This window comes from Diabrotica virgifera, chromosome 1 (assembly GCF_917563875.1).
Source record: "Diabrotica virgifera virgifera chromosome 1, PGI_DIABVI_V3a".
Lineage (NCBI taxonomy): Eukaryota > Metazoa > Arthropoda > Insecta > Coleoptera > Chrysomelidae > Diabrotica > Diabrotica virgifera.
The window spans coordinates 28,930,244-29,002,332 of NC_065443.1; the positions used below are offsets into that span (position 1 = coordinate 28,930,244).

At 32.4% G+C, this 72,089-nt stretch overlaps 1 protein-coding gene across 1 annotated transcript; it reads left to right on the top strand.

The window, feature by feature from the left end:
• Positions 1–8,572: 8,572 nt before the first annotated feature.
• LOC126886735 (acidic leucine-rich nuclear phosphoprotein 32 family member A-like) lies at positions 8,573–53,407 on the top strand. The gene is made up of 5 exons (XM_050653755.1): positions 8,573–8,602; positions 16,748–17,003; positions 20,068–20,298; positions 50,772–50,982; positions 53,251–53,407. The coding sequence occupies exons 1-5, from the start codon at positions 8,573–8,575 to the stop codon at positions 53,405–53,407; spliced, it is 885 nt and encodes a 294-aa protein (XP_050509712.1).
• The last annotated feature ends 18,682 nt before the right edge of the window (positions 53,408–72,089 follow it).

Consider the following 72,089-nt stretch of genomic DNA (forward strand, 5'->3'; position numbering starts at 1 on the left):
CATATATTATTTGATGTTAAGATTATGTGAAAGGCTAATGAACGGTCTACGTGGAACACATTGCATACGGCCCCAATTTGAGTTACTATATAATTAATATACATAGACTATCGGTCAATGTAATATGGATAGATCAATTAATTACAAAGGTTAGATAATTAAGGATATTAACATGATTACCAATTGGATCGATTCAATAATAATTTAGGGCAATAATTAATAAAATTATAGATTTGTTAAATTGGTAAAGGCATTATAATCTATGATGGTTTTAAAGTAATACATTGGGTATATCTTATTGTCATATTTATTGTTTTGTCTAATAAAGGTTGACAATGTTCTGTTAATAGAGAGCTTTTAAGCCCCTTATTTCAGCAACGTTAAATGTTATACCTTATTCTGCATTAACACAAAAATAACGTAATACTTTATTAGCGGATAAGGTATCCCCTTATTTAGGTAGAAATAAGGTTCACGTTATTAAGGGATTACGTATTTGTAAGATTGCCAAATGTCATATCATAAAAAATGAAAAAAGTCATATCAGCTGAACCAAAGACAACTAGAATAAAAAATATATAGTATGGTATAACTAGACTCACACCCAGACATCCAAAGTGAAAGTTATTCTCCAACACCAAATTGTTCTATATGGTCCACATAATGTTCAGAAAAAAGTCACACCATTTTGAGCGTCGGGTTTGGGGAAGGGGAGAGGGGGGAGAGGGGGAGAGGGGGGAGAAATCGGTAAATTCGTAGTTTTTTGAGTTTTTCGTCAATATTTCTAAAACTATGCGGTTTAGCATGAATGAGCTTCTATACAAAAATATTCTACATTAAATTTGAAATGAAAAAGTTCCTATGCATAATCCTTCTAAAATGAACGGTTTAAAGGTTACGAAGGTAGTATAGTATAATTGGTCCAAAAAAAGGCCTAACCCAGACATCCAAAATAAAAGTTTTCCTTCAACACCAAATTGTTCTTTATGGTCCACATATTGTTCAGTAAGAAGTTACACCATTTTGAGCGTCCAGTTTGGGGGGAGAGATGGGGGAGAAGTCGGTAAATTAGTAGTTTTTTACGTTTTTCGTCAATATTTCTAAAACTATGCTTTAGCAAAAACAATGCTCTATACAAAAAGGTTCTACATGAAATTTAAAACAAAAAAACGGTAAAACGGTTCCAGAGTTACGGAGGGTAAAAAGTGGAGGTTTTCGATACTTCTTATATTCTTTGGGCAATAATATTTCTTATATTCTTTGGGCTAATTTTGTAAATAAAATTTGCCTATTTCAGTGGCCCATTATATGTTAGTGATAAGCCCTTGAAGAAACGTCAACCTCACCACCCAAAATCATCATCAATTGCCTAGATAATATAAAAAGTATCGAAAACCTCCACTTTGCACCTTCCGTAATTCTGGAACCGTTGATTTTATAACAATTATGTATAGGACCTTTTTTGTTTTAAATTTTATCTAGAACATTTTTGTACTTTTTACTGAACAATATTTTTATTAATTTTTTTATTTTAATTTAATTAATTAATTATTTATATTAATATGATTGCATATTATAACATAATTTTTAATTCCAAATAACTTTTCTTAATAACACTTTTCGGTATTATGAAATATAAAGGTACTTTACTCTTAAGCGAAATTCATATTTTTTAACATACCTCGTACACTATTGATAAAAATTTATATCTGATGATTGCATCTTAGGTATTAGACTATATAGCGCATTTTATAAAGAATAATTTTTTTATAAAGTTAATTATAAAAAAGTTTTCCATATGGTTCCACTTTAGTGGGACCTATTGCATGTGTATAATATGTCACATTTTGATATCTTTTTTAAAAATAGTCCCAGAATTTTTTACGATACACCATTTTAAAGTAAAGAAAATAAGCTTTCTTTTTTATTAGACAATTTATATACCTACATATACAATAAAAAAAGAAATAATGAGAAATTTAAAAATAATCGTAAAATATATCAAAAATCATTACAAGTATAAAATTTTGAACAACCATATCTTGCTTAAAAATAGTCATACAGCCTCTTGCGATAGACCGTTTTAAAGGTAATTGACTTTTCTTCCTATTAAATGTAACATTGCATATACCTAAAGCTACGTAGAAAAAAGTTACAGAACAATGTTTGAGAAGTAGCAAGAAAAATGGGCCAAAATCGCTGTGAGTTGCGAACTTTGAAAAATCCTGTTTTGAAAACCATAAATGATAGAGACTTCTTTTAAACGTCGTTTTAAAGAGTAAGGACGGAAGTTTTCTCTTGTTAAGAAGTATCTAACCAATATCGTCGTGGAAAAAAGTTATGGGCCAAAAAGCAAAACTGATATCTTTTGTGTTTTTTTCTTGCTTTTCTTTTGAATATATTTTTGTAAAAAGAAATATTTTTGACTTTAAAATGTGATGTTTGGATAGTAAATTTAACCTGCAACAATTTTTCTGTAGATGTGTTTGCACCAAAAGTGCATAGAACTCACCCTAATTCGCCCTGTGCCTAGGGACTAATTCATCCCTTTCTCAAAAACGCACCCCTTTAAATGGTAGCACTCCACGGGTTTTTAATGTTTAGAGGTCCATTGACTATATGAAACAATAAAACCCCGTTAACGTTGTAGTTCCTTTCTAAAATACATAATCAATAGCCTATTAACAGGTGATCGGAAGTTGAATAGCCTTTTCTAAAACCTGACTGTTCATATGGTTGGTATTCATCAAATTTCCTTGTTAGTCGGGTAGTTATGACTTTGGTGAGTATTTTAAACAGGTGTGACAATAGACTGATGGGCCTGTAGTTTTTCAACTTCCTATTATCACCTTTCTTGTGTAATAAGATTACTTTAGAATTGTTCCAGCTCTTAGGGACTTTGCCCTGGTGTAAACAACTGTCTATAAGCTTAGTTACAATTGCAATGAGTTCCTTACCTCCTTCTAATTTCATATCTGTGGTAATCCTATCTTCTCCTGCAGCTTTATTTCTCTTCATATTTCCCAATGCTGTAGTTACCTCTGAAATTGTTACTTTTGGCATTATTTCCGATCCAACTTTTTTATTACTTTCCGTGCTGGTCTCATTTCATCGTCTTGTTGATGTGTTCTGTAGAGTTTCGTGTAAAATTCTTTTATTCGTTTTAGTATTATACAGTTTACAGTTTTTGTTAGATTTATTTCAGATTTTCCTTTTTGTATTTGTTGTAATATTTCTTGGTCTAATTCATTTTGTGTTGTTATTGGTTTTTTCAGTTGCAGAATGCCTTTGTTCACTGTTTCGGTTATAAGGATATTCAAATCATCAATATTATTGGAGTTTATCTGCTGCATGTTAACCTGATTTAATGCATGCATTATCTTTTTATTAAATTCACTATTTTTTATTTCTTCAGATGTCCATTTGTATCCTTTTTCAAGTATTCTTTTGCTTTCTATTTTTTTGTTTATTACTAGTTTTGTTCTTATTACTCTATTACTCTTATTACTCATGGTCGCTTCCTAGGTCAAACCGATACGTCTTTTACAGCTGAGTCCGCGAGTCTTTACCCGTGCGTCATCATTTAAAGCATACGAAATAAGTCGGAAATTTACTAAACGCAATAGCAAGTGAAAGAAAGTGGGTATTATTCCGATCACGGGTTATAGTATAAAATTTGACGTTATCAAATAAACAGAATGTCAAAGTTTTGCTTTAAAATTTTGGTGCATAATTATAGCTACATTCGAAGTAGCTTAATAAATTATTTTTTCTACAACCGTGTTAAAAATGCAATTTTTAGCACTCCATAGGAGCGTTAAAAATGCTACTTTAAGGCACTAGTGCTTTAAAATTTTTAAGGCACTGCAGTTCGTATTGACCGTATAGGCAATTTTGATGTAATGTCAAAAAAATATAAAAATGGAATGTCGGTCAAGTTCAAGTAAAAGTTTTTGTAGATATTGTCCTGTAATTACGTTTGTAGAAAAAATATTGTATGATATGCGTGTTAAAAAGTACATTTTTAAGGCACTTATGTGAATTGCTGAACTTGCTATCGCTCATTCTGCAAACTTTCACATGCGTGCCTTAAACGTGTACTTTTAACACTTATAAATAACTATTATTATTATTGATTAATAAATAAATAAACAATTTGAAAAAAATTCAATAACATATTTTCTTTTTGTTATTTTATTCACTTTGGCGGAACATTAAACACAAGCATTTCTTGTACGTTGTCAAAATTTATCGTAAAATAACAAACTTATTTATCATAAAATTTCGAACTCCAGTATAAAATTAGTTGTGAAAACAATTGTTTGTATATTATAAAAAATTTCAAAATGCAAAAATTCGACAAAATAACAGCAAAGAAATCAACAAACTGACAGCCGCAAAAGTAAACAAACCAAAACGTCAGAAATTGTACTTAAAGAATGTGAAAACATCCCCAGTCGTCTTTCTTTGTATCTATCTGTTTTCAATGCACTGAGTCTAAATCGATCATAAAAATAACATGTGTTTTTACTTATTAACAAGCAGCAGCTGATTTGTCATTAGATTCATGCGTGGAAGAGAATGATGCTAGATAAAAAGTATGTGTTTTATCTCGCCAGGTATTAATGACGCACGGGTAAAGACTCGCGGACTCAACTCTCCCGTGAAAAGGAAAAACCTAGTAACTGAGTTTTGATAACTTTTCAGGAAACGAAAAGAAAGAAAAGTATATCGCCGTTTAATAGAATTATATTATTTTTTGTTTTTTTTTCGTTCAGTGGATTTCAAGTGTATGTCCCTGTAACTGTAACTTAGTTTTTTCCAAATATTTGCAGTTTTTTTAATTCTATGTCACTTACTATTTTTGAAATGCAAAGAAATATTGATTTTGCTGCGGAAAAAGCTAGTATGCTTACTTAGTTCCTAATTCATACTATTTTTGCCAAGGAAAAAACTAGTAGGTACTATATTACACTTGCTAATATGATACTTTATGATTGCTTTAAAACTATGTAAAATCAAGTAGTTAGGTACATTTTGGTTTTTAAAAATAAAAAGTAGGTAAAGTTATAATTTTTACATATATTTTATTAGAAAAATTACAAAAAGTTTTTGAATTCAACATTTAATTACATAAAACAAACAAAAATAATAAAAACTAAACTCGATTATTTAGTAAATCATTTGATGTTTCAGAAACAGGTAGTTTCTCCCAAAAGAATCTTTTTTGGCTTAGCATTGCAGGAAGAAGCTCTGTAATTATTTTTTGTTTTTTTTGAACATTTACACCCCTATCTTCAGTTTTGCTCTCAGGCATTTCCAGATTAAATTTAGGTTTTAAAAAGTCAAAATTAATAAATTCGTTTTCAGTATGACTTTTCTTATAAAACATTTGTCTTGACCCTTTTCTAAATTGTACTACTTTAATCACGTTAAGTTTTGGGAAATTTTCATCTTTTTTTGTTCTTTGTTTTACACCGTCTTTAAAGCGATAAAAATCATCATGTTTCATTAGTAAGGTTTTATTTTTTCTAGAGGCTTTTAATATTAGCTCATTTAAGTCGTTCATTTCATAAATGTTGGATCTCTTTTTCCATAGCTTGCCAATGTTTCCGTGGACACTGTCGGCTCTCATAAAAGAGTGCCCAGCTTCAAAGTATTTTAAAGTAATACTGTTTGGACCCCAGTTAGAATTGACAATTACCACAAATGACGTAAATAATTTCCAGTTTTTATTTTGGGCACTGCAGTTGTCACACCAAAATTCGTAGTGCTCTACGTTAACTGAGGATCTTTGAATAAGCCCGCAATATGCTGATGCCACATCTTCCGCCGAGCGACCACTTATAGCTTCATGCCACAAAACGCAAATATTTTCTTCATCTTTTGTTAACGAAGCAAAAGTTTCATTGAACACAACTAATTTACTAACAAAGACAGATTTTTTTAAAGATAACTTTGGAAGTAGTAACACTTTTTGCATATCCGCGCAATAAACTTTAAATGAGTCTGGATAGTCGTGCTGTCTGTCATTATCATACGCTTTTCTGGCAGCAATATATGCCATATGGTGATCATTAAACGTATTACATTGATCACAAGTCTCTGGAATTGTACATATTTTTTTGTGCTCTTTTTGATGTACGCAAATGTCACACTCATCTTGATTTGGTTGATCAAATCCAATGTTAAGTGAATTAAATTCAGTTCTATATCTGTCATAAGATATTTTTTCATGAGTTTCACAAAAATGTTTCCACATATCAGTAATAGATAGCTCTTGAGATAAATATCTTCTATTGGGAGCATGTTGCAATTTATAGTGTGATATTTGCGGATTATAAGATTCAATATGGTTTCTTATTAGAATGGGATCCTTCTTGTTAGATGGAACAGACGAGCCTCGTTTATCCTTAACCAGTTCTAACCCCATAGATTGTTTATATCTGTTTTTGAAGTCCGTTATCATACCATCAGTTTTCATTCCATGTGTATGTAAATACATTTGCTTACACACATTCATTTCAATACCATCATCCTTGAGCAACGAGTATGTAAGGACGTGTTGACGTTTATTTTCACTATCTACTTTTCTTCTCTTAATACCCCCAATCTTTATACTGGCATTAAAATATTGACTTCTCTCGCCAAAACTCATTTTCCAAAATGACTGGCAAATATTTTGTCTTCTTTCTTCTGATAAAAATTCTCTACATTTTTTTTTACAATTACATGGTTCTAATAACTGATATTTTTCTAGATGCCTCTCAATTTGCTCTTTCGCTGTTCTTGCTCTTTTTTTTCTGTTTTTCTCGTATCCTTCATCGGTTTTATCACTGATTTGTGCTTCTATAAAAAACGTAGATATTAGTTAATTCATGTGAAACACAAAATACAAAGCATTTTTACCTGGCAGAGTTTCCTGGTTTATATCTTTCAATTGTTTATCTACTAAACCTTCATTTTCCATAACAGTGCCAACTACACTTTTTTCATTTTCAGTTTGAAAAAATTTTGCTATTCTCCTTTTTTTCTTTGTCTCATAACTTATTTCTTCAGATTCTTGTGGGTCATAACTAGGGTCTAAATCTGAGTCATCGTCAACTGTGTCATCTAAAAAGTATAAGTTTGGTCTAATTGTTTATAATAATTAATATTTTATTTAGTAACCTTTATTATGCTGACAAACGTCTATAACATCAACCGATTTTTCTTTGTGACATTCATTATTAACATCCGTATCATTTTGACTACCATCCTTTGTTCCATCAATTAATGGTAGCGGTTTTAATTCGGTATAAACTTTTGTGTTTTCTTCCTTCCTAATATCTCTTACTAAACATATTGGTTGAATATCATAAAAATGGTTTTCATTAGTAGAGGGGTTATCATTATCACTAAAAATAAAAAAATAAAAATCAAAAATGCTAGCGACAAACGTCCATATTATTATTATCATTGTAATAATACTCCAAACCAAAAGCTTTTGAGTTCGAAGGCTCTTCTGAATAAACTGTTATGCTTAGTTTATTTGATTTTTGTTTATAAATTACTCTAAAAATAATGATAATACACATATTTTAACTTCTGAAGTTTAGAATTAAAAATTGCTACATTTGCTATAAATACACAATGTGTTTAAGAAATACTTTTTAGTATACGAATATGAGCAAGATAATTAAAATAATTTCCACGAAACATAGTCAATAGAAAAATGTTTTGGTAATTGAATATCCACTGCACACAAATATAACGATTTTTGTTACATAAGTAATGGTAACCTAAATATTTATTAACAATCAGCTGACATGCGAATTTTCTAAATATCAACTAAATTAATTTGTTGTAACCTATCACCTTTTACAGTAATAAATAAGTCGGTTCATATTATTTTTTGTTTCAAGAAATGTTGATTTATTCAGAATATGTTAATTTTATAATCAGAAGTCCGTATAAATAAATCTAGAAACCTACTTTTGATTTTGTAAGCCGTCCATCATCAGGTTATCAACCAAATAATCGTCTTTCACAGTATCTTGTATCGATTTCAAACAATCTTGACCAAAGGACGCAAGTTCACTATACCTATAACAAAAAGAATGCATTCGTTACAGCATTTCTTTTGAATTATCTACCATTTTACTGATTGTTTGTTTTTTGAAAATCAAACAAACAAAATTGTACTTTGTTTGTAATGTAAAAACTAATACTCACCGCTTTTCAAGATCACCCACTTCCTGAACACAAACTACTTTATTTTCCTTAGCCAAAGCCATTATAATGTTTTTTCTTTTAGACATAGTTTTCAAAACTTTATATAATTAGATTAAAACAAATTCACCACCAGACGAGTATATGTAGGTATACACAGTTGAGACTGGCTCGACAGACTGAATAATTTAACGAAGTGCATTGGAAGAACATAGTAAAAGATCCTTCGTTTTCGCGCCAAAGCGGAATTAAATTGGAAATACCTAGCATACACACTTTAAAATAATTCGCCGAGTTTAAATGACCGGAAAAAATATGGATATATCTAGTAAATGACTTTGCTAGTTTTTTGTTTAGAAATATGACGTTTTTGTCTTTCGGCTTAAAAATGGTAAGGTATGTTATTAGGAACTTCCAATTTAAAAAAAATATTTATATATACACTTTTCAAAGGAAATATTTAGTAAAAGCCTTTGTTATATTTTTCCTTCTGAAATAAGTAGAAATGTATCGTTCACTGTATAAGTTGCTATGTTTATTCTAAAAAAATAACAAGATGCTAGGTTTTTCCAACCAAATTTATTGAAATTACCATTTTGCTAGGATTTTCCATCTGAAATAACTTTCTTAAAAATGCAAGTATTTACAAGTTTTAAGTACCAGTCGATAAAGAGCTTCATGGGGTTTCACACAATTGATACTAAGCATAAACCTAGTAAGTCACTTTACTAGGTTTTTCCTTTTCACGGGAGAACTGTACTAGGTTTCTATTTTTCGTTAAGATATAATCTATTTCATTCTTTGTCTTTTTATCGGGGCTCATCCATGTCCATTTTCTGCTTGGTTTTTTATTGAAAAGGGAGTTCGTTGAGGAGTTCAAATAAAAACTCTATAAAACAAAAATTTGTTTTAAATACGTAATGTTAGATATTATAATCTAAGCCTCGACCAATCGTGTGACAGAAAAGAGCGGGACTGCTCCTGGATTAAAAAAAATCATCGATTACGTCATTACGGTAATACTGATGACGTATTGTCTAACAAAAATATATAGCAATTCGTTTGTTTCTGAAATAATTAATTTATTCCATACTTTTGCAACGTACTGTATAATTTATTTAGGAAGTTATATATTTCCTCCGTTTAGACTGATAACTACTTGGTAATGATTATTATTCTCATAAATAATAAAAAAATGAGATGCAGGTCTTTTAAATAAAAATAATGATATAGTATAAATAATCATTTTGGATTATTCCTTTCTTGAATTCCATGACCTATTTACATTTAGTACATTAGGATTAAAATAAAAATGTCATAAATATTTCAAACTTTATCTTCCAAATTTCACTAATAGTTCCAAACTTCAGCTCGTAAATAAAATGAAAGTAATTATTTTTAAGAATCGTCCCGACAAAACTTGTTACAACAGTCATCGAAGTCAATATCTGGATGCAAATTCAACTTATTTCGATATCTCGTTAAAATCTTCGAACAAATCCGAGCCTTTGATGAGAAATGTCTTCTGCTCGCATAACGAAAACGAAAAGTTTAAAATTAATTCAGGTGGTTTAATGATTCGTGAAAATTCCTTAGTTTGACATCCAAGAAATTGCTTCGGATGTCGAAATCGCCGTTCCATAATATTCGCAATTACTTTTTCTTATAATCGATTACAGTTACAGCTAAAACCGGATCTTTTTAGTTTTTCCCTAACTTTGTGGAATTTTAAAAGGGTTGTAAGAAATAAAAATGGAATGAAAGTTTTGAGGAGATTCTCCGTAATGTAGAACTTTTCGAACTAAAACAATAGAAAATATTTTCTAAATAAAACAGTAAAAACTCCTGTTTCGCGTACAAAATGGAGGTATTAACAAAATGTACTTGGGGAAGATAGGTAAACACAAAAACCATCTGAAGTGAAACAATGTAGGGAACTGAACGTTTTGGGTCTAATCCATAAAATTTTTTAACAATGAATTTTTTCTCATTCAGCGCAGGAGCAATCAGGAGAAATAATAACATACATTTACTAATTTTGGTGGGAATAAGACACTTTTCCTTTAAGATTAAGTTTATTTGACGTTTCGATTTCCACCTCGGAAATCGTTATTAATACAAACCATTATTAAATTAAATAAATTTTGTTTTTGTTACTTAGTAAAAAATTTATTCATATTATTCAAATTAGTTAAAAAAATTTATTGAGTCGCGAATTTCGAGGTATTGAAAAGAATAAAGCAGCGGTATCAAAAGAGCGAATTGTCATGATGGTTGCAACCTTATTAGAGGAGATGGCACATGGAGAAGAAGAAAAAATATATTATTTGAAATGCAGTTGCATTTCCCTTACTCGCTCGATAATAGAAACGTTTCAACTTCGATCATTTGATGAAGGAAAACCAACCTCAGTCATCTTGCTTGATTTTTCTAAAGCCTTCGACACTATTGATCACATTCTTCTGTGTGCTAAATTGAAATATTTTAGATTTGATGATACCTCCTTACAGTTCTTCAAATTTTATTTGGTAAATCGTTATCAAAAGGTCATAATCGATAATAATTCATCAGCATTTGCATCTGTCACTTCAGGGGTGCCTCAAGGTTCGGTTCTTGGTCCTCTTCTTTTTTCAATATATATTTCCGACTTGTATAAATGTTTAAAAAATTTGAAATTGCACTCTTTTGCCGACGACACACAACTGTATTTCTCTTTTGAACCTAATTCTGTAAATCAGGCGTCACAAAAAATAAATCAGGATTTAGAAGCTATTTGTACTTATTCCACTAGACATAATCTTAAATAAATGCTAAAAAATGTAATTATTTGTTATATTTTTCAAAAAATTAAAAAGCTACTGTTCAGAATAACCTAAAAATAATTATAAAAATGAATCTCTAAAAACTGTTAATAGTTGTAGGAACTTAGGAGTCATATATGACCGTATGCTACGATTTCAAGAGCACGTTATCCTTTTAGTAATAAAGTGCTATTTAGTTATGCGTCAACTGTATTTAAAGTCAACTGTATGTAAAGGCATTTTAAACTTTAAAATTCAGTAAGTTATTTTGTGAAACTATGGTAATGTCAATTCTTAATTATGGGCTCTTGGTATTTTATCCTTGCTTAGATCTAGTTACGAAATTAAGATTGCAAAAAATTCGAAATAATTGTTGCAGATTTGTCTTTGGCATAAGAAAATATGATCGTGTATCATACAAAATAAAATAACTTCAATGTAGAGCAGTCAGTGAGGGTATTTGGCTCCGAATTCCATCCTACTACATCGATTTACTTGATATTTTCACAGTAAGTAGGGTTAATTATATATATTATATGTTTATATATAGTTAGTTATATGCTCAAAGAAACAAAGTCTACCCTATGTCGATGTGTGCTTTTATTTTGTGGGTGGTTCCCACCCCTTCTCAGGGGTGAAAAATGTTTTGGTTAAAATAGCCACAAAACAGGCTAGAGAACCCAATTTTAAGCAAAAACTGTCCTATAATTTTTTTTTGAAAACTCAATACTTATTCGTGGTTGAAAATTGGCCATTTTCATTGAAACATAATACCTTTTCGAACGGTTTTTTGCGAATACCTTAAAAACTATGCATCTAACTAAAAAACTATTTTAAACATTTTTGTAGGTTGTAAAAAAACAAAGAGACACTTGCCTTCATAAATCTTCTAGTTATAATACAAAAAGAGATGTGGTAGGTGAAAATAGTTTGTTTTTTGTTACATGCACAAAGTGGTGTATTCAACTTGAAATAACAAAGAAACGGTCGATTTTAGGTGTATTAACGTTTATTATTATTATAATATAGTATACTGTTGTCGTTATTGTTACCATTATTTTTGTTTTTATTTACCATTCATTTCATTTATCACATAACATCACAAATTATTTCCTTTATATTATTTTTCTAGTAGCCACATGACTATTTCTATAATTTCAATATTATATTATTATTTATGTCACATTATAAATCACTTTATTTCAAATTATTTCAAACTAACTTTGTAAACTTGAGGTTAAGTGGAGTAGCTCTAGCTAGACTTCGCCTCATGTATCTCGTGTTAGTAAAGTTTTACAGACTAAATAAAGGCAATTTAATATTATTATTATTATTATATGAAGGCAGAATTAAAGATCTAAGAAAATAACAAACAGATTTTATACTAAATTAACAAAGAGTCCAACGAAGATTTTAGGAAACAACATAATATACGTTTAAAGATTATTTAACAGACTATCAATGAAAATTAATTACACCTCATTATAGTAAAACACTTCATTTTTGTGGAGTACTGAAAATTCATAAAGCGAATACACCACTTAGACCGATTGGTAGTACTACCATCAACGAATATACAGCTCGGTACCATGAATTCTCGTGATGAATCATCAAAAAAATGTTAGTATAAATTAAAAGAGGAGTTGTTAATTAAACATTTTTTTGTCAGATTTCGTTAGTTTCATGTTTACTTAAAAAGTTAAGTAACCAATTTTTTAGCTTATAATTTTAACCAAGACGGCAATAAAACATAATTCATGAAGAAGTTTTCTGTAAAATTTTAAGTCAAAATACGCGATAGAAAAAAAGTTAGATGCTTTATAGACGATCGGCACACCACAAAAAAACGCTATTTCCCGAGATACTGTGTGGTGTGATAACAACTGTGTAGTGATTGGCTAATTTTAGTCACACTTTATATTTTTGATCGTGGTAAAAACGAAAATTAGGTTTATTTTGAATTTTACGTGGGGAAACAGTGGCAAAATCGCAATTTTACTCTAAAAATTAAAAAAAAATGAAATCACATTTTTGCGTTTAAGAGGTCTGTTTCATTTTAACATTTTTTTCTAAAATTTTTATAGTATAATATATTTCTTACCTTTCTGAAGAAAATGGTACCTGTTTCAATCCTTCTGTCTCATTATAATAAAAGTTATGAATTTTTAAAAGTGAAAGGAGCAGATTCCTGAATTTCAAAGTTTAATCGCCAAAGTTTAGTGACAAAATTTGAACTTTAGCTTTTTAAAATAAAAATGTATACCATTTTTATTCAGTTTCAATACGAAGGCAAAATAATCTTACTTTTCAATTAGAATACGGAGTGCAGTCCAGTCCCTTGAACCGCGATTTTCGGCTCTTATGTGGAGAACAGTGCCTACGTTCCTTCCGATGAAGGCTCCAATAAGAGCCGAAAATCGCGGTTCAAGGGACTGGACTGCACTCCGTATTCTAATTGAAAAGTAAGATTGTTTTGCCTTCGCATTGCAACTGAATAAAAATGGTATACATTTTTATTTTATAGTCGTATTACTCCGTAGAGTAACTAGGTGCATTTTTCCGTTGGAACTTTACCAGCTGCAGACGGGGGATGTGAATTGCATAGTGTAGAATTCCTTCCCTTTCGTCTTCACTGCAGAATCCATTTGACTTGCAAATTGTAGAAGTCTTGGAGGTGTCACCAGGAAAGTGTACCAATAAGTTTTCAATTTAAAAATCTTTTAGTAATATTTTTAATATTTTCAATATTAATAATTTACTATTAGGATTGAAAACTACTTCGTCTTTAGCTTTTTAATTAAGTTTACGTTAAAATACAGGGTACAAAGCATAAAATGTTTTATACAAAATATAATAATGCAACTTTTAATTTTAAGAAAAACGTGATTTCATTTTTTTTTTATAGGGTAAAATTGCGATTTTGATAATGTTCCTCCATCTAAAATTAAAAGTAAACCTTATTTTCGTTTTTAACACCTTAAAAAAATAAAATAAGACCAAAATTAGCCATTCACCACACTGTGGTCAGTATCTCGAGAAATAAGCGTTTTTTGTAAGGGTGCCACTCGTCTATAAAGTAACATAACTTTTTTCTTAGTAGGTACATATTTTGAAGTTTTCCAGAAAACTTCTTCATGAATTATATTTTATTGCTGTATTAGTTAAAGTTATAAACTAAAAAGTTTATCACTCAACTTGTTTAAGAAAACATTAAACTAACGAAATCTGACGACAAAATGTTTAAAAATTAACTACCCCTCTTTTAATTTGTTTAAGCATTCTGGACAAATCTCGTTGTCATCTAAATACTCGAAGGATGATACAGTAAAATTTTTCAAAAGGAAATAATTACATGAACCAAAGATACAGCGAGGTAAATGTGAAAAATTATCAAAATTTATTTTTCGCGTTTTTGCATAAAATTTTATTTTTGAACATTTTCTCTGAGTTTTACCAACTCTAGATAAATATAAACTTCATATTCGGATATGAAGATGAAAATTTTTCCATTTCTAAGCCTCAAATTAGGGATGTGCCGCTCATCTATAGGGATAGGATTTAAGTTTCACATAAATGCTCGAAATTAAATCTGATATATGCTATATTGTGGCCAATTTAATCTTTTAATTGAATCTCATCAAGGTAAGTATTCACCATTTCTAATAGTGCGTTATCCTATCGTGCATTAGCTTTGATCTGTCACATCCAATATGGTCGGCAAATGGTAAGACATGATCTTCTAAGTAAAATTTGTTTGTAAAAGGTATATTTAAACATATCCCTAAAAGGGCTACACCAAGACAACAAACGTTTTCCGAATAATAATTCCATCATCAGGTTTTAAATTCCTAAAATAAGTAGTATAACCGCTTAATTAAGACAAATTAATATGGTTTTTAAATTTTGACAAAGGTTAAAATACAAGATGGTTATAATTACAACATAGTATGCCTGAGCCACCAACATAATAGGGTCAGTACCCTTTAAAGTAGTACATGTTTACAAAGATTGTACATATTGTTATTTTAAAGTTACGATATTTTAAATTTTCCTAGATTTAATTTCAAGCAACATATAATTCTTCCCCATGTGGGTTGCAAGGTCCAGAGGATGAACCTCTATTGACGGACTTCAGATGGCAACTGAATTGAAAGACACTTCTTGAATAATGTCTAACACACACTGTCAATGAACCATGGAAACAACATAGTACAATACAACTAAAGTTTTCTATAGTGCATTGACAGCCTGTGATTGACATTATTCAAGAAGTGTCTTTCAATTGAGTTGTCATCTGAAGTCCATCAATAGAGGTTTATCCCCTGGGCATTGCAACGCACATGGGGCAGAATTATATGTTTCCTGAAGTTAAATCTAGAAAACCTTAAAACATTGTAATTTTAAAGCAACAATATGTACAATCTTTGTAAACATTAACTATTTAAAGGGTATTGATCCTATTATTTTGGTGGCTCAGTTATGCTATGTTGTAAGTATAGTCATCTTGTATTTTAACCTTTGTCAAAATTTAAAAACCATGTTTGTCTTAATTAAGATTATACTTATTTTAGGAATTTAAAACGTGATGATGAAATTTTTATTCCGAAAGCGTTTGTTGTCTTGATGTAGCCCTTTTTGGGGATATTTTTAAATAGGTATACATTTTACAAACAAATTTTACATTTTTGTAATTCATACTTCGTAATATTTTTTTATTTCTTAAGATCATAAAATGGTCCCCGTCTCCTTCTATGCTCTCTAAGCCCTTTCGGAGAAAGATTGTGTACTGATTCTGTCTTTTGCGAAAAGTGATAATGAGATTTTAGGTTTCTGTACTTATCTTTTCTTAAGCTTATTATGTTTGGGAATTGTTTAAAATTTGCGCTAAAGTTAAACTCCAAACTAAGGTAAGATGAGCTTAGGGATTTGGTTAATGCAGAAACGGCTTTCATTTAGTGTAAACAAATATAAAACCATGTGCGTACGCCCAAACAATTATCATTTTTTAAATCTTGAATGGGTTGCATGTGAGAGTTCATTTTAAATGAAGTAAAAGTCAGACTTACTCTCAATCTTTATTATAACTTCCGACGACCGGTTTCGCTCTTTAAACTTTGTAGAGCATCTTCAGGTCAAAGGTAACAAGTTACAAAATGATAAAAATAAAAACCAGAATTAGCACATTGTCTGGTTGTAAAAGATGCTAAAGATCCATATGATCAAGCCAATGTTGAATAACATACATAAAAGTAGCGAAATAGCATACCAATGCACATGCAAGCATTCATGGGGGTGGTGGTACAAAACTTCCCTCAAACGCGACAACATGCGCAGAAGTATGCTATACATAATCATGCAATTATTATAATATCATTTTTTATTTAAAATTTATTTGTTGCGAATGTTCAATTCCCTGATTATTGCCGTGTGTTTTTTTTATTAGCGTTTTTCTGCTTCATGATGTGTATTACTTCTTTGAATTGAACTCTTTCAAACGCTTTTGTAAGATCAACAATGCACATTAAAAGGAGTTTGTTGAACTCTGTGAACTTGTCCAATAGTTATGTCATTACCAAGATCACATCAAATGTAGATCTATATTGGTCCTGAATTCTTGTTGTTCTTCTGATTATGCGTACGGTGTTAATTCACTTCTGTGACAAGATTTTTGTTGGAAATTTTGATATAGATTAGAGCAGTGCCATTCCTCTGTAATTATGTGGGTCGGTTTTTAGTGCCATTACCAAACATGGAAAATTATAGAACAAAGAAGGCAGCTTAAAGTTGGCAGTTTTGATTTAAACGGCTATCGAAGCTTATCAAGGGAAATCCAAAGAAATTGCCGGAAAGATAAAGACAAATATGTGTCTAACATTTGTCAAGAAGTAGAAATCCATTTACATCGAAATGAAACAAGAGATCTCTTGCAGAAAGTAAAGTTACTGACTCGGGAATTCAAACCCAGAAATTACGCTATAGAGGATGAGACAGGTAATATGGTAAGCGATCTGGATGTGGGTCTGGAGACTTGGAAGAAATACTGCACAGAACTCTATAAAGCTGAAACCTCTAACATTAATCACATAACAGCACTGCAAGTCTCAACAACAACCCTAGGACCAGATATTCTAAGGTCTGAAGTCGATGAAGCCATAAAACACCTTAAAAGAAATAAATCACCTGGTTGCGATGGCATCACGGCAGAACTTTTACAGAACATGGGTGAACATGGTCTCCAATTAATGTGGAGACTGTGCAATCATGTATGGAGAATCGGCAAATGGCCCAGTGATTGGTGTACCGCACTATTTATTCCTATTCACAAGAAAGGCGTAACCACAAAATGTAGTAACTACCGAACCATTTCACTAATTTCACACCCAAGTAAAATTCTGTTGAGAATCATCAAGGGTCGCATGTAGACATACCTGGATAGACAAATACCACAAGAACAGGCAGGTTTCGTGAAGGGTAAAGGCACAAGGGAGCAAATTCTTAATATGCGACAACTCATTGAGAAAGCAAGAGAATTCAAAATTCCGATGATCATCTGCTTTCTGGATTATCAGAAGGCATTTGACTGTGTAAACTGGACAGTTTTGTGGAAAGTTCTACATGAGATGGGGGTTCCTGATCATCTGTCAGCTCTGGTGAAAAGCCTATATGAGAACAGTGAAACCAGAATAAGAATTGAAAACCATAAGTCCGATCCTTTTAAAATACGTAGAGGAGTCCGACAAGGATGAATTCTATCTCCAAGTCTTTTTAATTTCTATGGGGAATATATAATAAGAAAAGCACTCGACAAATGGAATGGCGGTATTTCTATCGCAGGAAAGAAGATCTCAAATCTCATATATGCAGATGATACAACATTAATAACTGCATACGAAGAAGAAATGTCCTGCTGCAGCTAGTGGAAGCGAAAAGCAATAGATGTGGTCTCAAGATCAATAAACAAAGAACAAAAATTTTGATAGTAGATTATTCAAATTCACTTCAGACAACAGGAGCCTTAGACCAGTTTGAAGTGGTTGACGAGTTCAATTATCTAGGATCCTGCATTAGTAATACGGGATCTTGTGAAACAGAAACACGTAGGAGAATTAGCATGGCCAAAAACGCTATGAGTCGATTATCGAAAATCTGGAAAGATCTCTTCTTGTCGAAGAACACTAAAATAAGATTAGTACGTGCCTTAATGTTTCCCATATTTAATTACGGATCCGAAACATGGACAATGAAATCGGACGACAGGAAAAGGATTGACGCCTTTGAAATGTGGTGCTGGAGAAGAATGCTTCGGATCTCATGGACGGAACACAGAACAAATCACTCAATCCTCCAAGAGCTTAATATTCAGAATCCACTTTCCTCTATTTGCCTCTCCACCGTCTTAAAATTTTTCAGCCATATTGCAAGAAGAAGTGATGATAATCTTGAGAGACTTATAATTTCGGGAAACGTTGAAGGGCGCAGAAGTAGAGGTCGCTCACCTACTCGATTAACGGATCAAGTACAGAAAGCCAGTGGAAAAAAATTTTCTGAATCCATGAGAGAAGCTCAGGACAGAAGCCGATGGAAAGATATAGTTGCTCGTATTATAGGGAATCACGACACTCAGCACTGAGGAAACGACTGAGGAGGAGGAGAAGTATATCGGTATTGCTATTCTTGTTCCACATTCCTCTGGTATGATACTATACCATACCATTAGTTTATAAATTGTCTTTAGCAATTCTGTCACGACTTGTGTTAGCGTACTTAAAATGCTCAATACTGATCAGACTGTTACCTTCTTACAAGTTATAATTTAGTCATTTACACTATCTTCGTCAATATCGTCTGGTTACTTTGGTCTTGTTCATCGACGTACCTTATATCGGTATCATTATAAATATTATTGAAGTATTATATCTAATTTCAGTGTTTTTCTGTATTTTCTCATTTATTTTCTTATTTCTTTCTTTCCCATACCTTCTTTTGATCTCCAATCATAATCATGCTCCATTTCTACTGATAAATTTGCGCAGTATCTTTGATTTAGTTTCTTTATCTAACTCTTTACTCTGTTTCTAGAATCTTTGTGAATTTCGTATATCTTCAGGCTTGTGTTCTTCGTGGATCTTAACTAAGCATCTCGCTTCTCCTTTATATATTTTAAAATAAACTTACGTGCATAGAAATCGGCCCACTTAAAAATTTGGTCATTTTTGACGTCTCATATTCCTTAAACCTGTTGTCCGATTACAGTGATTTTTTAAACGTGTTATAGCCTGATTTTTTAGCAATATCACTGTATTAATATTGTTTCTAAACATTTATATTTTCATTGTATACCGTGTGTACCAATCAAATTGTTTTTTTCTCAAAGTTCGCATCACCCTGTGGAATATTCTAGCATTTAAAAAATACTGAAATAAAAGTCCAACTATAGCCTCAGCTCTTCTGAATATTCTTTTTTTTGTCTTATTCCTTTATGTTGGATAATAAAAAAGTTAGGTACTTTAACAACTAGACATGTTCTTCATCAATACACGGTGTTTCTAAATAAGTGCGACAAACTTTAAGGGATAATTCTGCATAAAAAAATAATGACAGTTGGCTTTATAAACGTATGTCCGCAAATGTTTCGTTTCCGAGATACGGGATGTTGAATGTTTTCTTACAAACTAACGATTTATTTTATTGCTTTAAAACCGGTTGAGATATGCAAATGAAATTTGGTGGGTTTTAAGCCGTAGTTATTGCACATTTTTTGACATACAATTAACCTTTCAGTGCTAACGCATGGTCTCACAGACGGAGCAAACCTATTCATACTGATAATTAACGATCTATTCCGATATTCGGGCTAGGTCATTCAATAGCTTCATATTTTACCTAACCGTTGTTAGTATTAAAATATTGTTGAACGTAGATACATAGTTCGTTCGTTACACAAGATTTCGGTCTCAGAGACGGATGTTAGCTTTTGCGGCTGTACTAAAGGTAAGGATTGTAACTTTTAGCGTTGTATTTTTAGTGAATAAAATATTATTTTTTTACTTTTTAGAAATAGAAATGAACTACGAGGAGGAGCAAAAATATTTGCAGAGACTTCTAGAGGAAGTTAATAGTAATGATGAATTGGAATACGACGATTCTGCGGATAGTTCTGAAGAAGATGAAGTTGAAATACAAGATCTCGATACAGATAGTGAACAGGATATACCAGAAGCAGAAAATGATGTTTTTGATGAGGCAGAAGCACAAAATATTTGCCGGCGAATTCCTATTTTTTTAGGTAAGGATAAAAAAACTAAATGGCGAAAGCATGTTGGTAATAAGCGAGTACGTACAAGAGCAGACAATTTAAGGAGGCATTTACCAGGTGTAAAGGGGGATGCTAGGGAGAAATTAATCTTTAGTGATATTTGGGGCTGTTTTATAACAGACCAGATGTTGGAACTTATTGTAAAAAATACAAACATAAATATTGAACTACATGCTGATCCTCTGAATAGAACCTACAGAAAGACGGATATACTAGAAATAAAAGCACTTATAGGCCTGTTGTACATAGCAGGAAAGTTCAAGAATAACCATCTCAATGCTCGCGACTTGTTTAGAAAAAACGGTACTTCCTTAGAAATATTTCGCCTTACAATGTCATACGAGCGATTCAAATTTTTATTGGCATTTATTCGTTTTGATAATAAACAAACTCGTGCAGAGAGACAAAAAATTGATAAATTAGCTCCTATCAGAAGCTTTTTTGAAGACTTCAACACCAATTTGCCAAAATACTACGCCATGTCACACTATTGTACAGTTGATGAAAAATTAGAAGCCTTTAGAGGCCGCTGTGGGTTCAAAGTTTATATGCCAAAAAAACCAAATAGGTACGGTATAAAAATATATGCCTTGACTGATGCTAAATTAGCTTATACCTCAAATTTAGAAATTTATGTTGGTCAGCAACCAGAGGGACCCTACCAGCAAACCACAAAGACTTTGGATTTAGTAGTACGTTTGTGCAGACCTATCTGGGGTACAAATAGAAATGTTACTCTTGATAATTTTTTTACCAGTAAGCAGCTTGCTGATACATTACTGGCCAATCATCAGCTAACTATAATTGGAACTCTTCGAAGAAATAAGCCAGAACTGCCTTTGGAATTTACGGCGCCTATAAATAGGCATACTTCTACAAGTATGTTTGCATTTCAAGATAAATGCACTATTGTTTCGTATATTCCAAAACCGAAGAAAGTTGTGCTCCTGATGTCAACAATGCATTATGAAGATGATACGTTGGATCCAAAGACTGGTAAGCCTAACATAATAATTGATTACAACGAAACCAAAGGAGGAGTCGACACTATTGATAAGATGTGTGAAAGCTACAATTGTGCAAGATCGACTAATCGCTGGCTCATGGTGATATTTTATGCAATATTGAATATCGCCGGCATAAATTCATTTACAATATACAAGTGTAATTCTGCTCGGACAGCCCAACGCATACCACTTAGAAGAGATTTTTTAGAGACAATGGGTATTCAACTGCTTGAACCACATGCAAGACGTAGAGCAATTGCAACAAATCTGCCAAGGATGATAAGTATGCGACTCAGAGAAATGTTTGATATCACATTGAATGTCCAAAATATTGAAAAATCTCATGGTCGTTGTTTTTACTGTGGAAGCCAGAAAAGTCGAAAAACAAAGTACAGTTGTTACTCGTGTAATAAATTTATGTGCTTAGATCACATAAAGGGTATATGTGTGGAATGTTCAGAAAAAGATTGACTTTTTTAAGTTTAAAGTTACTTCGTATTATTAGAATTACTTAAGTGTGGTTATTATAAGTGGATAATTTTATCTTTAGTTTAAAAATAACTCAGCAAATTTTTTGTTTATATTAAGATTTTAGGTTTTTTTTTCACTTTTTAGAATAGTTGCTTGTTTGTGTTAAGGAATTATTTTTGTCAAAATAAATGTTTATAAATATAATTTTTAAATAAAACTGCATTTATTTTAAATAAAAAAGTGTTTAATAAGACCCTTTCATTAATTAAATTTTAAAAATTTGTAACATTTAGAGTACTAGGGCATGTATAAACATACGGTCCCAGAGACGGACGTTAGCACTTATGTCAAAATAATTCACGTTAGCACTGAAAGGTTAATAATTTAATATTCACCATTAGCGCGCATACGTGTAATATGACCGATCATATTACCCGTATGCACGCTAATGGTAAATATAAAATTTTTAATTTTATGCCAAAAAATCCGGAATAACTATCTCTTAAAACCTACCAAATTTCATTTGCATATCTCAACCGGTTTAAGAGCAATAAATAAATCGTCAGTTTGTAAGAAAAAATTCAACATCCCGTATCTCGGAAACGAAACATTCTGGCAACAGAAGCGAAACGACTGGCTCGCTAGTTCGTCAAAAAATGACGGATTAACATTATTTTCTGAGATTTACCATTTTTAATTATTTTAAAATTTCACGAAAATACAAAAGCTATAGCCAATGTAAAAATTATTGTATAAATTTTTTGTCGAAAAACGACGTTTTTTAGAGTTTTTACGATTCCTTATGAGAAAAGCAATTGTGTTGACGCTACAATTCATAACAAATGACGTATTAACGTTATTTTTAATTTTTACTATTATTTAAATATTAAAATTAGTTCAATATTTAAATAAAAATGCAACAACTAAAATGTTTCCAATATATGTGTTTCGTTGAAATCATAAAAATAAACTGCGCGTCATAGAAAACGGGCACCCTAAAAAATTATTAATTTTTGAGGTTGCGTATCTCCTAAACTTGTTGTCCGATTTAAGTGATTTTTTGAATATCTTATAGCCTTATTCTTTGTCAATATCTCTGTAATAATATTTTTGCTAAGCAGGTAAATTTTCAATGTATACCGGCAATACCGGGTGTACGAATCAAACTGTGTTTTTTGCTCAAAGTTCGCAACACCCTGTGGAATATTCTAGCCTTTATAAAATACTGAAATTAAAACCCAACTATAGCCTCAGGTTTTCTCAACATTTTGTTTTTTTATTTATTCGCTTATGTTGGATAATACAAAAGTTAGGTACTTTAACAGTTAGCCCCGTTCTTTTTCAGTACAGGGTGTTTCTAAACAAGTGCAACAAACTTTAAGGGGTAATTCTGCATTAAAAAATAATGACAGTTTGCTTTATAATCGTATGTCCGCAAATGCTTCGTTTGCGAGATACGGGATGTTGAATTTTTTCTTACAAACTGACGATTTATTTATTGCTTTAAATACGGTTGAGATATGCAAATGAAATTTGGTTGGTTTTAAGACGAAGTTATTGCACATTTTTTGATATACAATTAAGAATTTTATATTCACCATTGGCGTGCATACGGGTAATAAGATCGGTCATATTACTCGTATGCACGCCAATAGTGAATATAAAATTCTTGATTGCAAGTCAAAAAATTTGCAATAACTATCCCTTAGAACCTACCAAATTTCATTTGCATATCTCAACCGGTTTTAGGGCAATAAAATAAATCGTCAGTTTGTAAAAAAAATTCAACATCCCGTATCTCGTAAACGAAGCATTTGCGGACTTAAGTTTATAAAGCAAACGGTCATTATTTTTTTATGCAGAATTGCCCCTTAAAGTCTGTCGCACTTATTTACAAACAACCTATACTGATGAAGAACATGACTAGTTGTTAAAGTACATAACTTTTGTATTATCCAACATAAGAGAATGAATAAAAAAACATTCTGTTCAGAAAATCTGAGGCTATAGTCGGGATTTAATTTTAGTATTTTATAAAGGCTAGAATATTCCACAGGGTGTTGCGAACTTTGAGAAAAAAACACAGTTTGATTCGTACACCCGGCATACAATGAAAATTTACCTGTTTAGCAAAAATATTATTATACTGATATTGACAAATAATAAGGCTATAACATATTCCAAAAATCATTTAAATCGGACAACAGGTTAAGGAGATACGTGACATCAAAAATGACCCATTTTTTAGGGTGCTCGTTTTCTAGCGCAATGTAGAAGTATAACTTCTTACATGCGTTTAAAGTAAACACACTCTTTTTTTATATTCTTATGTTATCTAGTTATTCACACAACTATATTATATCGAATAATTTTTACGGTATAAATGATAATATCGATATCATCATACGATGTGTCATAATTATTATGACACGATAGGTCCATGTATAATTGTATTTTGCCGTTCCTATAGTCTAAGAGCTAGTGAACCCTTCGACTAACGGTCGTCCTGTAAGGCTAGAAATTTTTCTAGTGATAATTCATAGCACACCAAGGCTAAAAACCATGACCTGTCAGGCCTCAGCGGTGCACGTGTATCTACCAGGTGAATCGATAAGTGCAAATTTAGGGGGTAAAATAAACTTTTTCCTGTAAGGTTTAAATTTAAGTATGTGTTTGAGTAAGTCATTTAAAAGAAATGTGTACAATGACAGGCGATTCTGAAGAGCATAAAGACCTTGCCAGGCGAGGGCAAAAATTAGGGGTTTTTCCTAAATTTATTTTTTTTGCATCGAACAATTTTTTTTAAGTTTCTTGAATCATTCCAAACAGAAAAGGTCTTTAGTGATTTTTCCCTTAAGTTAATAGTTTTTGTTATATAAGCGATTGAAAATTTTGAAAATTGCGAAATCGACCATTTTTAACCCTAAATGGGATATTTAACTAAAAATTTCAAAGTTGCCAAGGTAGGTAGATATTCTTTAAACATTGATTGATGAAATCTCAAAGAGTTTTTTGCAATACAATATCGGAAACTCCTTTGTTTTTTAATTGCTAATCAAGCGGACGCGACACTGTAGTATAAGTGAGGACGTTTGAGTTGGCATAAATTCATTATCTCGAGAATGGGCAAATTTCAGGTCGACAGGTCGATTTTTATTTTTAAATTAAGACTTATTGGCATATATACAATACTAGTGACGTCATCCATCTGAGCGTGATGACGTAATCGATGATTTTTTTTAAATGAGAGTAGAGGTTGTGTGATAGCTCATTTGAAAGGTTATTTAATTCTCTATTCACTTATATAAACATTAACGTAATTATTTATACAGGGTGTACAAAAATTTTTTTTTATTAAATTAACTTTGATTAAATTTGACAAATAGAATAAAAAAATTTTTTTTGTACACCCTGTATAAATAATTATGTTAATGTTTATATTACTGAATAGAGAATTAAATAACCTTTCAAATGAGCTATCACACAACCCCTACTCTTATTTAAAAAAAGCATCGATTACGTCATCACCCCCAGATGGATGACGTCACTAATATTATATATATACCAAAAAGTCCTAATTCAAAAATAAAAATCGACCTGTCTGAGGATTTCTCTTGAAATTTGCCCATTCTCGAAATAATGAATTTAAGCAAGTCAAACGTCCTCACTTATACTACAGTGTAGCGCCCGCTTGATTAGCAATTAAAAAAACAAAGGGGTTCTCGATATTTTATTGCAAAAGACTCTTCGGGATTTCATCAATCAATGTTTAAGGAATATCTACGTACCTTGCCAATATTGAAATTTTTAGATAAATGTCCGATTTAGGGTTAAAAATGGCCGATTTCGCAATTTTCAAAATTTTCAATCGCTTATATAACAAAAAATATTAACTTAAGAGAAAAATCACTAAGAACCTTTTCTCTTTGGAATGATTCAAAAAACCTAAAAAAAATTGTTCGATGCAAAAGAATAATTTTAGGAAAAACCCCTAATATTTCCCCTCACCTGGCAAGGTCTTATGCTCTTCAGAATCGCCTGTCATTGTACACATATCTTCTAAATGACACTTACTTAAACTCAAACACATACTTAAATTTAAACCTTACAGGAGAAAGTTTATTTTACCCCCTAAATTTGCACTTTTCGATTCATCTGGTAGATACACGTGCACCGCTGAGGCCTGTCAGGTCATGGTTTTTAGCCTTGGTGTGCTATGAATTATCACTAGACAAATTTCTAACCTTACAGGATGACCTTATTTGTATCCCTATTGTTACGAATTTCATTATCTTAATTTAGTCCCCCCATTTTTAACCCCTTTTTACAGTTACGTCATTCTTCAACTAAAAATTTTTAAATACCTATTTAAAATAATGATTAAATAAAGTTTAGTTTCATCCCTATTGCTTCGAATTTCATTATCTTATTTTAATCCCCCAATTTCAATCCTATCTACAGTTGCGTCATTCTTGATCTTAAATATTTTCTGTACAAAAAATTATTTTTAAATATTTAGTATGCCGTTTATTCTTACAGCGACGGCTTTTATTTTCATCCCTATTGGTCCGAATTGCATTATCTTAATTTAGTCCCCTTATTTTCAACTTTATTTACAGTTGCGTCGCTATTCATCTGAAACAAGGTCTAAAATGGTACGTATTTGGTACTTACGCAATAAACAGGAATTGACAAAATTTTCAGTTACGTCATTCTTATTCCGAACCGGCGATATATAGATCCTAAATATTACAAATACACGCAGTATCTAACGCGCTCACTGAATATTTCAAGCCTAATGGGACCAACATTATTTTAAAAGCCCGAAACCGTTTAACATTGTTATGATTGATAAGCGGCCGCCAAAATTTATAATCGGTTTTCGTTAATCCCTTCCTTAAAGGCGAGATAAAAAAACTTTTTCAATTAGAGTTTTCGGGAAAAGGGAAGCCATTACCTAGATTATAGAAGATAACCGTTAAAGATAATGCTGGAAGTTTATTAAAGGACAAATATTACGTAACATACTAAAAGTAACTTTGGAAACAGTGTACTATATTAAGGTAATGGGTTAAAAGTCAAGTTTACATCAGAATATCAAAAGTTAAAATTATTTTTATAATTTTCTTTAGTTTTTGACGCGATTGTATTTTATCACTTTTAAAACTATTTTATAAGCATGATATATTTTAAAAGGTTATTATTTCTCAACGAACTGAATGATCCATTCATACACTCGCCGATGATCTCTAATTAGAGTGAAAATGGTAAGGGTGTTTATACTCTGGGCTAATTAGCAAAATTCATGGAAAAGTTATTTACCAGCAATTTTATTGCTGGAATCGAATTATAAGATCCTCCATATTAATAATATAGGTATGCAAAGTCCGCAGATAGTGTGCTACTTTTTTTATAAACAAAATGGCGCCGACAAATCGTATTTTTTCAATTGTTGCTCTATAACTCCGAAGATTTTAACTTTACAACAAAAGCACCCAAATAAAAATTCACCGCAATTAAATTCTGCATAGAGATATGTTTTTAACGATTGGCTCTGACGAAAATTTTCCTCGGAAAATGCGGGTTTTCTTAACAAAAACTCTAATTTTCAAATAAAGTTTTAGGTAAGTAATTATTAATCAATAATTAAATAGCTTAGTGAGATCAAAGCTTTCTTGGTTATAGATTGTAATTCTAGAAGCCGGTGAAAACAATTTATGATCGCAATAAAAACCAAAATAATCATGATACATTGATCAAACTTATAAAGATTATAAATATGAGATTCTTATTTAATATTTTATCGACAAAATATAAATTTTTCTTTTTTTTGCATAATCTTTAAATTTTGAAAAAAAAATAGTTGTAATACGCTGGTCTAATTTGTACAGTACAAAGAAAGGTTATTTACCAGCAATTTTATTGATGGAATCGAATTATAAGATCCTATATATTATTAATATAGGTATGCAAAGTCCGCAGATAGTGTGCTACTTTTTTTATAAACAAAATGGCGCCGACAAATCGTATTTTTTTCAATTATTGCTCTATAACTCCGAAGATTTGAACTTGACACCAAAAACACCCAAATAAAAATTCACCCCAATTTAATTCTACATAGAGGCATGATTTTTTCGATTTGCTCCGACGAAAATTTTCCTCGAAGAATGTGAGTTTTCCCAACAAAATTTCGAATTTTCAAATAATTTTTTTGGGCCAGTAATTATTTATTAATAATTATATATCTTAGTGAAATAAAAGCTTTCTTGGTATAGATTATAAATTCAGAAGCCGGTGAAAATGAAACGAATATTTTAGCAACAATTCAATTGTTAATTAACAATTTACAGTCGTAATAACAACCAAAATAATCATGAGACATAGATCAAATTAAGAAAGGTTATAAAGGTGTGATGCCTATTTAATATTTTGTCGACAAAATATAAATTTTTCATTTTTTTGCATAATCTTTAAATGTTTAAATAAACTGTTATAAACAAATTAACATTTCTCAGAAATTGTTTACTATATTCTAATTTTAAAAAATACTTAAAATGCGTATTTCATAGGTCTTGAAAATGAATGCTTTAAAAAAATTTTCCAACCATTTGCAAAAAAGTTATGAAACAGCAAAATAAATATACGATATATCCGTTGTTTATAATTTGTTTTAATTGTTTCAAAGCTTAAAAGTGAGTCTATGGTACAATCTAATTACTCACAAAGGATGTCAAAAATTAGTACAATGGTTATATTTTAATCAAAGATTAAAAATACTTTTTTTTGTAATTTTTAGCGCAGAAGTAGGCCTGATACAGAGTCGGAGCTAAAATATTCACTCGAAGCGACCGACACGCAGCATACATTATTTATTAAAAGTGTACGTCGCGCGGCCGCCGGTCGTCGCTCCGAGTGAACATTTTAGCTACAGTACTGTATTATTCTACTTTCGCGCGTGTAAATTACAAAAAAATATATATTTATAATCTTTAATTAAAATATAACCATTAAACTTATAATCCATATTTTTTTGTAAATAATTAGCATGTACTTCAAACTCACTTCTACGCTTTAAAAGAATTTAAAAAAATTATAAACACCGTAGTACTCGTATGTTTATTTTGCTGTTTCATAACTATTTTGCAAATGGCTGCAAAAAAGTTTTAAAGCATTCATTTTCAAGATATTTGAAGTGCGCATTTTAGCTATTTTTTAAAATTATAATATAATAAAAACTTTCTGAGAAACGTTAATTTGTTTATAACTATTTTTTTAAAACACTTAAAGATTATGCAAAAAAATTTAAAATTAATATCTTGTCGAGAAAATGTTAAATAGGTATCTCATCTTTATAAGATTTCAAAGTTTGATCAGTGTATCATAATTATTTTGGTTATTATTGCGACCGTAAATTATTAATTAACAATTGAATTGTTGCTAAAATATTCGTTCAATTTTCACCAGCTTCTGGAACTATAATCTAAACCAAGAAGGATTTCAAGTCACCAAATTATTTAATTATTGGTAAATAATTACTTATCTAAAACTTTATTTGAAAATTAAAAATTTTGTTGGGAAAACCCGCATTTTCCAAAGAAAATTTTCGTCGGATCAGATCGGGAAAAACACGTCTCTATGCAGAATTTAATCACGGTAAATTTTTATTTGAGTGTTTTTGTTGTAAAGTTAAAATCTTCGGAGTTATAGAGCAATAATTGAAAAAAACACGATTTTCGTGCGCCATTTTGTTTATAAAAAAAGTAGCACACTATCTGAGGACTTTGCATACCTATATTATTAATATATAGGATCTTATAATTCGATTCCAGCAATAAAATTGCTGTAAATAAATTTTCCCAAAAATGGCCTATTCTCCGATAATCAGACCAGAATATTATGATGTTCTCTGAACGAACTGAAACATAATACGTGTCTTGATTTCGTTTTACGGCGAATTCTTCTGTATTAGGTTTACTCCTGACTGCATATCGAGACCAAGTTTTCGTTGGAATTTCGCAACGTTGAATTCAGCAGAAAGTGACGTACAGATTATTGACCTCCCCGTGCCTTGTTTTATTCATCATTCGTATGGTTTGCAAGTAGGTAATAGAAATCAGTTTTAGACCCAATAAGCCCAAGAATATGTAGATTGAGAATAAGGGGCAGGTTCTTTAACTACAGTATTATCAACGTCCATGCTCCAACTGAAGATAAAGAAGATGAGGAGAAAGATCTATTTTATGAGAAAGTGGAAGGCACTTATAGGAAATGCCAGAACAATGATATAAAAATTATTATCGGCGATCTTAATGCAAAAGTTGGGCATGAAACAATCTACAGACCCACTATTGGTAAACATGGTCTCCATACGGTCAGTAATCAAAATGGTTTACGGCTGGTTGAACTCGCGGCATCGTTAGGAATGGTGATAGTAAGTACGTGCTTTCCCCACAAAAACATCCATAAAGCCACGTGGAAGTCACCAGAGGGCCAGACCAAAAATCAAATTGACCACGTACTTATAGATAGTCGACATTTCTCCGATGTACTGGACGTAAGAGGCTTTCTCGTGATGCACTGTGGCAAATGTAATATACGGGATATATATGCCTCGTAACGCAGCCAAAGTAAGTTTAGAAATACTCTTAATGCAGCCAAGGTATTAAATCTATCTATCTAATCAGCCCTAAACATCCATCCTTGGATATAGGACTCCTCTTCCTTCTTCCATGCCTCTCTATCTTGGGCAATTTGCATCCATTTTGACCCAGTGTGTTTCTTCAGGTCATCTGACCATCGCATCTGTGGCCTTCCCCTTTTTCGTTTGTGGTTCCATGGTCTCCAATGTATTATCATCTTAGTCCATCTTTCATCCTTCTGCCGTAGGGTGTGTCCGGCGAACTTCCATTTAAGCTTTGCTACTTGGGTAGAGACGTCTTTCACTTTTGTTTTGTTACGGATCCATTCGTTTCTTTTCCTGTCTGATAATTTAATGTTCAGCATTTGTCTTTCCATGGCTCTTTCTGTCTTTGCTATTTTTTCCATATTCTCTTTTGTAAACGTCCATGTCTGAGAGCCATATATTAAAACAGGGAGTATACATTGATTGAAGACTTTTGTTTTTAGGTATTGCGGGTATTTTCTGTTCTTTAGAATATAAGACAGTTTTCCGAATGATGCCCAGGCCAACCTTATTCTTCTCTTTATTTCTTCGGTCTGATTTTCTTTATTTAATCTAGTGATTTGTCCTAGATATATATATTCTTTTACTTGTTCTATTCTTGTTTGTGCCACTGTAATTACTAGTTCTTCTTGTTGATTGGTCATGGTTTTTGTTTTACTGTAATTCATGTTCAGTCCTATCTTTGTCGATTCTCTATCTAGTTCTTCCATCATTCTTTGTAATTCTTCACTTCTTTCTGCTATTAATACAATATCATCAGCATATCGTAAGTGATTCAGATATTGCCCGTTTATGTTTATACCCAAACCATCCCAGTGCAGTTGTTTGAACACATCTTCTCGCGCTTGGTTGAATAGCTTGGGCGAGATGGTATCTCCTTGTCTTACTCCTCGGTTTATTTTAATAGGCTCCATTTGTTTCATTAGCTTAATAGTTGTTGTTGCCTTATCATATATATTTGTAATTAAGTCGGTATATCTGTAGTCTATTCTGCTGTTTTGTAGGGAATTCTTTACTGCCCAGTGTTCCACACTATCAAATGCTTTTTCGAAGTCAATAAATGCCATGTATAGCGGGATATGATATTCGTTAGCTTTTTCGATTAATATCTTCATCGTTAAAAGGTGGTCACTTGTACTGAAGCTTTTTCTAAATCCGGCTTGTTCTCTTGCCTGGTATCCATCTAATTTAGTTGTTAATCTGTTTGTTAATATCTTGGTTAATAGTTTGTACATTACATTTAGTAAAGTTATGGGTCTGTAATTCTTTAGATCCTTTTTATCTCCTTACTTAAATAGTAACAATGTTACTGCTTCGTTCCAAGTGTTGGGTATTTGTTTTGTCATTAATATTTTATTCATAAGTGTGTACAAAACTTCTCTAGTTGTTTTCCCACCATTTTTTAGCATTTCTACAGTTATCCCGTCTTTTCCTGGCGATTTATTATTCTTCATCTCCTTGAGTGCTCTTTTTATCTCATTCTTACTGATTTCTGGTTGTAAGTCGGAATTGACATTCTTTATTTTTATTTGTAATTGCTTAAGGATTTCTTGTGTTGGTTTCTGTTTTGTATTGTAGAGGTTTTTATAATATTCTTGTGTTATTTGTATAATTTCTTCTATACTATTGGTCTCTATGCCTTCTTTGTTCTTTATACTATTAATCTGTATGCTTCCAAGCTGTGGTTTTAAGCACTTCATATTTTTATTTTGTTCAATGGTTTTTTCTATTTTTTCTTCCTGTATTCTCCTTTGACTTTCCTTGATGTTCCTTCTGATAGCTTTGTTTACCTCTTTGTAATCTACTGTGTTTCTCTTATCTTGTTCTATTAATGTTTTTCTTTTGCTCATGAGGTTTTTTGTTTCCTGGGATATATAGTTTTCCTTTTTTATTCTTGTTTGTGCGACCTCTTTTCCTGCCTTTGCTAATGTATCGGTTAATAGCTGATTTATTTCATCGATATTTTTGTTTTCCAAATCTCTAGTGGCCGGTATACTCTCCCTTATTTTTTATTTATATTCCTCTTTTGCTTTCTTAAAGCAAAATATAATAATAAAATATTAATAAAGGTATTAAATATCTGACGTAAATAATGACGTGCATCGGATTTACACTGTACCAACCGTACCTAACTCACATTGACACTCCAGATATATTCTGGTGTTGACATTCATCTCCGGCTACCTCAACTGATTTTTCATATTACTTCTTCTTTTGCCCTTGAATTCGTCCATATTTGAACATAGGCTTCCCCCAGTTTCCTCCATTCGCTTCTGTTTAGTGCTTTCTGTTTCCAGTGCGTCCCTCCTATCTTTTTAATTTCATCTCCTCATCTCATTTGGGGTCGTCCCTTTCATATTACACTTCGAGGTAAACTTCATTACCTATGTCATTTATTTCTTGGTTCATTCTCCTTCTTATCCAGTTTATATTTCATCTGAGCAAGGAATTTTTTCTTGTTTCATTTTTTTTGTGACGAAGATAGACGGCTTTCGGAGAACGCCCTCTATTTGCGACTAACTACGCAACAAACTGCCAGAAAGGTTATGGTCTCTATATTTTAGGACTCGCAAGGGAATTATTTGTATTGACTATTTGAAACATGGAGAAACAATCAAGAGTAACATAACATTGATAGAATACTAACATTGGTTTATTGAAGCGGTTCAAGACCGGAATCTTAAAGAAAATGGCAAATATTCACGAATTGGACTTTAAATTTATTTAATGTTATTCTGAAGCTATTTTCTGTGGCATTTTTGCAATTAACTAGTTTTGATAGTAAATAAGCCACAATTTTACTAAAAAAAATGATTTTATTAACTTTTCGATGCCCAAATCGGGTGTCGTTGTCAAAATATATTAATATTAATACAAAAAATATAAATATTAATATTTTTTGTATTTTGAGAACGATACCCGATTTGGGCATCGAAACGCTAATAAAATCATTTTTTTAGTAAAATTGTGACTTATTTCCCATCAAAACTTGTTAATTTGAATTTATTCTTTCGGCACAAACCATATAATTCAGATCTGACCCCCTGTGACTCCAATCTTTCCCACTCTAAACAAAATGCTCCATGGCATGAGATCTTCATTGCTCTGATGACGAAGTAATCGCCGAAACTGAAGCTTTAGTCCAAGTAATGAAGCTTAAAATAGGACAAAACCTCGCAATTTTTACAGAATGGATCGATTTGCTTGAAGATTTAAGAAAAAGTAGTGGATAGTCCAAGGATCAAAATCTATATCATGCCAAAAGGCGCTTTTACCATGGTGGTTGCCACCCCATCTCGGGAGTGGAAATTTTTTAGTATATTTTGACCAAAAAAGTGGGTAAAGGCATAAATTCTAAGCAAAAAATGTTCTATTTATTTTTTTGATAAAATTAATAGTTTTCGATTTATTCGCTATCGAAAGTGTTAGATTTTCTGCTAATATAACTCCAAGACTTTTCGTTTTATCAAAATCACTTTACTAAACAAAAACGTACCTTTTGAAAAAATAAACAAAATCATGTTTTTTAATTTTCTTTATGACCAATAGTAATACTTTATTATTTAGCTCTTCTTCGTCAAATGCTAAATATTGTAGTTTCAAAGTCAAAAGACGGGAAAACTATGGGTTTTTAGAGGATAACTTGTTTAACCCGGCACCTGCCACGTGGCTTTGCAAGGCGCCAACTGCCACGTGGGGTGCTCACAGCACCCCTTAAAAATTTTTTGTGATCTACTTGTTTAAAAAACAAAATAATGTGTTGAGTAACACAAGAATATAAAAAAACATGTTTTATTAACTTATTAGCCGCTAATATGTTATAAAAGTTAAAAAATAAAATGAAAAAGGTGTTATAAGCAAATTAGCAAGTACCAAGTCATAATAATAGAAGTCAAGTAAAATATCTAAAAAAATTAAGATTTAGTGAGTATAGGGTCTATATTAATAATTTAAATCAGTTATTTCAATAAAAAATATAAATTTGACCTGTTTATCAAAAACACAAAAAAAAATTAAAACTTAAGTGCCAGACGATGACACCCCAATTCGATTTTAGTGCTATAAGTTCAGAATGACACTAAATAACCACTTCAAACACTAGCACATCTATGCTATATAATATTATAGAAAGCTACTATGACGCACAGCTCCGTTACCAAACTTGAAATACCAAATATTTGATAAAAATGTGTTATGGGGTGCTGGTAGCACCCCACGTGGCAGGTGCCGGGTTAAACTAATTTAAAGTATTTAAAAATCTATTTCCAGAAATAAAAAAGTCTTTAGCTCAAAAATTAATTGACTTATAATGAAAAGAATGTCAGTTTCTATGTTTTCAGCGAAAAAGTGACCGGAAGCAACCCCCTAATCACCACCCTAATTAAAATTAGTCATTGACCTTATTTGGTCTTCTTTATTTATGTATTATTAATAGGTTCTAGAAGTTTGACCGGCTTAGATTGATTAGTTTTTAAAAAATGGAGTTAAAAGCAAATAACGAATTTTTGTAATTTGGAAAAAAAAATGGGAAAAAAAAATAAAAAATATATTTTAGTATGAGATTGTAGCTTATTAAATTCCGAAGAACCTGATAGGCTTTTATATCTTCTAAAAACCTACAAAATTCTTATTTACCAATCTTTCTAAGATTAAAAATAAAAAAGAAACAGCTAAAAAATCAATATATTTTTTTGAAAAAAAAAATGGAGAAATCCAATTAGAAGCATAATAATGTAAGTTAGCAGTGTTTTTAGTCATTGGACTTATTCATTCTTCTTTACTTATGTATTATTAATAGATTTTAAAATTTTGGCTGACTTAGTATGATTATTTTTTTGAAAACTAGAGTTAAAAGCGGATAACAAATTTTTGTAGTTTTGTAAAAAATTCCTTCGGAATAGAAAGATTAGTATCAGAGATACGAAAAAATGTTCAAATATGAAATTGTAGGTTATTTACTTCCCAAGAACTTGGTTGGAAAAAATTTTTTCTACTGCAAAAATTGAGTTAATCGTAAATGAGTATATTATCGAAAAACATTGATTTTTTCGATATAAAACTAACGTTTTCAATAGCGAATAAATCGAAAACTGTTAATTTTATTAAAAAAATGTATAGAACATTTTTTGCTTAGAATTAATGTTTTTATCAACTTTTGCGGTCAAAATATTATAAATTTTCACCCCCAAGAAGGGGTGGCAACCACCCCCATGGTAAAAGCGCCTTTCGGAATCATATACATTTTGATCCTTGGACTATCCACTACTTACTCTGAAATTTTCAAGCAAATCGATCCATTCTGTAAAAATTGCGAGGGGAAAAGCTTCGGTTCCTGGACTACTTATTTGAAAGGCAAACATAAACCGTTTTACAGGAAATCATTGAAAAATTAGAAAATTATTGTAATGATTGTGCTGCACCTTACAGAGATTATTTTAATGTTGTTTTACTAATTAGGCCCGGGCCGTATTGACTGTCGTAATACGTATAATATGTGTTTTTGTGACTTAAGCTTGTTTGCATAAAAAATTTGGATATATTGGCTAGCCTTGCATTCTATTATTTTATGATCTCAGAATTTGGTTGCCGATGTTGCGAGGAGCTACTTTTTTCTGTGTAAACTGCTATAAAATAATAGTCGACACTACATCGTCATTTTTTGAAAATGATTACAAAAGTCTTAAAAATGGTTTGAACTGCTTCGTTTCAACGAGTGTACCACTTTCAGAAAAAATTCAGAGTGCAAATTGAACACGTTTCCTTACGCCCCACGCCTAAACCTCTAGCTCTAGCGCGCTTAGGTTTGGTGATTGCAAAACTATAATTTTTAATTTCAATCGAAAGATTATTAATATCAGTTTTGTTATTACAAAACTCTTATTTTTTTATTTGGAAGTATTGATAATTACTAAAGATTGTCGACATCTTGTCCGACAAATTCAGAGCCTCGTTTCTTTAGTCGGACAACGTAAATATGTTAGTTTATGGCAGGTTGTGTTTTGTGATTACAATAGTCATAATTTTAATTTTTGGAACTTTCAAATAATAGTCGTACATGTTTATTAAATAAGTAATTGTCTGCAGGGCTGCTTTATCCATTAGGCAATATAGGCAGTTGCCTAGGGCGGCAAATTATGAGAGGGCGGCAAAAATACTGTACAAAAAATATTTGTATATAAAAATTAAAATCGAATAACATTTAAGTACATATACGTACCTACATAGTTCATCCATCAATGGAATATAAGTGGGCATTCATTTCTAGAAAACAAATTGCATTTTCGTAACACTATTCATTCAAAAAGGACAGAAGTCGTAAATTTAGGGATTATTAGGCCGTCGAAAAATGTCGCCTTTTCGGGCGGTTTTTTGCTTATAACTATAAATTATGCATCTAACGAAAAAAACTGTATAAAACATTTTTGTAGCTTATGAAAAACCAAAGAGATTAGTTCCTTCGTAAGTCTTCTAGCGATAACATAAAAAGAGATATGGTAGGTGAAAAGAAATTTTTTTGTGCGTGCTCAAATGGAATTTTTAAGATAATTTCAAATTGCGCTCTATAATTTGATCTTATTCTTTTCAAAAACCATTCATTTTAAACCCGTCCAACTTTTTGAATATAGAAATAATACTATAGTAGAAGGTATTCTAGAAGAAAAACGATGCATTTAAATTCTGGTGGATGAGGGGTTAAATATACTTCTCATTTTTCCTTAAAATATATTAGTCATAAGATTTTTTGCACCATATCTCGCTTAGGTTGAATGTAACCGACATTTAACGGTTCTCGTTTTAAAGGTCTTTTCAAGCACTACAAAAGGTATTGGTAGCATTATACCCCTAAAATCGACAATTTCTCTGTTATTTTAAGTTGAATACACCCATTTTAGCATGCACCAAAACAAAATCTTTTTTCACTTACCATCTCTTTTTTTTATTAAAACTAGAAGACTTATGAAAAAATGAATCTTTCTGATTTTTCATAAAGTACAAATGTTTTATATAATTTTTTTCGTTAGATGCACAATTTTTATGGTATTCCCAAAAAAACAGTCTCTGAAAAGTGTCATTTTTCAATGAAAACGGCAAATTTTTAACCACGAATAACTCAAAAAGTATTGAGTTTTCAAAAAAATTCATAAAACAGTTATTGCCTAGAATTAGGTTCTCTGGCCACTTCCGGTGTTAGTTTGATAAAAAAATGTCCACCCCCGAGAAGGGGTGGGAACCACTCCTAAGTTAAAAGCGTCATAGGATATAGCGTAGACTTTGTTTCTTGAGCTATTCCCTACTTACAGTGAAAATATCAAGTAAATTGATGCAGTAGGATGGAATTCGGCGCCAAATACCCTCACTGACTGCACTAATAGATACATGAATGCATTCACTTAAAGGTTCATTTGGATACCACAATAAAATCACCAATCACCAATAATTGACATATCTAAATATTTAAAGAAGAGTGGATTGAAAGATATTTTCTCTAATTTTGATATTGCTTTGCGCATTTATTTGTGCCTCCCAGTTGCCAACCAGTTGTCACTTTCGAAAATGTCAAGAATTTAAAATAGTCATGAAAATAAATGACGCAAGAACGTCTTAACAATTTGTCGATTTTGTCCATAGAAAGTGACGTAACAAAGGCAATAAATTATGACGACATTATAGATGATTTTTCCAAAGAAAAATCAAGAAAGAAATCTGGTGTGATCAAACTGGAATGACAATTTTTATGTATTCTTATTTAAATAAAAAAAATGGTACATGCTTGAAGGGCGGCTACTAGAGAATTGCCTAGGGCGTCAATTGACCTAAACGCGGGCCTGATTGTCTGACAAAAAAATGACGCAAACTTATAAAAAACGAAATTATTGTTAAACAGTGTTAATCTATTTGTACTTTGTCGGTATCATCATAAATCACCTACCTCTAGTCTAGATGCTTCATAACAACGTTTTGTTTGGATATGAAACGTCTAGTAATTAGACTATGTTTACATTCGGTTTCTATTAGGGATGGCGGTTTTTGATAGAACACCGGTTTTCGGTTATACCGGTTTTTTTGCTTACGGTTTAACCTGGCGGTTATAACCGGCCAAAAAACCGGTTTTTCCAAAAACCGGTTTTCGGTTTTTTTAATCCAATAGGTTACAATGTTACATTTACAATGCACTTTAGTTTGCGATACTCCACTCGACTCGATACTCGATATCAATATGATCAAAATTAGCACTATCGAAAGAACAGCAATATCAATATAAATAAAACACAATTTTTAATAAAACCATTTATTCTATTAATTATTATATTTATTTTTTATTTTATTATTATTATATATTTATTGATTATTATTAAATATAATATAGCGTAAGATTAATATACATATTGCAATAATATACAATTAAACCCAACCATTTCAACTTATAAAAAATTTCCCAGACTCTTTCAAATGGGATTTAAAAAAAATAATATCAACATAAATATTTTACTTAAAAATAAATTGGATAATGCAATTTAACATTTATTTTTACTACCATCAAAAAAAATATCATTGTATTTCTTTTAATACGTTTGTATATTTGTATAATAGGTAAATACATTTTAACTCATTTAATACTTCCTGTATGGGTGTATCGTATTGAAAACGTAAGGAAATCCTTGGAGATTCGTATTTGTAATCGGTAATTCGATATTCATAGTCAGAATATTATTTTTGGTAATCAGAAAAAGTTATTCACCCTCTTTCAATGTCAAGAGTCAAGTGTGAAAAATAGGTGATGTTACAAATACCTTTTCAACCAAATATTATAATAAAACTTAATTGTTTCTGGCTGATGTAAGTGTGCACTTTCAGTTTTCTTCTGTATTTATAAAATAAAATTTGAATTATGGTTTTGTTTGGAATAATTACTTGAGAATAATAATAATGATTGGGATCCAAAATAATACCTAACCTAATCCTAATCACCGTAAAAACCTAATAACCGGTTTTTACTTTAAAAAGAAAAAACCGGTTATAACCGGGACAAAAAAACAACCGATAAAACCGGTTATTGCGAAGTAAAAAAACCGGTTTAAGATTAAAACCGGTAGGTTTTTCCCATCCCTAAGTTTCTATACCTTTTGTAACGTTCTAGACGTCATTAGACATAAAGGTAAACAGTGCAACAAGTGAAGGGTCCAGGGATGTATTAGCTCAATGTGTCTAGTAGTGCCACACTACGATATAAAAAGTTTTGAAATTAATTTGTCGGACTGGCTATCTGACAACCAATTTTTGTCGGACAGTGTTATATTTAAATAAAGGACTCTCCAATCTATCACTTGTTATTCGTGTCCGAAATTTTGTAATCGCCAAACATATCCTGCCATAATTAACATATTTACGTTGTACTAAAGAAGCAAGGCTGTAAATTTGTCGGACAACAGATCGACAATCTTTAGTAATAATTAATTATCAATACTTTCAATTGAAAATTAAGAGTTTTGTAATAACAAAACTCTACCGCGCTAGAGTGACATTTTGTGGGTGTCGGACTCGACGAACGCGCTCTCTTATTTGCCTGACAAAAATAATTTATTTGATTCAAATGCATATTTTTTTACTAAAATTAAAAATTATAGTTTTGCAATCACAAAACCTAGCCACGCTAGAGCTACAGGTTTAGGCGGGGGCGTGCTGAAACGCGTCCAACCTGACTCTGAAATTTTTCAGAAAGTGGTAGACTCGCTCAAACGAAGCAGTTAAAACCATTTTTAAGACTTTTGTAATAGTCCATGTGGTGAGACCGCTCCAGTCTGAAAAACATTTCTAATTCGGTTTCTCTGCGGATTCATATTCAAAAATGTTCCCTTTAAACAAATCTGAAGAGTGCCGGAAGGAATTTTTGGGCAGAAATTGTTTAAACAATTTTTTTAAACAAATACATAAAATCACCGTTTATTGCTCCAAAAAAATGTATTTTTAGTTTTTTTGGGTTATTCTAAACAAGAAAGGTATTTTCTGACTGATTTTTCTCAAAAATTGACAGTTTTCGAGTTATAGGCGATTTAAAATCTAAAAAATGCGAAAATACGCAATTTCGAGGCTTAAAAACATATTTAAATTAGTATGTTTAACGGTGCCAATAACTTGGATTAAAGTTTAAACATTCCTTTTCAAGATTCCGAAAAGTGATCGGGTCTAACCTTAATTTAGACCGTAGTTTTTTAATTGTTAATTATGCGTATCCATCCGATTTTTTGCGGGTGCAGCGCACTATTTTCAAAATCTCCTATTTTACTCCGAAAAATATTTTTTCTGGATTCTTTGGGACATTCTAAATAAAATAAGAATCTTGAGATTTTTCTTAAAAGTTAATAGTTTTAAAGTTATAAGCGATTTAAAATCCGAAAAATGACAAAAAAACATATTTTCGCATTTTAAATCGCTTCTAACTTTAAAACTAGTAACTTTTGAGAAAAATGTGAAGAAACTTATATTATTTAGAATGTCAAAAAGAATCTAGAAAAAATATTTTTCGCAGGAAAATAGGAGATTTTTGAAATAGAGCACGCCGCTCCGGCCAAAAAATCGAATAGACAAATGGACATGCATAATTAACAATTAAAAAACTAAGGTCTTACTTGAAGTTAGACCCGATCATTCTTCGGAATCTTGAAAAGAAATGTTTAAACTTTAATTCAAGTTACTGTCACCCTTAAAAATACTAATTTAAATATGAGTTTTTAAGCCTTGAAAATGCGTATTTTCGCATTTTTTAGATTTTAAATCGCCTATAACTCGAAAACTGTCAATTTTTGAGAAAAATCACAAGATACCTTTCATGTTTAGAATTACTCAGTAAACCTAAAAATATATTTTTTTGGAGCAATAAAAGGTGATCTTATGTATTTGTTAAAAAAATTATTTAAACAATTTCTGCCTAAAAAATCCGTCCGGCACCCTACAGATTTGTTTAAAGGGAACATTTTTGAATATGAATCCGCAGAGAAACCGAATTATAAATGTTTTTCAGACGGGAGAGGTTTCACCACATGGACTAAAATCATTTATGATGACAGCTGATGATGTACTGTGGACTATAACTACTACTAATACTTCATTTAAATCTCCCAAAACATCTGTCAAAGTGCACTTATACTAGCCTGACTTCTATCACTAAAAAATAAACACTTTAATATACGTAACAAATACATTTTATGCAACAAAAATCGACATGGGCGAGAAAAAATACTTCCCGAGTGATATATTGTTACAAATAAGCAAACACAATAATTTTAAACACTAAGTCTATTAAGGTTTAAATCCAATAAACGGTCGATTAAGTTGAAAACCTAATTTAGGGCCACCCCTTAGGGTCATGTACGCTATACGCAATTCTAAGCACGTAACAGCAGTTTCAGTCTGTTAAAATTAGAGAGAATTTCACGATCAACTCGCTTTTACCATTAGGTAACCTGATTTGCGTGAAAAATGCAGAATTGCAGTACTTCTCAACGATGTAAACTATCAGAGACGTTGTGTCATGCTCCTATTCCTCTTAAAAATACTCGGCGTATATTACCTGCATCTTGTATTCCCTAGAGCTTTAGTTTTGAAAAATAAATTCAACAACAAAACAATTTTAATATATGAAAAGCGTTTTAGGAAAGTACGTTTCTACTGAAACTTCTGACAAAAATATATAACCTATTTCGGATATTACGTAAATTTAAAATAAGGATAAGGTACAAGAATATTTGAACATTTCCTTTATTTAAGCAAAATTTCTCTAGATGTATAAAAAAGTACCATAATCCCAATAACTTCAATATCCCTAATAATGTATAACTAATATTTATTTACAAAGCTCAACAGCCCTTCAAGGCCTAGAGCTATAAATACATTAATATAATAGAATAATATTATACTTATATATTACAAATCAAGTGGGGTGGCTTCGTCCAATTATGCTCCTTGCCTATTAAATTGATTTATTATTCTCCTTCAGTCATCCCTACTTGTTTCTCTTTCTTTCCAACCAATAATTCCTTCATTTCTGAGATCTTCCTATAGTATAGTACATGGCTTAACACCCCATGTGGGATTTCGCCGCTTTCGTTTTCTAGATCCATTTTACGGGGTGGATCAGTCCCCATGATCATTGTATTTGTTCACTAATATGTCTCAATTTCGTCCGGTCTATTGCCTTCTTTTTCCATTTAGTAATTCCTGCCCCTCTTAGGTCCTCCTCTACTTCAGTTAACCATTTTGATCTGGGTCGACCACTTCTTCTTTTTCCTCCTGGTTGCCAAAATACCATAGCTTTTGATACTGATTCTGGTCCTTGTCTCCATTTAATTCTTCTAAAATTTCTTTATTCGTTCTCCTTATATACTCTTGTTCCTCGATTCTCACTGAACCCAGCATTGTCCTTATTATCTTCCGTTCATTTATCCTTAATTACTCTTCTTCTTTTTTTGTCATAGTCATCGTTTCTGCTGCATACATCGTTATTGGTCTTATTATTCTTTTATATATATTCATTTTTGTTTGTTTGGTCAATATTTTACTCTTTAGTAGTTTTCTATTTGGTTGGTATACCCGGTTTGTAGCAGTAATTCTTTCTTCGATCTCCGTTCTTCTTTCCCTTTTGTTGTTTATAATAACGCCCAGGTATTTAAATTTCTGTACTTCCTCGAATTTTTTATTTCCTATCCTTATCTCTCCGTTTGTTCTGCTTTTCCGAGTCTCGTTAATTTTGTTTTCTGTTCATTAATTCTTAGTCTTATCTTCTTTCCCTCTTCTTCAATCTCCATTAATACTTTTTCATGATTTTTCGTGTTGCATAGGCGATTAGTTGGTAACCTGATGCTCTTAGGTTTCCCTTGTGGATCTTTCTTAACACAAAATCTACTGTCAGGTTAAATAGTGTTGCTGACAGTGAGTCACCTTGTCTCACGCCTTTATTTATTTCGAACTCTTCTGTTTCCCCTTTTTGTGTTAGAATACTGATTTTCGATTTGTTCATTGACATTTTTATTAGATTTCTTAACTTTTTACTTACTCCTTGTTATTTTAGGGCTTTCATTATTTCCTTTCTCTTTATTGAGTCAAACAAAGTCTATAAATAATATTTCTATTTCATGTTGATGTTCGTGTGCTTTCACCATGATTTGTTTAATGGTATGTATTGCATCTGTTGTTGATCTGCCTTTTACGAAGCCGCATTGGTATTGTCCTGTAAAATTTTTTGTTTCATCCGTTAACCTCTTTTGTATTATTGATGATAATATTTTATAGGCAACGTTTAATAGTGTAATACCTCTGTAGTTCTTACACTTATATGCTGGTCTCCTTTTTTATGTTGTTCTGAAGCTATTTTCTTGTGGCATTTTTTATAATCAAGTATATTCAAATGGGAAATAAGCCACAATTCTACCTAAAAATGATTTTATTAACGTTTCGACGCCCAAGTCGGGTGTCGTTGTCAAAATACAAAATAATACTAAATAAATAAAAATGTTGTTGCTTAGTAAAAAATTCTTCTAATAATTTATTTAATCTGACTCATTTATATCGGCAATTCAGACACGTATTATACATTTTAAAGTAGACGACTTTAAAATGATATTGCCAATATTGATGAGTTGCGTTCCTGTGACGACTTTACTAAAAGATAGTTCATTCGATTACATGAAATCAATCCCAACTCAAGAATATCCGCCACAAAAAATCATAGCATGTGATCTGTCTTTAAAAAGACAACCAAATGCAACGGTGGCACTGAAATTCTCGCGTTAGAGATTCCATAGTAAATCACGAGGGAAAACCAGGAAAACCTCGTGATACTATCCCGACATCGTAAGTATTTGGGTTTTATTTAGTTTACTCCCAAAACTAATACCAAATTCTGACTTGATATTTTAAATTTTAAATAATACTAAAATACTAAATATGTACTAACTCGATATGTTACTGATTTACTAATTGTGGTATTTTCTTTCTATTGACTTCCTCCTTTAATATGGGTAACCACATCCTACTGCATTCTACCGAGGAATTTGCGACACAATTGGTTTCATTTAGCATAATTAGAGCCGCTTCTTTGATTGTTCTCTTTTTACTATCTGCTTCTTTTAAGACTATACTTGAATCTCTCCACTGAATGTATTTATAAAATACCTTGTGAATGCGAACAATTTTATATAGGTGAAACGTCAAGACCATTAGACGTTAGAGTAAATGAACATCAGTCTTATATAAAAAATAGAGAATTTGATAGATCTCAAATATGTCAACACGCATGGAATAATGAACATAGAGTTCAGTGGAGAGATTCAAGTATAGTCTTAAAAGAAGCAGATAGTAAAAAGAGAAAAATCAAAGAAGCGGCTCTAATTATGCTAAATGAAACCAATTGTGTCGCAAATTCCTCGGTAGAATGCAGTAGGATGTGGTTACCCATATTAAAGGAGGAAGTCAATAGAAAGAAAATACCACAATTAGTAAATCAGTAACATATCGAGTTAGTACATATTTAGTATTTTAGTATTATTTAAAATTTAAAATATCAAGTCAGAATTTGGTATTAGTTTTGGGAGTAAACTAAATAAAACCCAAATACTTACGATGTCGGGATAGTATCACGAGGTTTTTCCTGGTTTTCCCTCGTGATTTACTATGGAATCTCTAACGCGAGAATTTCAGTGCCACCGTTGCATTTGGTTGTCTTTTTAAAGACAGATCACATGCTATGATTTTTTGTGGCGGATATTCTTGAGTTGGGATTGATTTCATGTAATCGAATGAACTATCTTTTAGTAAAGTCGTCCCAGGAACGCAACTCATCAATATTGGCAATATCATTTTAAAGTCGTCTACTTTAAAATGTATAATACGTGTCTGAATTGCCGATATAAATGAGTCAGATTAAATAAATTATTAGAAGAATTTTTTACTAAGCAACAACATTTTTATTTATTTAGTATTATTTTGTATTTTGACAACGACACCCGACTTGGGCGTCGAAACGTTAATAAAATCATTTTTAGGTAGAATTGTGGCTTATTTCCCATTTGAATATCCTTTTTTATGGATCGTTATATTCTGTCCAATTTCCCACTGGTTCGGCATTGTCTCCCCTTTCCATATTTTTTTAATCAATTCATGAATTTTTTCATGCAATATGCACCCTCCGTATTTTATTAATTCTATATTTATTTCGTCCTTCCCAGGTGTCTTTCCATTATTCCCCTTCATTATAAAGTTTTTTACTTCTTCTAATGTAGGTTCCTGTGTGATCGTTTCTTCTTCGTCCTCGGAGATCTTCCTATACGCTGTCAAACCATCGTTGTGTGGGGCTTCCTTACCTTGTTTCGTAATTTGGCCCCGTTTTAGGATCATCTTTGACATCCTGTTCCTTTCCATTCTCATCACGTGTCTCATTTATTTCACTCTCTGTGCCTTTATGAAGAGACTGATGCTTGGTTCATTATACAGTCCCTTTAGCTCCCTTTTTGTTCTTCGCAACCAACCTTCCACCGTACTTTTGCCTCCATATATAGCTCTGAGCATTTTTCTTTCCCATCTTTCCAATTTCTCCGTATTTGCTTTTCTCATTGTCAATACTTCGTTGCCATAGGTCACTATGAACCATATTACCGTTTTATATAGGTATTGTTTGTGCTTTGTTTTTCTCCATACATATTTGGATTTCATCAGTGTCCTTATAGTGCATTAGTGCAAATTGAATACATTCCTCACATAAAGAACTAAACTAATGTTAGTTCAAAGTGAGTTATTGGCAATTGAATGTGCATTTTTTTCGACGAGTACTCAAATCTAAGTATTCAATAGGGATGGGAAAAACCTACCGGTTTAAACCTGAAACCGGTTTTTTTACTTCGCAATAACCGGTTTTACCGGTTGTTTTTTGTCCCGGTTATAACCGGTTTTTTCTTTTTAATAAAAACCGGTTATTAGGTTTTTACGGTGATAAGGATTAGGTTAGGTATTATTTTGGATCCCAATTATAATTATTATTCTCAAGTAATTATTCCAAACAAAACCGTAATTCAAATTTTATTTTATTTTATAAAATACAGAAGCAAACTGAAAGTGCAATCCCACATCAGCCAAAAACAATTATTAAGTTTTATTATAATATTTCCTTGAAAAGGTAGTTGTAATCATAATATTTATATAAGAAGTGATCTGGTTGAGTTAGACGCAAGCATCATATATTTTTCACACTTAACTCTTGACATTGAAAGTGGGTGAATGACTTTTTCTGATTACCAAAAATAATACTCTGACTATGAATATCGAATTGCTGATTACGAATACGAATCTCCAAGAATTTCGCTACCTTTTCAAAACGATACACTCATACAGGAATTATTAAATGAGTTAAAATGTACCTATTCTACAAATATACAAACGTGTTAAAAGTAATACATGTTCTTTCGATAGTACTAATTTTGATCATATTGATATCGAGTCGAATGGAGTATCGCAAACTATAGTGTATTGTAAATGTAACTTTGTAACTTATTGGATTAAAAAACCGAAAACCGGTTTTTCTGAATACCGTTTTTTTGGCCGGTTATAACCGGCAGGTTAAGCCGTAAGCAAAAAAAACCGGTATAACCGAAAACCAGTGTTTTGTCAAAAACCGCTATCCCTAGTATTCAATCTTAAATAACAGGAAAACGATGCAATGTATAAAATATTCCTGCAAAACATTTGCCAAAGTACTTCAGAATACCTATCAAATGAGCTTCAGAACAAAGTAATAGCGTCAAAATTAAGCAAGTTATAATAAAAATAATAGAACCATTTCGAATTTTTTAGGAAAAATGAAAAATAAAACATACACCATTTCCACAAAAATAAAAATTTATAGTAATCCTTACAAGAACTTCTTTATATTAGCATAAGTAATGTTTTCGATAATTCTGACCGGTTTAGAATGCATATTTTTGAAAAAAAAAAGATATAATTTAAAAAAATCATGATTTTTAAAGTTATTGTAATTCTCATATTCTTTTGATAACTCCAAAAATACTTAATATATGTAAAAAATTATATATAACCAAATTTTAGTTTTTTCTGTGCCAAATATTTAACCTGTTTTACTATTTCTATAGGGTAAAAAATAACCGAGATAGAAACGTACTTAAATTTTGAAACTTAAATTTTGCTGTGGGAACCATGCAACCGGGGTCATTTATCCTTTTATTTTTAAAAAAGTAAGGGGTTTAAAGATTAGGTTTAACGTGCTTAAATAGCACTTGGAATTAGCTTTCAAACAGTTTTTAGATGAACCTGATATCGTAAACACGAACGGAGTTATTAAAAAACACAATAACATTTTTTGGGAAAATTTTTAAAAGATAAATTTTAACTTTATCAACATGTTCGGGGGCTCGTTTTATAGATATTTTTTTTAAGTACTTTGAGAAATGTTTAATACGTTTATGTTATAAACTGCATCAATTTCCCGTTATTTCAGCTTGAATAGTTAAAGATTTTTACTCGCCGAAAAAAATATACCATCAATTACCTATAACAATTTTGATAGTAATAACTTTTTTGTAAAAACTTACACTTTTTGAGTTATTGATGAAAAATTTGTTAAAACGTGCATTTTTCTCAAGAAAAACTAAAATCTTTTATCTTTAATAACTCAAAAAGATTTGATTTATTTTAATAACTTTATATAACAAATTTTGCTTGAAATTTGTCCCCCTATCGATTTATGGGATTATTTTTAATATAATAATTTTCATCCCGAGAAGGGGTGGCGTCCACCCCCAGGGTAAAAGCGCAAGTTGGCATCATGTCACCTTTTTCCTTGAGATACCCTCTAATCACTCACCAATTTTCACGCAAATCGATGAAGGTTCAACGAATTCGGAGGTAATAGCTCATATCCACCTCCAGTGACTCCACTGTTAGGCTTCCCATCTTTTTATTTGCCTTTGCCAATCTGGCATTCAGTTCCCATTTTTCCTGACCGTTCGCGTCTATAATAACCTCCAGATACGTAAAATGGACCACTCTCTCGAAATTATGGGTGGTCAAAAGTCACAAACTATACAGGTTCTGAATCGGCCCTAGCCCTCTCTTAAAACATAGACAAAAATTCAGATCAGTGTAACTTTTCCACACACATAAGTACACAAATACCCACAAACATTTTCCCCTTTTTGAATAAAAATTGAGTAAAATCTCTGAGCTCGGTAACTTTTGACTGATATGACTGATTTTCAAAATTAATTTCTTAAAAAGATAATGATCAGTAACATCAGAAACTTCAGAGATCGGACATAAATTTTAGAAATTTGTATGAGTTTTGGGGACTAGATTTAAAAACAGACATGAAATGGGGAGGGCCGTAAAACCCAAGGTTCATAGATAGGGGGTAGGTTGTCTCGTAACTATGTGGGCGGAAGCGAGGGGGAGGGGAATGCCTTCGTCACTCGTACGACAAAGTCAAACTTGACAGTTGTTTGTGGTTGAATTTCCGTATATTTTTTGGAATTTTCTTATAATATCGTTCACTTGTTTAATAATTGTTGAGTTTTTAAGTATATAAGGACAATATTACTATAAATACTTAGTGTTTGGGTCCTATATGAAGGCAGTAATGACTTGTGAACTGTGTTTTCGTAGCTGTGATATATATATAGTATTTTTACTACAAAAGCGATATTACGTAGGTCAAAATTTATGACGTAAGAGAACTGTCAAAACATTAGAATGTGACTTTTCATTATTGGCATGTTTATAATAAACATGGCAATAATAAAAAGTCACAATCTAATGTTTTGACAGTTCTCTTACGTCAAAAATTTTGACCTACGTAATATCGCTTTTGTAGTAAAAATACTATAGTAGATTAGTTTAACAATTAAAAATGTAGTTTTGTATATTATAATAATGAAATATTTTTTAGATGAGTGGCGGTAATATTTGTAGCATTAAAAGCAACTCCAAAATTCCTGAAACAGGTGGAAACAAATAAATGTTTTTTACATTTCCCAAATACCTTAACTTTATCAAACACTGGATAATAAAATGTTGCCATACAGATAAATGGGGCTCTAAACATAAGAAAATATGTAACAAATACTTCCTCGTGTCTGAATATGTTAATTATGTTATGTGTTTTTTTTTAACTTAATTATAAATTATTTATATTATTCGTTCTTTTGTTGTTGCATACGACTAAAAATTATAAAAATGCTGCCCATTCTACGAAAAACATAATATGTAAGTACCTACATATTATTAGTATTTTTTCTTTTAAACTTTTTCATCTATTTTTTGGACTTTTGTGCGAATTAAACTGTTTTCTCCATTTATAATAAGTGTTAAATCAATTCTCGTTTTTTGTCAGCAGACTATTGATTTTTAAGGGGAAAATTGATATAATTACCAATATAAAACCACTTAATATACCTATACCCAAGAAAATCCCAAAATATATTGCAAAACCTAAGTTTTTGAACCTTTTATTAGCATTGAAACTTATGACAATTTTAAAATTGTCGTACGGATGACGTATTCCCGCCTTTAAAAAGCGAGAATTTGATTGGTCTACAGTTACGAGAGAACCTATGCAATAAGTAGTATTCGTCCGGTGCCAGCCACCGGAGGAAGACGTGCCAGCAGCGGAGCGGAATAGCAGCGACACAGCCAACGAAGTAGGAGTGGCTCGACTGTGAACTTTTCAGTTCAGTCTTGAATGTAAGCAAGACAGCAGTTGAGCGCTTCTCACTCTCTGAGGGGAGAAGGAGAGGCAAAGTCCGATCGACTGGATGTGGTGAAACTTAGGGAATTTGATTTTATTGTTCTATTTTATTGTTTTATTGTTTTATTGTTTGATTTTATCAGTTAACAGAAAAAGTAAAGCGGGCTCGACGTGAGCCCGCTACTGGATTTCTACTGTGCCTTCGTAAGGGTAGACACTGCAAGGTGTAGTTCTTTGGAATCTACATCGGGTAGCCCCGGCCCCTAGGTCAGTAGAACGAGAACATCAAGAGGATCCCGTACTTAGTTCTGTCTGGGTACGTGAACAACCGCGATGGGGACAGGAAAACCAACCCTGAAGCCGAGCTGGCGTCGGGCCAGTCGGCGAAAAAAAGGTTCGCCAAAATTAGAGATTCTCCCCCCCCCCCCCCAGACGATTGATCGAGCTAGGTCTCGATCACCCCCCCCTATGGCCACTCCGCCAACACATGAAGATCCACGCAAAGTGGTTCTTAGCCTATTACAGAAAAAACAAACAGATGAAAGCGAAGAGGAAACCGAAGAAGATACCGAGATGAAATCCGAGGAAGACTCCGAAGAGGACACCGACACCGAGGACACGGAAAGTGAAGCCCCCAGAAAGGCAGAGAGAAAGAGCTCCCAGAGAAAAAGATCAAGAAGGGCTGTGAGGAAGGTGGCCTTGCAAAAGCTCGAAACTCTATTTGAAGATCAGCAAGATCAGATAGAAAAGCATGAAGACGAGACAGCCCGGCATAGGGCCGAAAAGGAGCGACTAACTGCCGAAATCGAGCGACAAAGAGAAGAGATGGCGAAGATGTCAGCCCGGATGGACGACCTGCTGAAAGAGTTGAAAGAAACTCGGAAACTGATAGAGAAGCAACACCAACAGGAGAAGCAGCCACCAAAGCTACCGAGGCCACAACAGGACAAAAACCCAGCGACCAAAAAGCCACCGTCGGCTGAAGAACCGAAGCCAAAAAAGAAGAAAGAAAACTTTCCACCACTGCCACGAGGACCAGAAAGCCAGCCCCCCCCCCCAGAGCAAAACACAGATGGTGAGACGCCTACCTTGAGACGATCTGGCGATTCAGAGACAGAAGACATGGAAACAAACGAAGAAACCGCCGTGTTGCCCGAACAACCAGCAACACCTCACAGAAAGCCGCCTGTAATTAAATTACAGAGAGTGAATGAGACAGGGGCTATCCTCACCATAGCCCAAAAATTAAAAGTCTATACGACAAACAAAATCTCCAGGAAAGGCAAAGAAACACTCATCCAGGCGAAAAGCCTGGAAGATTATAAATAAAATGGTGAGGACAATAGAAGAATACGCAGAGGCACACAAAGACAAGAGGCTACAGTGGGTAGCCTTCCCAGTAGAAGTGGATATAAAACCCAAAGTGGTTTTAAGAGGATTGCCCTCAAACACCACCAAGGAGGAAATCCAAGAAGAGATGGAAGTACAACACCAAATAGTCTGCCAAGCAGCTAAGAATATGACCACAAGAGCCGGCCCCAAAAGGACACTACCGATGTTCGTACTGACTCTGAATCGCGAGGACGTAAAAAAGGCTAAGCTGATCACCAATCTGTGCCACATGAAGGTATTAGTAGAAGACCTACGAAAAGCGACAGGGCCAACGCAGTGCTTCAACTGCCAGGGCTTCCACCATGCACAGAACGCGTGCCACAAAGACCCCAGATGTGTGAAATGCGGAGAAGATCACCCCTCGAAGCAATGTAAAAGGCCCAGAGAAACAAAGGCAACCTGCGCCAACTGCCACGGAAGCCATCCCGCAAGCTACAGAGGATGCCCTAGATGTCCAACCTGGAGCAGACCACCACAACAGAGGCCACAACAGCAGACCAACAGACGACAACAGGCAACCGCAGTCTCCTATGCCAAAGCCACACAAGCCAATAACCAACAAGCCACCACAGCGATCCTCCCAGACGAAGACTACCTAGTCAGACTAGTCACCAACATAGTGACCAAGGTAGTCCAAGAAGTCATCCAAGATACCAAACAGACGATCAGGTAAAACCAGCATACAAACAAAAAAAAAAACAAAAAAAAGGCGTAAGCCACCAAAAAAATCATAAAAACAAAATAATCATAAAATTCTTGAGTTCCAAGCCATTGGACCGAGCTCAGTGGGGCTTGGTACAATGACTTGGGGCCCAAGCAAGCAATTTTAGTTCTGCAGATAAGTAAGTAAGAAGATAAAGGCATAGAGCGCATCACGCTGGCCTAGTTTTGCATTCGATTAGGGCACCACATTGGAATCTTATTACCCAGGATTCCATTGTGAAGAGCATTTGCCTACGATAGTTGTGCCCCCATCGCGCATCAGCATGCTATGGGGGGAAAGGGATGGCCTGGGGCATTGGAGCGAGGTGGGGTGATCCCTGTTTTTAAACTCGGGTTAAAATACCTCGCCCCAATTAATTTGTTACACCCGAATGTACTTTTTTTCGAAAGGGTGGACATCTCCCACAGGTCGGGTTGAATCAAATTGCTTGCTTGCTTGCTATGCAATAATCTAATAACGTTGCGTAAAACCCACACCCTGACACCCTTGTACCAAATGGATGGTTGACACATGGATTGATGGGTCTTTTCCTAAATTTTAAGATGGTTCAAAGAAGGTTACTTATCAGACTTTACTACTTAGTTACTTGGTATAAATATATTGTTGTATAGAAGTGTTTGATTGGATAGTATTACTAAATTTGTGCAAAATAATAGGTGTTTATTTTCTACTAAGTATTAGCTGGACATAAACTCGAAAAGATAAAGGAAAACACAGGAAACATACTTTTTTAATCGCAAAGTAGATTTAAGTGACAGATTTAAAATGTTTCCTGTAAACGTCTATTAACAATCCATATTATAACCTTTTTGTAAGTTAACTATTCTACTATCACTCATCAAACATACATATTCCATTTAGTACCAGGTTTCATGTATAGTTTACTTGTAATTAATTACAGTATTACGTATCAATCGCTTATTGTATTATGTGACCTTTCCATTGGCAATATCAATGATGGTAATACGCCTGAAAGCGATAAAGTGAAACATAATATAATGAAAATGTACCTATCAAATCAACAGTTTAAACAGTTGATATTAGTCCAGTCGTCATAGATTTGATCCAACAAGACGAACAAGCTCAATTTAACTGAGAATATCAATTTGCGAACCCAAAAATATTAAAAAATTTTTGGCACTCTTACCCTCGGTCTTCCCACTAAAACACCCCTGGTAAAACGTTGATTTACCAAAAATCTGTACGCCGCGGCGTACAAAACATATTTCAAACAAGAAAAGTAGCTGAGATAATTCTGAATAAAAATGTTAATTAAGGGGTAGTCTCAAAATCTTGGTCCATTGCTATTTAAATAATTACATTAACTTTTTTCGAATCCTGAGATAACAAATAAGTATTTTAAAAAAATTTAAACGCAGAATGAAAGATTACATTATTACCGAGGGCCAAAAGTCCCTGAAAACTTCTATAATATTTATTTTAATATAATAGTACCTACGTTCTTTAAAGGTAAAATATTGCAAAACCTCTAAATTTTAAAGAACCGCTTGGATTGACATGAAATTTGGCATACACATAGCTAACAAGTCAAAGAAAAAAAGTGATATTGTGTCGATGTATGCTTTTGCCCTAGGGGTGAGTTTCACCCCCCATTTGGGATGAAAAATATATGTTCGGAATAAGTCCGGAAATCGATAAAATTACTAATTCTAAGCAACTTTTGTTCTATAAAGTTTTTTCACCAAGTTAATGATTTTCGAGTTATTTGTGAGTGAATATGTTAATTTTTCTACAAAATAACCACATTTTTAGACGGTTTCTCGCAAATAAACTCAAAAAGTAAGTATTTGGTCGAAAAAAAATTCTTGTCAAAAATATAGCACGTAAAAAAGTGAAAAACATATTATGGTGTATATTAGGTGACTATACCTATCTAGTAGGAGCGAAGTTATAGCTAATGAAAAATAGATTCATATTCGTCAAATTCCAAATCGAATATTTTAACGTGCCATAACCAAAAAACGAAGCACTTTTTTGGGGAAAAGTCATTTTAACTTTTTTAAAGTGTTTAAAAAATGTGTATTTTTGTTCTTAAAAAAAATTTAGCATCAAAAGTAAACAAGTTACGCTCAAAATAAAGTTGGTCCCTTTTTTCGGTAAGAAATCGGGAAAATCACCCCCTAATTAGCATTTTAAATGAACTTAATTGTTACCACTTCACAAGTTTTTTACTCGCGTATGTATTGATCATATGATCTGTAAGTTTCATCGGTTCAAAGTCCTTTTTTTAAAAGAGCTGTAGTTAAAAGGGCTTGAACGAGTCACTTATCACGAGTGTATGAAAATTTAGAAACACGATCTTAACCAATTTTTATCTTACAGAAAAACAAAAAAATACAAAATATTCAGAAAATTAAAGCTGACTTTATTTATTGTATAAGATTTTTGGATCTCTAATAATTGTTAAGTTATTTTGAAAAAAAGAATTTTTTTCAAAATTAAAATTTTTAAAAATTTTACATTAAAACCAAATTTTTTCAAAAATAAACACTTTGTATCGATGAAACTTACAGATCATATAAACACAACATAAGTAAAATTACTTATGAAGTGGTAACGATTAATTTCATTTAAGTTGCTAATTGGGGAGTGATCTTCCTGATTTTTTTTTTGCCAAATCAAAAGGGTCCAACTTTACTTTGAGCGTAACTTGCTTACATTTGATATAAGCTTACATTTGCTTACATTTGACGTACACGTTTTGAGTTATTAGCGAAAAACCGTAAAAAAACGTGGTTATTTTGTTGAAAAATGAACATATTCACTTTCCAATAACTCGAAAAGTATTGATTTGGTGAAAATACTCTATAAAAAAAGGTTTTTAAAATTAGTCAGTTTATCCATTTTGGGACTTATCTTGGACATGTATTTTTTCACCCCCGAGATGGGGTGAAAGTCACCTCCAGAGCAAAAGCACACATCGGCACCATATCACTTTTTTTCTTTGGCATGAGCTATGCGTATGCCAAATTTCATGTCAATCCAAGAGGTTTTTTAAAATTTACAGCAAAATCCGTGAAAGGATGTACTATAAGTTACAGGAGTAAAAAAATAAGAGAAAAATTTTGAATTTTAAATATTAATTTCATTTAAAAGAAACTTTTTGTTAATTCTAAGGGGCTTTCGGCTCTCGGTGACAATATAATCTTTCACCCTGCGTTCAAATTTTACAAAATTATTTATTAGTTTTCTCAGGATTAAAAAAATATGAATGCATTTAAATATCATTGGACCAAAATTTTGCGCCTACTCGTTAATACTTTTTGTGTAGAATGAGTCGTTCTCTCAGAAACAACGCCATCTCAGATCCATCTTCGATTTTGAATGTTAATTACGCCTGAGAAATCAGTATTTTAAATAGAATATAACAATTACATTACTAATATTTAATCAGAGTGTTGTATTGAGAAGAATAAAAATGGGCGAATATTGCTGCTTTCGAATACATACTTTTTTCAGTTTGCCACAAATAGTCTAGTAGCAACATAGGAGGTCCCGTGGACACTTTTAGGTCGCCGCGATTTGATGGTGGTATTATAGGTTTTTTGGGTCGCTGAATCTAATGGAAATGGTCTGAAAGCCCAAATGTGGTGCGTTTAATTGTTATTAGCAAATTATGACAAAATTCGGTGTTTTTCAGGAAGCCCTGTAAATAAATTGATAGTGTTAAGGTGTAAGCCCTGGTGTATTTTTGGTAGCTGAATCGAATGCGACTAATAGTCGCGATTACTCAAAATATGTTCTTATTTTGTTAATAACAAAGTAATAGTTTATTCGTAGAAAAGCTAGAAATGCACTATCTACAGCAAGTTTGTAGTCTTTTTAGTATTTTTATACGCTAAATCGATTGCCGCTTGTCGTGATAGCTTAAAACACGTTCCTACTTTGTTAATAAATTATTGCAAAAATTACGGTTTATACCTAGTACGTTCGATCACGGTTTTTGCTCTAAATTTTAAAAATCCACTTGGTTTGACATGAAATTTGACATACACGTAGCTAACATGTCAAACAAAACAAGTGATAGTTTGCCGATGTCTGCTTTTACCCTAGGGGTGAGTTTCACCCCTTTTTGGGGGTGAAAAAAGAAACCTTTAAAATAAGCCCGGAAGTGTATAAACTAATTAATTCTAAGCAACTTTTGTTCGATACGTTTTTTCACTAAGTCAATACTTTTCGAGTTATTTGGTTGTTTTGTTGAAAAATGAATATTATTCACTCGCAAATAACTCTAAAAGTATTGACTTAGTGAAAAAACTGTATAGAACAAACTTTGCATAGAATTAATCAGTTTACTCAATTCCGGACTTATTTTAAAAGTTTCTTCTTTCACCACCGAAACGAGGTGAAACTCACCCCCAGGGTAAAAGCACACATGGGCACAATATCACTTGTTTGGTTTGACATGTTAGCTACGTCAGCTACGTGCATGCCAAATTTCATGTCATTCCAAGTGGTTTTTTAAAATTTAGAGCAAAAACCGTGAGTAAACGTACTATAAACGGTTGTTTTTGAAATAATTTAATATTAATAAAGTCGGAACATGGTTTAAGCTATCACGACTAGTGACAATCGATTTAGCGTATACAAATACTATGAAAAAGACTACAAACTTGCTGTAGATAACGCATTTCGAGCTTTTCGGCGAATAAATAAAAACACATTTTGAGTAATCGCGACTATCAGTCGCATTCGATTCAGCTACCAAAAATACACCAGAGAAGACCTTAATACTATCAATTTATTTACAGGGCTTCTAATAATTCCTTAAAAACACCTAATTTTACCATAATTTGTTAACAATAATTAAACGCATCACATTTGGGCTTCCAGACCACTTCCATCGGATTCAGCGACCCAAAAAACCTATAATACCACCATCAAATTGCGGCGAACTAAAAGTGTCCACGGGACCTATATGTTGCCACTAGACTAAAATGAAAACAGTTTCTACAAAATTGTTAAATAAATAAGCGTTGCGCGAATAAAATCAATAAAATTTATAACTTTCTATATTATCTATATGAAATGGTAACAAATCAATTGGAAGTTCTTTCTGACAAAATACATGGAACGTTTTCGTAATCTGACGTTCCAAATTTTTAACCGGTTCCACAATTAAAACTGCCCTTGTTCCAGTGTTCCCATGCATCAAAATTTGTCCGACTAGACACTGTTAAGCTATTAACAAATTTTCAGCTTGCTATTAATCAACTTTTTTTTCTTACGCGGGATCCAGGTCTAGTGTCTTAATCATATTACAACTAATTTTGATTTGAGTAGTATCTTTAAATGTAGAGAGGTGAAAATACTGAATAGAAGGTTTAATGATTAAAAGTACAATAGATTAACAATAGATTACTTTTTACCTGTTCCGGAAACTTAACCCATTCTCTGTCTGTCGAAGAGGATGGAACTCGGCTAGGAGGCATTCTGTTGAACGGCACCTGACTAGATTAACCTTACCACTCGCTGGCGCGTGAACGGTACCTGACTGAAGTAACCATATCACGCGCTGGCGTGTGGGCGGCAGCGAATGGGTTAACCACACCATTCAAATACAAATGACTTTGTAATAAGTTTAAGAGTAGGGTTTTCTTAAATATCTTGTGTGTGTGTGTGTGTGTGTGTGTGTGTGTGTGTGAAAAAATGGCTTGGATGCGAGTCCGTTAGCCACAGATTTTTATTTTATTTTTATCTCAAGTTATTAGTTTTGTTATATTTATACGTATTTCACTTAAATGATTATATTTGTTTCTTTCAAGTAGTTTATGAGTAATTTAAATATTTCCATTTTATGACAACTTAGTAGATATTCTATACTAATTGGAAAATGAACTTGTGTTTGTCGTAAATTGTAATATAATTGATTTATATATCTCTCGTTAATTTTGCATTCCAAGAAAATATGGTTTAAATCTCTAATCGAAACATTATCACAAAAACATACTGATGAATTAATTATTCCTAATTTGTGCAGATGTGCCTCATATTTCCCGTGTCGAGTTTTTAATCTGACGATAGTAGAAATATCTTGCTCTGGCAGGTTATATTTAAATATGTATTCAGGTGGCGGAGGAAGTTCTTGATGTAAAGAAAAATATAAATTTTTTGACATGCTTGTAATATTTTTCCATTCTTTTTTCCATATTTTATTTATTCTAACTTTGACGTCATTTATTGCATCTGTCGATAAGATGTGAGTTAGTATCTCACCTTTTTTTATTGCATCTTTGGCCAACTCATCCACTTTCTCATTACCCAGTATACCGGCATGCTTTTTGCCTTAAATATCTTGATAGATACTATTCATCAAGTTTATCAAATTAGGTCAAGTCGGTATAGTTTTAATAATATATAGTGTCTGGGTTTTTAAATAAGCTGCACGTAACAATAACTATGACTAAAGAAGTATCACTAAGAGACAAAGACATAATTCTATTTGTGTGGGCAGCAGAAACGGGCTAGTGAAAGAACAATGCGAGTGGAAAACTCGGCGACATTCTAGAACAAAAACCCGAACACAAACAGAGAAATGCCAGTGAATAAAAGTAAACTTCATGGCTGGCGTTAAGAAGGTATTAAAGCTGACAAAGGCAGTCGGAAATAGATAGTAGCGGAACCAAACAATGGCGTTCTATGCAGTTGGTAAACATTACAATTAATCCCTTAAAATACCAGGATAACAGCGGCGGAACTGAGCACACTGTTTACGGTATATAGTAATCTATTATGTTACTCGAGGGAGAATTTTGCTAAAGTAATCGCAAATATCAGACGCGATTAAATTTTTCGATAAATTTAAATTTTTTAATTTTTGTTTATCTAATAAGATTTAAGTCTGTTTGTTTAATAAACTAATATGTTTGTTAAGTTTTGTTTATCTAATAAAATTCTCTTGAGTAAGATAGCTCAATACCGATGAATAACGCAAGCGGAGGCCTGTGCGCAGGACTGAACCAGAAGTCAAATCTGTTTATGTGTATCGTCTCAATTTATATCATTTTTTTATGAGACATAATGATACATTCATCATAAAATATTTTCGTCTTCTACGGCACTACAGCCCAAATTGAGCCTTGGCTTCCTTTATTTTTTGCCTTTATTTTTTTTATACATAACATAAGATATACGCGCCTGTTGCTGTTGAATATGTTTTTACGTGAAAGAAATTCACGATCTCGTATTGGTTGACCGCCGTTTGAAGATTGGCGAAATAGCTGAGACTGTAGGCATCTCAAATTCAAACTATCGCGGGGGTCATATCCTGCATAAAATTTTGGGTATGAGAAACCTGCCAGTGCGATGGATGATACGGTTTCTCGCACAGAGTAACAAGCGCAACCATGAGACCACTTCAGATCCGTGTTTAGGCTGTTTAAGTGTATTCTGAAGAAGTTTCTACGTTGCTTCATAATCGTCGACGTAACATTGATCCACCAGTACTCGCCAGAGACCAAGGAACAGTCGATACAGTGGACGTCACCCCCGAACGTGCTCTGAAGAATGCGATAACTGTCCTATCGACCGGAAAGGCGATGGCCACCATTTTATGCGATTCACAAGATGCGATCTATGTCAACTTTCAGGAAAAGAGCAAAACGATCACAGAGCTTTACTACGTCGCATTATTGTGTTGATTCAACGCCGAATTGCAGAAAAAACAGACCCAATTGGAAAGAAAAAACTTTTATCATGACAACGCACCGACTCACACATCCACGTCGCCATGGCCAAACTGGTCGAATTGGACTATGAACTTCTGTAACATCCACCGTATTTTCCAGATTTGGCCCTGTATGACATCTTTTTATTTCCAAACTTGAGAAAGTCACTTGCCGGGCAGAAATTGAAGTCAAGTGAAGAGTTCTTCACCGTCATAGAATCCTAATTTGCAGATCTCGAGAAAACGTGTTTTTTCAGACAGGTTACAGAAGTTGTAGCATCGCTGAGTCAAGTGTATGCAAAAAAGAGACTACATTTAGAAACAAATCACCACTTTTCTAAAATTTTCGTTTTTCGATGGCTTAGTGTGAAAACCTCGTATCTCATTTTAGAGAAAATTTTACATGAGTGACTTTAAACTGAATTTCTGCCTACACTAACCTAAAATATATATGAAAAATGTATGCGTAATTATCTAAACGTACTCAGAATCAAAAATGTGTATGCAGAAATTCAGTTTAAAGTCTCTCCTGTAAAATTTTCTGTCAAATGAGATACGAGGTTTTCACACTAAGCTATCGTTTTCTTTTGGAGGCTAAGTACTTATCGGACCGCCCCAGTAATAGGCTTTTTCTCATGATGATCTTTCAGTGCGTCACAGTTTTTCGTTTTCTTTCTAACGCATTAAATTGTATGTGACAGAAGAAAACGCAAGTCGGTGATTACATTTCGTCTGTGACATTTATAAAATTTATTCTAGTTGTCAATAGATGGCGCCATAATCGAAAATAAAATTATTTGCGAATTATATAATAATATATCTACGAATATAATCTGAACAATTTATAAGACAATACAAATCAAAGAAAATACCATTTTATAAATGCGATAAACAAAATTGATTTTTTTTGCCAAATTGCAAATAAAATGTGACAACTGTCAGATTTAACTAAAATTTCATGTCACTAAAATGTATATAATCACGGACTTACCTTTTTTTTCTATCATTTGTGACGCACTGAAAAATGCTCATGAAAAGAAGCATAGTAGAATAATAATTATTGTACGGTATCCACCAAAATAAACAGTACCGAAATTAAGAGAGCTGTGAAATTGCGCACGCAAGTTGCATTTATCATATTTGGTAAACTTGTCATTAGTTGTCAACTTGACATTGCGTTACGGTTAAAATCTTTTTCATTGTGGTTCTTCCTACGGAAATAAAAGTTTTTTAGTACAACATTATTTCCGCTCATACGGAGTTGGACGGAATAATGGCCCATGTTTAAAACAAGTGTCAAAAAGATATCAACAACATTTTAACAAGACGTCCCCTAGTAAAGATGTAATGCTAGCGGTTGTTGAGAAATTTCGGTGCACTGGTAGTGTATTATGTCAACGTAAGGACTCTTCAGATCGTCTAAGAACATGTTGAATGGGTTGCATAGGTGAGTTCATTTTAAATGAAGTAATAGACTAAGAGCCGCTATAGGTGAAATTTCTTAATCATTTTAGGCACGATGGGACCCTATAACTTAAATAGTAGAACCTAAAAGAAAACGTTTAAACACTGTGCCGTCACTTTTCAGTGGCACATGCGTCGACAGTGGCGCATAAACTTTCCACTTATGGACGGGATAAATAAATTAAAAGTTACCCTCCCTTACTAGCAGAATTAAATTGTTTTTATTTTTTTAAGTGCTATGAGATTAACACATAAGATTCAGCGTAATTTTAACCCACCACCTCCTTCCCGCTGCCCCTTCGATCAAAAACTTCATTTTTAGTTTTTATTTTTTTTTGTGGGATGCAATCAATTTTCAAATTTCAAAAAATTCACACGCATAGCTGAGGCTTTTATAGAACATGTCTATTTTTTATAGACCCATAGGTAAAGTGTACATAATCTCAAAAAAATAAAAGAAATTTTTTTTTCAAAACAGCGTATAACATTTTTTTGGGGAATAGCTGGAGGTCTAATTTTTTCTTAATCTTGTGTGTTTTATCAAACACTATATTTCTAATTTTTTTCAGATTTTTCCGTAAGGCTCGCCCCCTTCAAAAATCCGAAAAACTGTTTTTTGGGGGGTTTTTGGGCATTTTCCGTATTTTATAGACTTCATAATATATCAAATAAATTTCGTTTTTATAGGTTATATTTTACTTGAAGTAACTGAATCTTTTAGAATATTTAAAAATGAGAGAAACACGTTCAAACCCCCCAAAACCCCCTTAAAAAACAGTTTTTTTTATTTTTGAAGGTGACCAGTGTTATAGAAAAATCTGAAAAAATTAGAAATATAGTGTTTGATAAAATACACAAGACTAAGGAAAAATTAGATCTGCAGCTATCCCCAAAAAAAAGTTACATACTTATTTCAAAAAAAAAAATTTTTTTTTAGGTTATGTACACTCAACTTATAGGTTTAGAAAAAATATACTTGTTTTATAAAAGCCTTAACTATGCGCGTCAATTTTTTGAAATTTTAAAATTGATTGCATCCCACCAAAAAAATAAAATCGAAAAATAAAGTTTTTGATGGTGGGGTCAGAGAGAAGGGGGTGGTGGGTTAAAATTACGATGAATCTTATGTCTTAATCACATAGAACTTAAAAAATGAAAATAATTGAATTCTGGTAATGAGGGAGGGTATTTTTTAATTTATGTGTCCCGTCCATAAGTGGAAAGTTTGATGCGCCACTGTCGACGCATGTGCCACTGAAAAGTGCCGGCACAGTGTTCAAACGTTTTCTTTTTGGTTCTACTATTTAAGTTATAGGGTCCCATCGTGCCTAAAATGATTAAGAAATTTCACCTATAGCGGCTCTTAGTCTATGAAGAAACACAGACTTACTCACAATCATATGATAGTGAGTAATGAGTAAAGATTGTGAGTAAGTCTGTGTTTCTTTACTTCACGTCTAATAACAGTTTGTACCAATGCTAATGAAGGGCCCCCTATTTAACCAAATTATCCACTCGCTGCAAAGAAGTCTTGTAAGAACAGCACGTAAACTGAATATAAGTAAAACTTCTAGACGACGAATATTCAAATCTATTGACGGCTTTCCATACCGAATTCAAATGAGATAACGACTAAATGTTGCGGATAAATGTAAAAGCGAAATTTACTCTGGACGCGTGCTGAGCATAGTGTTTGAAGATCCCGATTTTTAAAGAAACGTATAATTTTCTGACGAAAGTCACATTCACCTAAACGGTTACTTCAACCGATAAACAAATCGATTCCTTGGGTTTGAATGTCCTGATGCCATGGCAGAAAGGCCTCTCCACAGTGCTCGAGTAACCATTGGGGTTACTATGTCTGGTCATAATGGGTCCATATTTTGTTGAAAATGAGAATGAGCATAACACCACTTGATACGTACATTTGGGGTATGATCAAAAATTTCCCTATTTCGCTCGGAAAATCCGCCAGAATCTGTAAAAGAATAATAATTTATTTTAAACATTTTCAGCACCTACGTTTCTTAAATAAGTTCAATGATCTTCACAAACGTTATGAAGCTTGTTTGCAACACCATGGTGCATATTTTTAAGATAGGTATTATTAAAATTAATTCATAATATTTTTTTATATTCTGTACTGTTCATATTGGCGAATACTGTACTTACGGAAGGATAGACGGACATTTACGGTTGTAACATTTTAATATGTATTGTAAACGGGTGAAAACAATATCTGAAGAGGAAAGGGTACATCAGATGACGAAAGTGTGTATGAGAGAGAGAGAGGGAGGGAGAGAGAGAGAGAGAAATAAAGAGAGAGATAGAGAAAGAAGAGAGATATAGAGAAAGAGAGATGCAGAGAGAGAACGAGAGAGATAGAGAGATAGAGAGATATAGACAAAAAGAGAAAGGGAGACAGAGAAATAGATAGATTGATGGTAAGGAAGATTGATTCCAATAGAGAGAGGACTCATTACACAGGATGTTTCTTTCATCACCTACTTTAAGACGTGGTTTGATCCTCGGCTTAGAAATGAAAATTATTATTATTTAACTTATGTAGCTGTCCAGGAAATATGGTCCGGCTGTTTTGTTTTCTACCTAAAATGGACTAATAAAGATAAAGATGATCTCTGTATACATTCTCAAAGAGGTTAGAAAAATTATGCAGAATATGCTCCGTTTATATGAGAAAATTTGATAAGAAAAAGGTGGGAGTGATTGATGAAACTACGAATGATAGATAAAAGAAAAATAGCCGTGCTAAAAAAAAGTTTATTAACCTAAAAATTTGTTAAGTAGCTTAACGGTGTCTAGTCGTACAAACTTTGATGTATGGAAATACCGGAACAGGGGAAGTTTTAATTTAGTATGGTATAACTAGACCCAAACCCAGACATCCAAAGTGAAAGTTAACTTTCAACACTGGAATTGTTCTATATGGTCCATATATTGTTCAGTAAAAAGTTACGCCATTTTGAGCGTCGGGATTGGAGGGATTTTCATCAATATTTCTAAACCTAAGCGGTGTAACGTGAACTATATTCTATACAAAAATATTCTACATTAAATTTGAAACGAAATTTTACTGTTGGAAAGGTATTCATGCGACATTGTCCGTAGAAAGTTTAGAGTGGGTTTCTTCGTATCAGAGATTTATATAGCCTAGGCTTGTAGAAGCCTCTTGAAGTTGGTGAGGTTGACGTTCCTCCAAGGGCTTATCAGTAACATAACATAGAAAACACAATAATGTTAAAAAAATTAGTTTTCTCAGTAATAATATTACAATTTGCCGAAAAAATGTAAAAAATATGAACTCGACTTTGCACCCTCCGTAACTCCAGAACCGTTGATTAGAATCTTTTGATTTTAGCACCGAATTATGCATAGGAGCTTTTTCGTTTCAAATTTAATGTAGAATATTTTTGTATAGAATGTTGTTCACGCTAAACCGCTTACGTTTAGACGTATTGACGAAAAACTTTAAAAACTACCAATTTACCGAGTTCTCCCCCACCTTCGCTCCCCCAAAAACGACGCGCTCAAAATGGTATAACTTTTCACTAAACATTAGGTGAACCATATAGAACAGTTTGGTGTTGGAGGAAAACTTTCACTTTGGATGTCTGGGTTATGCATTTTTTTGGATCAATTGTATCATACTAATTGCGGAACGTGATTTTAATTGTGGAACTTGTCTGACAAGTTTATGATTGTGAAAATGAGCAGGTTGTTTTTAAGTTTGTTTAATAGCAAACTTTATATAATATATGAAAAAATATTTGTCTGGCAAATATGTTGGGCATTTTAATAAGTCCGACACGTAGAACATGTCACATGACAGGACTTAGGTTGGTGATAAAGAGCAGTCTGATTTTTGCATGTAAGTTTAATGAAAGAGTATCAAATCAATTGAAAGTTCTGTCCGACAAAATACATGGAACGTTTTTGTAGTCTGACGTTCGAAATCTGTAACCTGTTCCACAATTAAAACTTCCCCTGTTCCAGTGTTACCGTACATTAAAGTTTGTCCGACAAGAAACTGTTAAGATATTAACAAAATTTCAGCTATTAATATTGTTTTTTTGGTACGCGGGATCCAAGTCTAAAAAGTGACTTGAAGGAGTCCTGATGAAAGTAGCGGAAATGTTATTACAGAGCAATCGTATAGTAGATACCAATACAATACTGCTGCTGCTTTATATCAAGGCGTTTTTAATAAGTAAAAAAATAAATACAATCAGGCCAATTCTAATGGTGTTCTTTAAATAATTATTCCCGCCATAACAAAACATTGCGAAAAAATCACACAGTATTCATAAACTTTTATAAAAGCGACTATATTCTACTTGCTAAACGATAGAATTTACATAATGCCCCTCGTTAAGTTGCAAAATAAATGCCAGTTACGGCACTGCGGACAAACAGAAATGTATAAACGTATTGTACAGACAGGACGGAGGGTTTCGTTAATAGAATGTGTCTTAATCTATTCTATTCTATGCTAGGCCGGGAATTTGCTCACTAAGACACGCAGCTAAATCTCTCTCTAGCTGAATAATATTAATTAGGTTTGTGTGGGAGGTGTTACGGTAGAATTCTCCAAGAAACAAACTGATACAGTTGTATTGTTTATGTTCTAATAGTAAATGCTTTGCTACAAGTGGAGAAGTACTTTTGCATATTGATTTTTAACGTTTTCGTACATTTAGTCATTCAAGAAATCTCAAATACTCAATGGAAAAAATTAAAGACTACCGTATAAACGAGTAAAACAAGATGATAATAACTTGCGGTTTTTTATGTACGCAAACGTAAAGACCAATTAATACTTACTCATAAAAACGGTAATAAAATCATTTTCTTAGTAAAATTGTGGCTTATTTCCCAATAAAAATACAGATAAACAGGGAGAAGTGTACTTTTGAAGTGTGTAAAATAAATAATTTCGAGCTGAGCGCTTTCGGCTTATAAATCCATCTTCAGAGCCATGGGGTCATTCCATAAATATCAACTCAACACACCTAATTTCCACCGCTCTTTAGATTTGGTTATAATTTGGAATACTCATAGTGGCTAATAAGGGAAGCAAAAATACAAAATTTTAAATTTTTATCTCAAGCTGTTTCCGAAATATGATTCCAAAAAAATCCAAAACATCGCGACCATACTTTATTATAAGGGTTGTAGAAGCTGTCCTAATTGAGCTAGAATGCTGGGAGAGGTGTCATTTTGCAGCAATTTTAAAGCTCTTTACAGTGATATATATACAACATGATATTATGACAAACAAGTTTTTCCCAAGTAAGTATTTTGATTAAGTGTTTTTTCCAAAAAATACATAATACACAATTTTCATAATATTCCTACAAATACATAATACTGTTATTAATAACATATGAAACTTTTATCATGGGATGGTGATGGGTTCAGCATAAAAAAAATTAATTTTACACATACAGTAGGGTGCAATTGAAAGGAATAAATTTGTAATGTCGCAAGCTGGCGACTTTAAGGAAAATCCCAAAACAGGTAGATTTTTATTTTTAAATTGTAATTTTTTGGCTTATATATCATACTAGTGACGTCATCCGTCTGGGCGTGACGGCGTAATCGATGATTTTTTAAATGAGACTATAGGTCGTGTGTTAGCTCATTTGAAGGGGTATTTAATTCTGTGTTCAGTAATATAATCAATCACATAAATATTTATACAGGGTGGCAAAAAAAGTTTTTTTTTAATTAAATTAATTGACAAAAAAAAAGAATGTATGTAATTTATCTGTTTCTGGCAACAGTAAAATCTACTTTAAATTAAATAAATTACATACCGTCTTCTTTTTTTGTGAATTTTATCGACAAAGCTTACAAATAGTCAAAAAAACAAAACAGTAACAATCCAATTTACTAAAATTACATAAATCGTCAATATATTTAAATAATAATAATAATAATAATGAAGTTAAAACAGAAATATTCAATTGCAAAAATTTAAATAAATTGCAAATGCATAGTGTACCTAATAATTAATAGAAAAGGTTTAAAAGTTAAAAAGTTAAAAAGTTAAGCTGCTGCATATGACACCCAAATATAGATAAAAAAATAATAAAAATACTACTTGTGCAAAGGGTACTGTAATTTCTTAGTTATTGACTAAAAAAATCTTCTACTGAATAATATGGTCTTTCATACAGGTAGGCTTTTGTCAGTTTACGGAATTTGTGGAAAGATGGTGCCGATTTTAGTTGTAGGGGGAGATGATTGTACATTTTTTTTGCGGAATATAATATCGATTTCTTTACTAACTCCGAGGACGGGGTCGGCAAATAGACGTCAAACGTAGAATTTCTCGTGAAGTAGTCATGATTAGGTCTTGGTGGAAAGACAGGTAGATGTTTACGAATTAAACAAACAGTTTCTAAATATACAAAGATGGAAGGGTTAAAATTCCGTGATCTTTGAAATAACTTCTGCAATGTGTTGTTCTTCTGAGGCCAAACAGATATCTTATTGCTCTTTTTTGTAATTTGAAAACAACATCGAATTGAGCAGCTGTACCAGAACCCCAAAAAGGAAGACCATAACGAAGATGTGGCTCGAACAAAGAAAAATATGTTATTTCGGAAGATGCTAAATTGAGTTCATTCGAAACAGATCTTATAGCATAGCAAGCTGAAGAGAGTTTCTTCCGTAACAAATCGATATGGAAGGACCATTTAAGTTTGCTGTCTAAAAAAATACCAAGAAATTTTACAGAATCAACGGTACTGATCTGGCTGTTATTAAGAGATAAGGGTTGAAGAGCTCCTTTTTAAGACAATGCTACTGTTTTATCTACGTTAAACGAGAGTAAATTTGAGTCAGACCAGGTTTTTATTGTAAGTAGATCAGAAGTTATAGTAGCATGAAGAGTTGCAATATTTGAGTTGCTCCAAGTGATACTGGTATCATCAGCAAAAAGAAAGATTTTTCCACCGATTTTTAAATTAGTGATGTCATAAATAAAGATAAGGAAAAGTAGAGGACCCAATACTGAACCTTGAGGTACCCCACATACAATGTTTTTGAGACTAGAGTGTGTATCATTTGCTCTAACCAGTTGTTTCCTATCATCCAAGTAAGATTGGAACCAATCTAAAGAAATGCCTCGAATTCCTCGAAATGCCTCGAATTAGTAGAAATTTAGTTTTTTTATCAAAATGTTGTGATTTACACAATCAAAAGTTTTGGCGTAGTCACAAAAAACGGTGGCAGTGTGAAGATTATTGTTCAGTGCTTGATAAACCTCATGTAGTACAGAAAACATGGCATCAGTGGTGCATTTATTATTTAAAAAGCCGAACTGATTTTGTGATAAAATGTTGTTTTCAACTAGAAAGGACATAAGTCGGGCTTTTATGAGTCTCTCAATGATTTTGGAGAGTACCGGTAGTAGTGCAATAAGTCTATAATTGCAGGTATTAGATATTTCACCACCCTTATGAAGAGGAATAATGATGGGTGTCTTCAGGCACTCTGGAAATTTACCTTCTTCTCAAAAGAATCATTAATTAGTGAGATGACGACTTCTAACACATTTTCTGGAAGATTAGAAAAAAATTTTATCGATAGACGATCAGTACTACAGGAAGATTTGCTTTTGATACTATTGATTGTTTGGATCAGTTCAGATTTATCGACTGGTTATATAAAGAATGAATTCGAGACCTTTCTTGAATTAGGGAGATAGGAAATGGGATCTTGTTGTGGCAAAATAGTTGTAAACAAATAATGAATTTTTTTTGCCACCCTATATAAATAATTATATTATTCTTTATTAATTACTGAATAGAGAATTGAATAACCTTCCAAATGAGCTAGCACACGGCACCTAGTCTCATCTAAAAAAATCATCGATTACGTCATCACGCCCAGGTGGATGACGTCACTAGTATGATATATATGCCAAAAAAAATACAATTTAAAAATAAAAATCGACCTTTTTTAGCATTTTCTTTAAAGTTGCTAGCTTGCGATATTACGAATTTATCCCTTTCATTTGCACCATATGTAAAAAAAAAATTTTATGTTGAACCCATCACCATCCCATGATAAAATTTTAATATGTTATTAACAACAGTAGTATGTTGTATTTGTAGGAATATTATGAAAATTTTAAATTATGTACTTTTTGGAAAAAAACTTAATCAAAATATATTTTTTTTGTTTGAGAAAATTTTGTTAATCATAACATCATGCTGTATATATTATCACTGTAAAGAGCTTTAAAAATGCTGCAAAATGATACCTCTCTCAGCATTCTAGCTCAATTAAAACAGCTTCTACAACCATTCCAATAAAGTATGGTCGCGATATTTTGTATTTTTTTTGGAAAATTTTACATAACCATATTTTGGATACGGCTTGAGATAAAAATTTAAAATTTTGTATTTTTCTTTATTTAATTATCCACTAAGAGTACTCTAAATTTTAATAAAATCTAAATAGGCCAGGAAAAAAATTTATTTAAAGTGTGCTGATTTGACCTGGATAGCTCTATGGTCAAAAAGTTCAAAATACCACTAGGAAGAAATATGAATCCCATGTACGATATAAAAAGACTTCTATTTCTTTTGCAGTTTTTAATGATAGAAAACAAAAATTTAAAGCCCTCGTGGGAGTGCCGACAGAAATTAAAACTTCTTATAGTATATCAATTACGAGCTCAATGTTTTTCCCCATCCAAAAAGAAGTGATATACCTATACACTATACATATTATATACGCGTTGCGCACGTCTTATGCTATTTATGTATACATAAACATAATATAAATATATACGTTCAAAATTTATTTATCGCCAACCCTCACTAAAGTCATTCATTATTGTACTCATTTGCCCTCATTTGCGGCAGTGAAGTAACACTTTATTGTACTGAAAGAAGACTTTTACTTTACCTGCCGCGATTAATCGAGATTGAATGTAAGTGGTCGATGGCAGTGATCGATTATTTATTTGAGTTAAATTACAATTTATTTACTGTTAAATATTAAAAATATTGTACAAAATTTTCGACATTGTTAATTAAATTTACGTCAAAAGTTAAATCCTGTAGTATTTTGTAATTATATTCATATAAAATAAATCAAAACTTTACCGATTTAGTAATTATTCAATATTGATAACTATCGACTAAAAATCGAAAGCGGCCATCATGCAAAAAGTCATTTGTCATAACTGTCATGAAATTATTATTACGTCTAAAATTTAAAAAATTCTTAAATTGTAAAATTGTAAGTAAGTGTTAGAACCAATATCAAATTTTTGGCGATAAAATTTTGTATGCACCACGTCAGTAAAGACTCTTTATCGAACTCGTCTGTTATTCGCCTCGCTCGCTAAGCTCGCTCTGCTCATAATATCACACTCGTTCGATAAAGAGTAACTTTACTGACTTCGTACATAAATAACTATTCTTCGAGGTGATGACGGTCGCAAATTCAATACTTTTCCCCATATAAAAAGTGCACAACGTCCCTAAAGAAGTTTTCACTTCAAAAATTTATTTTGTCGATGATGGTCGCGATGACGGTCGCTAATTTAATACTTTTTCCCCATCCAAAAAGTGCACAATGTCCCTAGTTTTCATCTAAAAAATTTATTTCGTCGAAACGATGACCTTCGCTAATTTAACATTTTTCCCCATCCAAAAAGTGAACAACGTCCCTAAAGAAGTTATCACTTCAAAAATTTATCTCGCCGAAGCGATGACGGTCGCTAATTTAATACTTTTTCCCCATCCAAAAAGTGCACAACGTCCCTAAAGAAGTTTTCACTTACAAAATTTATTTCGCCGAAGCTATGACGGTAAGGTTTTTTTGACCTTTTTGAAAAAAAAAAAAAATAGAAACAACGGCAACGCAAAAAGGAATTAAATCAAACATTCTTGTAATATCACTAAGATTAGAAACACCGACATAAGGCGTAGAACATAGATCAGTACTATGATCGCAATAGGAAAAATTACAAAAATGAAATGGTGCTGGGTTACATAAGCAAATTTGATGATAACAGGTGTACAAGGAAAACTCTAGAATGGTGACTAAGGAGGACGACAAAAAGCATGAAAAAGTCTACAAAGAGATAGGTAGATGATATCACAGCAGTGACGAGCAAACCGTTGATTAGATTGGGCAAGACAGTAATTGGGATTCTTTGCTTCTCCTTCCTAACCACGATCTGACGATCTCCATTGTTGTATTTCGTGATTCCATCTTTCATCCTTCAGTCGAGCATTGTGTCCTGCGAAGCTCCATTTTAATTTGGCAGCATGTCCTCCTGCGTCTTTTACTTTGGTTTTACTTCTAATCCATTTATTGTTTTTTCTTGACTATAAGCCTCACCCCGAGCATTAATCTTTCCATCGCTATTTGTGCCTTCACTATTTTATCCATATTGGCCTTGATGAGTGTCCACGTCTGTGAACCATACGTAAGTATAGGGAGGATACACTGATCGTTAACACTGGTTTTCAGATATTGTTCTATTTTAGTGTTTTTCAACTTGTGTTATTTTAGTGTTTATTTTTTCAAAATACTTCAAT

Bases quoted from the DNA above. Each gene is read 5' to 3' on its own strand.
- LOC126886735 (XM_050653755.1), top strand. From the start codon at position 8,573: ATGACGTTTTTGTCTTTCGGCTTAAAAATG. The intron at 8,603-16,747 runs GTAAGGTATGTT...GTCGGTTTTTAG, and splicing joins TGTCTTTCGGCTTAAAAATG to TGCCATTACCAAACATGGAA. The intron at 50,983-53,250 runs GCATGAAGACGA...AATTAATTACAG, and splicing joins CAGCAAGATCAGATAGAAAA to TATTACGTATCAATCGCTTA.